This window comes from Marmota monax, unplaced genomic scaffold (assembly GCF_021218885.2).
Source record: "Marmota monax isolate L192 unplaced genomic scaffold, Marmota_monax_Labrador192_F-V1.1 WCK01_AAM20220418_F8-fsc00125, whole genome shotgun sequence".
NCBI lineage: Eukaryota > Metazoa > Chordata > Mammalia > Rodentia > Sciuridae > Marmota > Marmota monax.
Window position 1 is genome coordinate 4,540,977 of NW_026695235.1, and position 71,391 is coordinate 4,612,367.

Below are 71,391 nucleotides of genomic sequence, written 5' to 3' on the forward strand. Positions count from 1 at the left end.
ATGGGGGTAACGTCAGGAAACGATCAGAGTACCAGAAAAATAAGTTTCTAACTTGTCTGAACCATTCTAATGAGTATGGAGCTTTATTTTTCAACCAGAGTTAGGCTTAAAAGTGCCTGTTCTCTTTAGAGTGGTTGCTCATTGGCTTAAGTTCCCATGAAGGTATAGTTGTATGATCCTCAGAGCAATATTTTCCCAAATCTGGGAGGACGTGTGACATTACTACAGAACCTACAGAACAGACACCAGGAACCTGAGTGTGACCAGCTGGAGGTAAGGCAGAGGCATCGTTCATTCTGACACACTTTTCTGTCCGTTCTGATGCACTGCTGCCTTTGAGCACTCAAAGTCTGGCAGAGTGAGTGCCTTTTTCTTTGCACGTCTACAGCTTACGGATTTTGTTTGCACAGATTCTCCTTTAGTATGTGTGGGGTCTCCTGTGCAGGGGCCACCTTCTAACAGTGGATACAACTTGGGACACTGAAGACTGGAGATGTGGAGGGAAACTCATCCAAAGACACTCAGAAACCAAGAGCAACGAGATGGGGGAGAAGGAATTGTTTGGAAATATCTTAGACAGGCAATCCTATATGTTAACAAGCACTGTGGATGTCATCGCTGAGGTTTAGGGTCTCAATAGGAAATGGAGTTTTCAAAAGCTCTATTTCATTTATAAATTAAACAGTTAGGGTTATGGTTAGGAGGGCTAAGCCTGCATAGTCCTTTTTTCTTTGGTGAAAGAAGCAGCCATCTATGACTCTGTAAAATAAGAGCATTTTGTTCTGAGGGTTAAAGAAAAAGCAAGCCCACACTGAGGGGAGTAAGGGTGGCCCAGGCTGCTGGACTGTGTCCTAATGTGAGGCTGTCAGGGGCAGATTGGGCCCCATTTTTAACCCATGGAAGGCTTTCCCTAGGGCTACACATGGGGAACACCTCGGGAGAACTTGGAGTCAAGGAACAGGGTCATTTCCTCTTTGAGTTTTAGCTGTTGTTCCTTGGGATTGTGATCAGGTCTCTGAAGAGGAGAGTAGAACCCTAGGTCTTGAGATCAGCATATGGTGGAGGTGAGGAAACAGTAGTTTTTGCCTTAGAAAAATCCTGGGGCTATTGGGTAAATCATTGATGGGGAGATCCAAAAGGAAGATATGCAAATAACGCTTGGAGAGAAAAATGAGGTGGCTGGCTACACTGAAATCTTTACTTCCTAGACAGTTCACAAGTTACTTGTTCACCTCCACTTGGGCATGGACTACAGGGTTATTTTGCCAGGCAATACGTATTTAATGGCTGGCCAACTGGATGAATGAATAGGACATTTGCTCCCTAAGCAAAAATATTGGCTGTGCAAGCAATCCTACAATATCTGAGCAATTTGGACAGAAAATCAAGTCCAAATACTATCCATTTATGTAACAAATGATGACTATAAGCCTCCTGCATGTCCAGCACTGTTCCAGGTACAGATGGGACAGTGGTGCTTAAGGGACTCTCTGCCCTCCATGAGCTTCCTGCCTAGTGGGGAGACATATGATAAACAAGCAGAACAATGGGTCAGGGTGAGAGGATGGGGATGGTGGTGGGAGGGGAGATCAGCAGGAGAGTCAGTGAGGTGGCCATGTCCAGGTGACCTCTGCAGCAGCAGAAGCCAAGTTAGAGGGTAAGCTGTATAGAGAAGGAGGTAGAGTGCATCAGACAGGGGTGGGTTAGACTGACTGCAGGAACATATGTCAAGGAGGAAATAGGAGACCGTTCCAGGGTAAGTAGAGTTGCAGGTTCCTGGAAGACTTTCAGATTTGGTTCTAAGTGTAAAGTGAAGTCACTGCAAGAATTTGAGCAGGGAAGTGATATTTTAAAGAATGACTCAAGAGGGCTGAGTTATGGCTAAGGGAAGAACATGCTCTTAACATGTACAAGGCCCTGGGTTCCATCTCCAGCATACACACACACACACACACACACACATATAAATAAATAAATAAATAAATAAATAAAATTTAAAAATAAAATAAAGTGAGAGGAAAGAAAGGATGGCAAAGTTGTTTGATTGAGAATAGCCTCTGGAGACAAATGTGGTGGCAGGGGAAGAGTAAGAGTTTTTATTGTAACAGTCTAGTCTAGAGATGAAGGTGGCTTGAACCACTTTGTGATGAAGATGAATCAACTCATTCTATAGCTGGTGTGTAAAAATTAGATTTCCAGGGGGTTCTTACAATGAACTTGACCTCTATTAACCCCAAAACACTGACTGTAAGATCTTTCCAGACAATGATGGTAAGCAGCAATGACCAGAGGCCATTTACTCTGTATCAGACATCCAAGTACTGTTGATTCTTGTTATTCATTGCATGCTCCATAGTGTCATCAAGAACACTGAATTAGTGAATCCCAGACCTTTGCTCCTCAGGAAACAGGACTAGGTTCCTAAGAGCCCCTCCTCACATTTTTGTCACCTGATCAATACATAAGCTTGTTTTCTGTGTCTCTTATTTAATAGACATTATATTGAACTCATAGTCAACAGGACTACAACTTATGCTTGCACAAAGCTTATCTAGTACACACATTTTCTCTATAAGGTACGTCGAAGCTTCCTTGTGCTTAGAAACATTACCTAGTGCTTCAGCACTGTACTTGGGGTCATTTTAAACAAAAATAGCACCAACAAAAACCCAAGTATGTGAAAAACACAGCTCTAAATAGACTGGGCAAGGACACCTCCGTACTGGAAGGGAAAGCCCTTCTTGTCCACCTTGGCTGGGTTGGTGTACCCTGGGCAGCTGTGCTCTGCACATTTGTGTGCTTGTGAAAGACCATGAAAACACTTTGAGTTTTCATTTTGGGGTTACAAATATTTACTAATCTAAATTGGGGTTGTAAATATTTGTATACAAAAATAGCCAAATAAAAAAGGTATTTTCAGGTAGGTGAATCTGCAAACAAAGAAGATAGACTGCATCTTATGCACACTGACACATAGCATCCCTGTCAGACAGGCACTAAAAGGCCCATGCCATAGAAGAAGTCACCAAGGCACTGAAGGGTTAAGGAACAAGCTCCAAGTTTTATAGCTGGTAAGAAGGATGCTGGGGGCTCCATCAGAGCCACCCCTGCTGATCTTCTGATGTATCGAGTGTGCGTGGCACCACAGAGGCCTCCACATCCCTTGGTCTTTTCCAAATTTCCCTGCCAAGAACATCTTTGGCAGTGGGATCCTTCCAGAACACCTTTTATTGTTTTTTAGGGCTACAATACACTGATGCTGTATTGTCACTGTCCCTGTAGGACAATTGTTAAGCTAGGGTAAAGACAGGACCTCAAGTCCCAAGGCTACCTGAAGGCCCTACTTTCAAGAACAAATAAACAATAAGAACCCAAAGGTTTTGTTTGTTTGTTTGTTTTTGGTTTTGTTTTGTTTTTTAAGAGTTAGCAGCAGCATTGGAAGGCTGGCAGCAGGCAGGGGTGCAGAGGCTTCCTGGTGGCCAGAACAAACCCTCCTGCAGAGAGGAAGATGGCCTCCCAGTCAGCGTGCTGCTGGACCCTGAGTGCTGAATCTCATTTCATGGATATAAAGGATTTTTACTGCGAACGTTATTTTCTTCAAGGACCAAAGTGGATCGAGCTATCCTCACGGAATTATTTCAGAAAAAATCATAGCCAAGAGTCAGTATTTTAAAATTCACTTATAGTTTAATGCAATTTAATTCTGTGTGATTTCACTCTAAGTATGCCCCGGCTGCATGCCAGGACAATGAACACCTCCCAGGTTTGCCAAGAGTGTTAAATAGTGAAGGATAAACCCTTATGTGCAAAGAACACTCTTTACAGAGGTAAAACGAAAACCATGTCATTTGCAGGACGGAGGCAGAAATACTTTTCAGCTTCTTTTGATAGGTAGCTGATAGACCTGAGCTCTAGGAACCAGCAGGGCTGACTTCCTGTGCTGCCTTGACCCCCAATTTCCCTGAGGCCACTGGCCTCTACCCTGGTTTAAGTCAATAGGATGTGCTGCATTCCTCACCAAACAACTGTTATCTGCAGAGCTATTGTCAGGGCCTCACTGCCACAGGACACAAGCTACCCTGAAGGGGGACCAGTCATGACCTTCATCTAGACCAAAGATTCCAGGGCTCAGGAGGACAGGGTAATTAAACCCAAAGACCACTGGGCCATAAAATAACAGTATCCGACTGTCAGTTAAGAGTTAAGAGTGGTACCTGGGCAGGACTCTCTAGAAACTTCCCTAAGACGACCCCCACCCCAATAAAACTGGGAAACAAAGGGGACACATTGCCCCTCTCCTCCCTGAAGGGACTCATTCTTCCCTTCCCCTTTCCCTGTAATAGGCTTCACTAAGACTCCTGTCTTGCCTGGAAGAGCCAAAGAGCTGAGAACACCACGCAACTCCTGTAACACCCTGGGGTTTTAGAATTCCAAGAAAGTGCGAGGGATCATTGCTATTTGGATGGCACCAGCTGCCCTGGCAGATCAAGGTTGGCAGGTGGCAGGTGAAAGTTCTAATACTACCTTGGGGACAAGGGATCCTGGAAGAACCCAGTACCAGGAACCTCCCTGTTCCCTTCCCCTCAGTGGCTGGATCTGATTGTTGTTTCTTCTGTTTGACTCCAATAGCCACTACCCTAGAAACCCACTTTAAAGGGCTAATAAACTTGATCTTGTTTTTGGTAACCATGCCTGTAATTGAGTAACGGAAAAACAATCAAAAATGCCAATGTAGACTGTAGTAAAGTAAACATAAAGAGAAGTTACTGTGCTATGTAAATTTCTAGTTGATTCTATATTGCTTTATTTGCAAGATGGATGGATTAATTAAAATGATAATAAATAGTCATACAACTTATTTAAATCAAGTCATTCTACCTGCTATCCATGCTTTGGGGTGTTTGTCCCCCAAACTGTGCCAATTCATTAATGAAATAAAATATTTGTGCTGCCTTTTTCCTAGTCACCCATCTGGGTTTGAGATTTTTCCTTTATTGTTTTTTACCATGTGCAAGGCCCACGCAAAGCATTTTCTTTTCTTTCTCTTTCCCCTGCCTCTCTTCCTTTCTTTTTCGTTCTTTTTTTTAATCAATAATTTTTTTTTAGCTTATTTGAAATGAAGATATAAACCTCATAGAAACCGGAACTTGAGATCTTCAGCCCTGTTGATTTTCATGTAAGCATCTTGTTTCCACAGACAGATTCACCCCCTCTAGTTCACGGCTTCTAATGTATTCTGGATGAAAAATAAAGTAACAAGTTAGAATCCATTTAGAATAAAGTCTCAGACTCTGAATGACAGTGCAAGTTCTTTGTCTTTGAGGAAAACATACTTTAAGAGACAAACTCAGTTTTATTGTTTTGGGCCTGGGGGACCTTTATTGCTCACTTTTTGATTCAGAGCTTTATCATACTTTGATTGGTGACTTCCAAATACCTTAAGGTATTAGATCACAGAATGCAGAATTTGATGAAGGAACACCAACATCATCTGGTCCAAGGTCTGCATCCAAGGTGATACCTCACCAAGTGAAAGGGACTTCCTGAGGTCACAGAAGTCACATAATCAAACGCACCACATGAGTGGCCAGGAGAATGTGAAAAGGAAGCCAGGCTCTCAGCCCTGGTAGATCCTCTTCCCATCTTGCTCTCTTTCTGGTCCCCTGGCTTGAAATCAAACAAATTAAGAAAATAAGTTGGTAAGTTATTCTATAACAAAACCATGAACTAAATCATTTCATCCTTAAGTGTGCTAAATAAATAAACAAACGTCAAACATTTCACTCCACATTTTTAAAAAATGTTTCAGATTACGATTAGTAATAATACTTTTACAAAATGTGGTCTTCTAGGGTGTAGTTAAGGATCTTCAAAGTAAATGTGAAATTAAATTCACTGATCGAGCATGACATGGGACAGCATATGAACTTATCAAACTCCAGTTTATTCAGTCTTCCCACTCTGTGAAATTTCACAGCAGGGTAGGAGCTGTGATTTGTATATGTTCATTTCTCCAACATCATCTGTGTCACAGGAAAGGTCCTCAGAAAATGTGTGTGGAGTGATGGAGAGAAGTCTGCCAGACAGGTGGATGGAATGATGTCAGGTAAATAGATGGATGGGTGTGGGGATGGATGAATGGATGAGTGGATGGATGGATAGATAGGTGGATCAGTGGGTGGATAGATGAGTGGATGAGTGGATGGATGGACAATGGGCAGACAATAGATGGGTAGGTGAATGGACAGATCTTTCCAGTTTTGTGAGTAGCATGAAAATAGTCTTTCTAGATAATAATTTCATGAATATCATATAGAGATGCGGACTTTGAGATGTACTATACTTTCTTTTGTGGACGTGTAGTCACATGTGGAATGGAAAAAAAAAAGAACCGGAAAGAATCACAATAGCTAGCTTGTGTCTCTTGGACACTTAGAGTTTACCTTGCTCCTGGAGGGTAAGAAACTTTTTCTAGATGTGTGGGAGAAAGATATGTTCTAGTGCCTTCTTTCCCTTTATCTATCATTTTTTTACAGGATTTTATTTAAGAAATTAGAGTTTAGGAAATTAAATGTCTTGAAAGCTGGCTTTTTGACAAGTGTCAAGGCATTAATATTGTAGATAAATTTCCTGTATTCTAGAAAGGTGAGGTCAATTCCAATATCTGGACCATGAAAATCAATAGGACCAGTCATGGCCAGTAGGCAAATTAATGATATTACTTGGCATTTGTGCAGAAATTCCATGGCTTACAAAACACTTTCAAATATTATCTCTTTCAAAGCTCAGAATATGCACCAGGTTTATTTTCAAGAGGTGGTTTGCCCAAAACAATAGTCAGAAAGCAGCAGAGTTAGGATTGGAGCCCATATTTCTGGATGCAAATTTCATGATCTCTCCATCGATATCCCATATAGCTGCTCATCAAGACTCATTAGTAAACTATAGGAGATGTTTATTTTGTTTTTGAGAGAGGGTCTTATTATGTTGCTCAGGCTGGCCTCTAATTCCTGGGCTCATGTGGTCTCTTACCTCAGCCTCCCAAGTAGCTGGGACTACAAGTGTGTGCCGGCCTTATAGGAGATGTTTTAAGGAGTTCTGGGTTCTTGCCACACAAAACATACCCCTTCATCTACAATTCCAAAGCTCTGGTGAAATCAACACATTGGCTGGAGAGAGTTTGGCCCTCCTCAAACATAATCATTATCATTTTTTGACTGCTTGTTGGGGGGGTCTGTCTATGGATTTTAGAATGTTTAGAAGCATCCCAGCCCTCTATCTACTAGATACCAGTAGTATCCTCCAACCATGACAATGGAAAATTGTGTCCAGAACTTGTGCAATATCTTGTCCCAGTTGAGACCACTTCTCAAATATATGACCACAGATCAGTTTTGTCAGGTTACTATCCATGTTGGGTTCAGAATTTTTGAGGGGTTTAAAAGAGTTAAAGAAACTCAAGTTCTTAAAAGAGGTAGGCAATTTTTACTTAGCATTATAAAAATACTATAATGCTAAGTAAAAATTTACTGATAGATGTAAAAGGTTGAATATTGACTCTCTAGCCAGGTGCAGTAGGCAAATTAATGATATTACTTGGCATTTGTGCAGAAATTCCATGGCTTACAAAACACTTTCAAATATTATCTCTTTCAAAGCTCAGAATATGCAGCAGGTTTATTGTCAAGAGGTGGTTTACCCAAAACAATAGTCAGAAAGCAGCGGAGTTGAGAGGAGGTTGAGACAGGAGGATTGCAAGTTCAAAGCCAGCCTCAGCAACTTCGTGAGGCTCTGAGCAACTTAGTGAGACCCTGTCTCAAAATAATAATAATAAAATAATAATAATAATAATAATAATAATAATAATAATAATAATAATAAAATGGCTGGAGATGTGGCTCAGGGGTAAAGCACTTCTGGGTTCAATTAAAAAATAAGTCAATTCAAACATAAATAAATTCAAAAATAAACACATAAATAAATTGAGCTTCTGTCCAAGTTTTGGTATTGTTTCTATGTCCAGCAAAATCTGACTGTTGATCCTGGTGTCAGAAGTAAAGGTGTTGTGAGAACCAGAGGCCTAAATGCAGTCCCAGGGGTGCAGAGGCCAGCCTGGAGTGCAGTCACATGCGCTCCCACCCCTCTCCTGCTCCCCAGGGCTCACCCTGTTATATCTGAGGCCTGTGATGATCCTTTGCCTTTCCCATCCAGATTAGAGGGTATCTTTCTGGAAGGGATTTTTTTTTAATTTGTTTTAGTTGCAGATGGACCCAATACCTTTATTTTATTTGTTTTTATGTGGTTCTGAGGATCGAACCCAGTGCCTCATACGGGCTTGGCAACTGAGCCACAATCCCAGCCCCTGGGAGGACTTTTTGCTGATGGTTTGTAATAAGATAACAAAGGGTCTTCTTCTTCCTCCTCTTCCTTTATCTGTTCAATCATTGAACAACCATCCACTCAAAATTGCGTTCGTTCTGAGAACAGTGCAAGGTCACGTAGAACACCCACAAGAAAACAGAAAATCCTCTTGCCAGCTGGATGAGTTCATGAGTTCATGGCAGCAGGACCATAACATCATTGCCCACCCTGGGACACTTCCAAGAGTGACAGCAGAGGCGCTCTCATAATCACACTGCTGAGACTGCAGGCATAATTTCTAGGACCATCACTGGCTAAGTGGGACAAAGGGTCACTCTAGTCTGAGACTCTTTCAACATTTATTAAATGCTGTCAAGCTGTGACAGCTATGCTCTCTGTGACAATGCCATCAACGAGGTCGTAACAAATGAGGTGCAGAGTATAACACATACATTATTTGATTTAAAATTCATAATGACAATGGTCCTACTAAAACCTCCCTTGTTGCAAATGAAAAACTGAATCAAGCCCATACAGGTACTAGAAGGTAGGGCAGGCATTTAAATCAGGCCATCTGAGAACCCACCCATTTGCCATGATGGTCCTTTGTGTCCACTCCGTGGAATATCCCCCTGACTTGCAAGATATGCGGACGCGCTTTATTGTCTTAGCCTGCAATCTCTGCCTGCTTGCTCAGGTCTCTGAAATGCCTTAATAAGTCACTGAGCAAAGCCAGGTGGATCAAGAGTGGATTTGAAGCCACTTAGAGAGGGGAAGGAGCAGCTGTCATGCTGTGATCTGAATGTTGAAGATAAACTAGAGTTGCAAGAGTGCTTCTGGCACCTCCACCAGCTAGAAAAAGACTGGGATCCGTGTGGAAGCAAGTCTATCTATTCTAGAAAACAACAAACTCTTAAGTAGTTTAAGAGGCCTTGAAAAAGCTGGGTATGGTGGCACATGCCTGTAATCACAGCAGCTTGGGAGGCTAAGGCAGGAGGATCGCAAGTTCAAAGCCAGCCTCAGCAACTTGGTGAGGCCCTAGCAGCTCATTGAGACCCTGTCTCTAAATAAAATATGAAAAAAGGGCTGAGGATGTGGCTCAGTGGTTGAGTGTCCCTGGGATCAATCCCTGGTACCAAAACAAGACAAAACATCCTGAGTTTTTTGTGATCTCAGAGCTACTCTGCTTCATGATTCCTCATGAACATGGCAGGAGAAAGAGCTCTACAATTATTAAAGACTATTTAATGACCAACAATCATACCTTTTATTGCCCATCCACGAAGCTGTCACCTCTGTTTAACCCTTCCTGCTATTTAAATAGCTAATCTAGTGCTGGCGACAGGGTTGACCATGTGCAAATCTTTGAGTGACTTCATAGTGACCTTCGTTACTCTATTTATTTGGTATTTGTGTTCCTTTACATGAACTGAGTTAGCCCCTACTGATAACTAAAAGTGTTTGCTGAGGTATTCACCAAAGTCAATAGATAAGAATTGCTGTGAACACAAGTCTTGTGACATTAGTTTGTCCCCCAAAGTTAAAAACCAACTATGAGAAATATTTTTAAAAACTAATTCAGATTGATAGACATATAAAAGCATGCATGTATTCATTCATTTAGTAAATTTTTATCGAGCTTCTGCTATGTGACTCTGTTCTAGGCAATGACAGACAAGATCCTCTACCTTCACAGAAGGGGCATGAGTTAGGGTAGACATAATAAGTGAGTAGAATATATTATATGTAAGGTGGAGGTGACTGCTATGGGGAAGAATTAGGTGGAGAAGGATGCCAGGGAGTATGGACTATGCTTTAAACAAGGGTGCTTAGGGAAAATAGGTTAATCAACACTTCAGTGAGGTAAGGGGGCAGGACATGAGGATGCAGGGAGCATCCCAGACCGAGGAATGCCCAGAAGTTCCAACAGCAGCACAAAGACCAAGGTGTCAGGAGCTAGGGAAGTGCACAGTAATTCCCCTTAATCTGTGCTAGACAGGTTCCAAGACATCCACTGAATGCCTACAATCATGGAACTACTGAATCCTACATATACTACTTTTTTCTATATGTTCATTTTCCTATATTTTCCCTATAATAAAGTTTAACTTATAAATTAAGCACAGTAGGAAAAGAACAACAATAACTTTGGGGGCATTATTAAGTAAACTAGGGATCACTTGAACTCAAGCTGTGTGATACCTTAGCAATGAATCTAATAGATGATATGGCTAGTAAGTAACTAATGGGCAGGTAGCATATACAGTTTGGATACACTGGATAAAGGGATGACTCACATCCTGGACAGGACAGCAATTTAAAACTTATTAATTATTATTATTAAAACATTAATTATTATTAATTTCTGGAATTCTCTACCTGATATTTCTGGAGCACAGTTGACCACTGGTAACTGAAACAGTGGAAACTAAAATATCTGATAAAGGAGGACAAATGTGGTAGGAAATGAGGCCAGAAAGAGATTGAGGTTGCCACATTTTATAGAACCTCCTACTTCATGCATAGGGCTCAACTTTTCTTGGTGTGAGGCAGGAAGACTTTGAAAGATTTCAAGCATGAAAGCAGCATGGCCAGTCAGACTGGTGTGGCTCAGTAGGCTGTGGATGCAGTGCAGACTGCAGAAGGCCCAGGAAAAGCAGGGGCCAGCGAGGAGGCTTTGGTAATAATCCAGCAAGAGTGGTAGCAACGGAGGTGGAGGAAAGCAGTTGTATTCTGGTTGTGTTTTATGTTTTAGGAGGTGACTCAGTTAGCCATGCTAAGTGATTGCTGATTACACTTTTCAGTGAATTTGTCTTCAACTTTATGAGGAATCCAGTGTAAATCACTAAATATTGTCTAATAGTGACATCTGCATCATACTTGTAACAGCTCAAGTTAATTGAGCTTAAAGGAATTGTTATCAGCAGAGCCTCTGTTTAAAGACACTTTGGCCAGGTGTAATAGCACACACCTGTAGTCCCCATACTGAGGAGAGTGAGGGAAATTGCTTAACCCCAGGAGTTTGAAATCAGCTTGGGCAATATAGCGAGACCCCATCTCAAAAAAACAAAAACAAACTAACAACAACAAAAATCCACTTTGGACTTAGTTATCCCAGCTAATGTGAAATCTGCACTTGAACTTAATACTGCGTGTGAGCTCCCTTTTGAACTTATTAAGATAGCAGTTATAAAGACAAGAATTAGGATGACGTGTCTCAGAGTGTGACTCTGAGGTCAATATGAGAATTGTTAGGGAAATTCTTTATATTTTATTTTACAAAGTGGAGACAATAGGATTTGCTGGTGGGTTGGATGCAGGGTGTGAGAGAAAGGAGTTCTGTTTTTGGGGTATGTGTGGGTGTCTGTACACACTGGTGTAGATGTCTTTATAAAGCTTAACATTATCCAAAGTTATCTGGTTTCATTGTTAACTCTATTTTTGTTCAAGCCAAAAGCCCTGAAAAGGAGGAGACTTTCTCAATGTTGTTATTGCGTATCCCCAGTGTCTAAACAATCTGTCTCTTTCTTTTCCTCTCTCAAAAGAAAGAAAATATTTAGTCATGGACTATAGAAAAGTCGTGGGGAGTTCTGTTATTTGTATCTTCTATATTTTCTGTGTTGTGCTTGTATTTATTTAGAAATAAACTATAATTACTGTCAATGAATAAATTGCAAAATTATATGAAATTTAAAAGTGCTTATTAAGATTATCATTAAAAAGTCAAAGATTCTACACCATACAGAGAGGAAGATGGTATTTTGAGAGCCAATATCAATGTGGGTAAATGAATCCAAACCTGATAAATGTATAAATCTCAAACTATAAACTAAAACAGCCTGTGCATGCAGGATCAGTGTCCAGGACAGAGTAGACTTTATCAGCATCTTTTTTTCTACAAGGACATACCAGTGCCAACTCTCAGCCAGCCAGGCAGCAAACAGTCTGTGGCTAGCCAACTCCACAAACAACTGAGAAGATTTTTCCTGAGATACTCGCCCTCCTGTAGTCAGTACACCCGGACACATCTGCTTGATTCAAAATTGTGGAATGTTATCACTCACACAAGTAATGACATCCTTTAAATTTGGTCCCTGGGAGACCATTGGCTTCTTGTTAAGAACAAAGTTGGACTTTGTAACTAACCTCACAGTTTCCCAAGTGGGGCCAATAAACCTAGAGCCCTTCAGTGGTTTACAGCTTAATGCTTAATGCATTCTGAAATCCTAAAAAGCTCAGAATACGGCAAGCTTTGGGGGAACATATCTAGAAGCAAACCAGACTGATCTGAACTCACTTGGCGGGTAAATCTAAACTGGGGGGCCCCTGAAGCCATGTGTGGTTTTCGCACATCTTGCCTAACATGAGGTCCGCCTATGTCACTGCAGAAATATTAATGTGCTTGATCGCAGGGTGGTGTATCGTGTTATGTAATGTGCAATATGGACGCTCAATCATTTTTTCCACGTTGCTGTTTTCTGAAACACATCTGGCCTTGAGATGTCCTCATAAGGGACTCTAAACCTGTGGTGTGTGTGCTGTGGGGCTGAAGGTGCTGGCTTCTTGCTTAAGGGATAAAGTTGATGGTTGCTTTCTTGGTCTGGTGAGTGCACCAGGACTCCTGTCTTGGAGCAGGTATGCGCCTGACACATCTGTTTAGCTCACCTATATGGGGACATATGTTGAGTAGTTGCTGCTTTGGGGCATCTACTCAAAGATGTGTCTCTATCTTGTTTCTTTCCAGGAGGGTATGACCCTGGAGAAAGGTGACATGAAGCTGAATGTCTCTGGGCTCCTGTCCTGTTATCTTAGTCTGTTTTGGGCTCTTATGATAGAAGCCCACAGATTGGGTAATTAAACATAAATAAGAAAATTAACTAATTTCCTTCTCACTGTTCTGGAGGATGGGAGTTGCAGAATCAAGGTATTGGCATCTGAAGAAGTGCTTCTCATGCATCATCCCACGGAGGGAGGCATCATGGAGGGAGCAGGGAGCGCCAGCTCAGGTCTCCCTTTCTTTCCTTAGATGGTACCCTCTTGGGTAATTTAGTTCCTTACTATATTCCACAGAGCTAGCCTGCCTCATAATAGGCTCACTACATGCTTTTCATTGTAAACAAAAATGTGAGAGATAACATGCATGGAATATTATTCATCTATGAAGAAGGAAGTTCTGCCATTTTCAGCAAAATGATGGAACTGGAGGACATTATGTTAAGTGAAATAAACCAGACACAGAAAGGCAAGTACCACATGTTCTCTCTCATGTGTTGTTTGAGTCAGCTTTTTCACTGTGACTAAGAGACCCAACCAGAATGACTTCAGAGGAGGAAGAGTTTATTTGGGGGCTCATGGTTTCAGAGGTCTCAATCCACAGACAACAGGCTCTGTTCCTCAGGGCTCAAGGTGAGGCACGACATCATGGTCAAAGAGTGTGACAGAGGGATGTTGCTCACATGGTGATCAGGAGAGAGACTCCACTGGCCAGATATAAATATATACCCCAAAGCCACGTCCCCAACTCCCACTTCCTCTAGCCACACCCTATCACTTCAGTTACCACTCAGTTAATCCTTATCAGGGAATTAATCACTGATTGGGTTAAGACTCTCACAACCCAATCTTCTTCCTCTGAACCTTCTTGCATTGTCTCACATATGAGCTTTTGAGGGACACCTTGCATCCAAACCACAGCATGTGTGAAAGCTAAAAAAAACAAAAAACAAAACAAAACAACAACAAAAAAATAACTAAAGTAGAACAGTGATTACTAGTTGGGAAGGTTAGGGGAAATGCAAATTGGTATATGATAGTTATAGGTATGGAAATATTACACTGAACGCTATTAATATGTACAATGACTACAAGTCAATAAAATAAATAAACAAAAAGAAAGTTATGATGAAAATCCTTCTATATTCTATAACCTTCGTACCGATAAATGGTGGGAAATATTTATCCTATATATTTTCTGCTGTAGACTGTCTCTTCACTCTGTTGAAGATTTGCTTTGCTTTTTAGTTTGATGTCATCTCATTTGTGGATTTTTATCCTTGTTTTCTATGCTTTTGAGGTCCTATCCAAAAAATGACTGCCTGGACCAATATATTAAAGTGTTTCCTTTACATTTTCTTCTAGTAGTTTCAGATCTCTCATTTAGGGTTTTGATCCATTTTGAGTGGATTTTTCTGCAGGGTGAGAAGTAGGATCAAATGTGAGTCCTCTGCATGTGGCCGTCTGGCTTCCCCTGCACCATTTATCAGAAAGGCTGCCCTGTGGCCTGCATTTTTTTGGTGCCTCTGTCTACAATCAGTTGACTGTAGATATGTGGGTTTATTGTGGGGATCTCTATTCTGTTTTGATGGGGATTGCATTGAATCTGTAGGTCATTCCAACAGTATTGACATTTCAACAATACTAGTTCTTTCAATCCATAAACATGGGAACCTGGTATGGGGATATAGCTCAGTTACCAGAGTGCTTGCCTCACATGCACAAATCCCTGGGTTCAATCTCCAGCACAAATAAACAAACAAAAAAATAAAAACATGGAAATCTTTCCATTTGGGGGTCTTCTTCAATTAATTTCATCACTGTTTTGTAAATTGTACTGTAGAGTTCTTTTATTTCCTTGACTAAATTTATTCCTAGGTGGTTTTATTTTTGTAGCTATTGCAAATGGGATTGCTTTTGTGCTTTCTTTCTTAGCAAATTCATTACTGATGTATAGAAAAGCTACTGATTTTTATATGTTGATTTTGTACCCTGTTACTTTACTGAATCTGTTTATCAGTTCTAATAGTCTCTGGTGCAGGTTTTAGGGTTTCCTAACATATTGTCTGCAGACAGGGATCATTTTACTTCCTCCCTTTCTATTTGTATGCCCTTTACGTCTTTCTCTTGCCTAACTGCTGTGGTTAAAATTTCTAGTACTATATTGAATAAGAGCAGAGAGAGCCCACAGGCTTGTCTTGTTCCTGATCTTAGAGGATGTGCTTCCCGCTTTCCCCATTCAATAAGATGTCGACTTTGGGTTTGCCAAAGATGGCCTTTATCATATTGAAATAGGATCATTTGTTCAGAAATTTTAACATAAAGGAATATTGAATTTTATCAAATGCTTTTTTTCCATCTAATTAAGAGGATTCCATGATTTTCATTTTTCATTCTATTGATGCTATTGATTCTATTTCATTCTATTGATGCATTAAGTTCATCGATTTGCATATGTTGAACCATCCTTGCATCCCTGGAGTGCAACCAACTTGATCAGAGCATATGATCTTTCTGACGTGCTGTTGAATTTTATTTTCTAGTGGTTTGTTGAGAAATTTTTCATCTGTGTTCTTAGGAGATATTGGTCTAGAGCTTTGTTTTATTGTGTTCTTGACTAGTTTTAGTTTGGAACGGTTCTCTCCCTTTCGTTCTTAATTTTTCTTTTAAAACACATATTCCTTTTTATAGAGAAGGAATCTGGTCTGTGATCCTAGAATATTGCTAGAGCACTGAATTCCACAGCTCCTGCCTCTTGCTTCTTGGATTTTTCCCTTCCTATGTCCAGCTTTCCAAACCCTTGACACACAACACCGAGGGCAAAACAGTGTCATGAAGTTAAAAAAAATCTGGGAGAGTCCACGAGGTACACAGACTCGCAGTGCTTCAGAGAACAGGGCCGTTAAGTATTAAGACCTCGCAGTGCAGGGCTCCCAGTACCTGTCATGCCTGGAGAGACCCACACATCTCTCACCACAGATCTCATCTGGCTCCTTTTGCTTCTCTATTCAGGCTTCTGCAACCTCTCAGCAGGGCTCTGCTGAAATTGGAAAGCCGCCTACTGTGGTCTCCCCTGTTCCTTTTGTCAGGGACCCTTGCCCTTGGACACAAGGTACAACGTGGACATCATCTGTTGGGCATCTGAACTGCTCAATGCTTCACTTCAGGGATGAGGTGGAAATTAGGAGTTTAAGTGCCAGGGTGTGTTTCTGAGGGTGATTTAAATGTCTATAGAACTTGAAACGGTTCCAGAAAACACCAAGAGACCAGTAGAATCAGAATCTTTTCATTAAAATCCACAAGGGCCACAGGAAGGCTATCATTGGCCAGGCTCCCAGGCCACCCAAAGATGGGAGGGGGGACGCAAACCCCGCCCAAACCCCAGGGGGATGGAATTGGCTCCAAGGACTTCTGATCAACCCCAGCGCAGTGGACAGCGGGTCGGGCACTTCAAAGGTGCTTGCACTGCACCTCCAGGCTCCGCGTCTAGACTGCAGTCGGGTGAAAAGACGGGAGAATCACTAGAAGAGCCCACAGTCCTTAAGCCACAGAGAAGGGGCGCAGCGTCTTGGGGCAGAGAGGAATTCGCTCCGCACGAAACTTTGGCGGTCAGAGTCCTGAGTGGGGCGACCTCCCGGAGAGGGCACAGCAGTCCCCGCACCTCGCTCCTCGCTAGGCGCCACCAGCACCTCTGCAGCGTCAAGGAAGGGTCTCGGGTCAAGGACAAGAATCTGTGGCCATGGCTGAGGCTACCGAGCCAGAGGGTGGCGCTTCGGGTCCCCAGGGGCCGCCCGAGGACCCAGCGCTTCTGGCCGAGCGACCGGGCGAAGCCGGGGCCATAGGACAGGAGGCGGAGGGGCGGGAGGCGAGCGAGGGCGCCGCGGAGGCGCCCGGGGGAGAGGGGGCGGGCGCAGCGGCGACAGCGGCCGACCAGGAGGAAGAAGGCGGCGGGTCGGACCCAGGGTGCACGGGGGAGCTGTCGCCGGGAGCGGGCAGTGGCCCCGGGACCGAGACGCGCGGCCCAGGGGGAGCGCAGACCGAGGCGGAGGAGGGCGAACCGCGGGGCGCAGAAGCTCCCCAGGGAGGGGAGGCGGCGGGCGGCGCCGGGCAGGTGGAGGAGGCGAGCCCGGAGCGCGGCGTGCAGGGCGAGGCTGCAGGGGAGGCTCAGGGGGCATCCGGGGAGTCTGGGGAGTCCGGGGACCCCGGGATCCCAGCGGCGCAGGAGGAGACGGAGCACGGGCTGGAGGCTCCGGGGGTCACCACAGACGCCCAGGGACTTTCGGGGGACAGCATGGACGCCCAGGGGCTGGCGGGAGGGGCGCTAGAGGCAGACGGTGAGCTCCAGGACCAGGACCGGGAGCAACACAGTCCCCAGTCCCAGTCCGAGACCACTGAGGTCGCTGTCGCGGAAACCGGGGGGCCCAGCCCGGAAGAGTTTGCAGGAGCCATGGGGGAGGTGGGGTCCGAAGAAGCGGTGCCTGGGGACGCGAAGGCAGATGCTGGCGAGGATGGGGACTCGGGTGGGGGCCAGAAGGAGATGGAGGCGGAAGACGAGAGGCGAGAGCCGACCCCGAGCGAGGACGCCTCGGCAGTTGGGGGAGAGGAGGAGCCCCCGGACGGCACCCAGGATCGGGAGGTGGCGGAGGAGACGGGGCCCGAGGGGCCCGAGGCCAAGCTCAGCAACCACCTGGAGGAGGAGGGCAGCGCGCAGGGCAGCGACGAGTCGGCGCGCCTGAACGGCCGCCCCGAGAACGACGAGGCGTCGGAGGAGGGGGACCCGGGGCAGGAGCACGACATCACCCTCTTCGTCAAGGTAAATTTCGCTTCCCCCAATTTTTAGGACGTCTTCTCTCGTCTTGGTCCCTTCAGATCCAAGACAGACTCGTGGGGAGGTTCCTTCCTCCCCCATGTCCTAACTGTCACCAGGCGCTTCCACCTCCCCAACTAGGTTTTCAAGAAGAGTTGCAGGAGCATTTGGGGGAGGGCTAGGGCTAGGGCGGTGGGTAGTGCGGATGTGGGGTCAGCATTCCACTATTTTTGTCCTGAAATCCTAACTGGACCCCCTGGTCTGGGAGGTTACTAAAAGAATTAACTAGGGGGGGGGGGCGGGACGGACCAAAAGGGACACGCCCTATTGGTGTTCCAAGGATTTTTGCCAAAGCAAACTCTGATCCCTGAAGTGAAACTATGCAAACTGGTAGGTTCAGTGTGAGAAGTAGCCCCAGGACTGAAATCCCAAGGCCCAGAGCTGGTGAACAGTTTTAAGTTACAAAAAGCAATTCCGTTTTAAGAACCCGAATGCGTTTGGGAGGAAACGGGAAACTTATTTACCTATTATCGTTTTCATTGAACATCTTACCATTTACTTTGAAAGAATGCAAGAGGCTGGTGACTTGACAATCGTGTGTGTGTGTGTGTGTGTGTGTGAGTGTGAGTGATATTCTATCTCACTTCAGTTGGGAAGAGAGCAGTGATTTAATTTGTGAAGGAGTCTGTAGAGAAAAGATGGAGGAGACAAGAGGAAGGATGTTTTGGGTTTAATAGGTGTTTTTACAAGGTTCCAAAAATACATGGGCAAAGTCCAGTAGCTGCTCACACCAGAAGCTTTGTTAAAAAAAAAAAAAAAAAAAAAGCCATTCTGAAGAACTTTGGCCAGACCCCTGGGAAGCTGGAGATAATAAGATCAAGAATGTGCATTACACGTTGAATTCTAATCCTTTAGAAATACTTTCAGGCTTATAGAAGCCTGTTGTGGCCTAAACTTCCTGGGCTGAAATGTTAATAAGTAAAGGGGTGGTGGTGGTGGGGGCTCCCAAAATGATTCATATCAGAATTTCAAGAAGTGTTTAAGTGGCAAAGAACTTGGGGAGAAGCAGGCTTGTGTTAATTCTATGGAGAAGGAGCTGTTCCCGTCAGCATTTTTTTTTTAAGATACTGGAATAAAACATCTAATTATGTATTGGGGCATAACCTGAGGGCACAAGCCCTAGGAAGGTTGTGGGAAGACTGGGTGTGTGCTGCCGGTTGGTTCAGACCTACTTGGTTTAAGGAACTTTCCATTGCTCTGGTGGCATGGCTGCAGGATTCCAGCAAATGGTCTCGTGTTACAGCTTCTTACCTTTCTCCGTTTCTGTGCAAGTCTCTTCAATCTAGTCCCTTCTAAATCACCAGTGAGCCAGGAAAAACCCAATCATTTTGCTTCTTAGTGTACAATTATTTAGTTGTTTATTGCAGAATTTCAGGTGAACCCATATATATTCTGGAGCCAGGCACAAGCCCTTCATGATGTTAACCCTGCCCCCTTTCTCTCTGGCCTTTCCTGGGTATTGCTGGGGAGTCCCCATCATCATGTCACTCATGGCACTGTGGTGTCATTCTTGGTAAAGTACTTTTTATTCCTTAAGAGAACCACATTCCTTCCCACCTTGAAATGTCGCACACACTGTGCCCTCTGCCTGAAAGGCATCACTACCACTTACCCCTGTCCCTGTCTGCGTCCTAATGGTTGGCTGCATGTCCAGGAGTCAGCGTGGACTTCACCCCTTCTGGGGAGGCTTTTAGAGGGGAGGCTTTTACACCGCAGACTGGGTTGGATGTCCCTCTGTTGACGTTTCACGCACACATGGCACTGTCCTTGTCTCTTTTCTGGACTGTGTGAAATGCATCATTATGTCCAGGACAGAATGCAGGTGTGGGCAAGAGGAAAGTCTGAATGGGTGACAGTCTGTATGAGTATAGTATTGTAGTAAAAAACGTGCACTCCAGAGCCTGTGGGGCTGGAATCAAATCCTAGCTCTGCAACTTTCTTACCATGTGACCCTGGGCAAGGAAGGTATTCAGCCCTTCCGTGCCTTTGAGCAAAAACGGGGACAATGATAGGAGCTACCTCCTGTGGTTATTGTGGAGATTCAAGTATAGATTCCATGAAGCCCTTTGAGCTCTGCTTGTCTTGAAATACGCATGGTGTAGGTTTGGGTGTTTATTGCTATGTCTGCTCAGCGCCTATATGCTTCCGTTGATTCTGTAGGGAGACTGTCTCCATTTCTTTTTGAAGAGAAATTCCTCTAGGTGTCTAATTATGTCCATTCTCTGGGGGTAAGAGTGTTGTAAAAAGTGAAAAAAGTTCCTTTTCTCATTGCTGCTCAGGAGTGACTGTAGGCTAAGGCCAGGGCAGCTCAACCTCCATGCAGTACTTGGCCTGGTGTTCTAGTGTCCTTTTTATTTATTATTTTGCTTCAGGGAAGCAAACAGTGAGGCCAGCTAACTTCTGAGGTTCTCTTAAGATGTGCCTCATTTCAGTAAGCCATCTCAGTTTCTTCCCATCCATTCATCATCTCAGTAAAAATAAAGGGGGACACAGAGGGACAAATGAGACCCCAAAAGCAATGAACAAGCAAAAGATCTTTGGGCTGCCGTATCCTCTGCGTTTGTTTTAGTTGATTTAAAATACTTAACCTGGCTCAGATACAGATTTCTTTGCCAGATTTAGCCTTTTCTGGGTTCCTTCTTGGGCTCTGTTTGAGGTAGAGTCTGCATTTCACAGTGGACACGTCACCTGGGTTTCGTTAAGTACTCATGGTGGGTAGGGTTCCCCCACTTTGGACCTAAGGATATTTATTTATTTATTTCGACCTTTTAAAAAATTTTAACAATAAGGTTTTAAAAATGTGTATTATCATCATACACAGCATGGGATTTGTTGTAATAGCAGGTTTTCTGCGGTGCAGCTGGAACATAGAATTCACAGAACTGTTCTGTAGGAAGAGACCTGCAGTATTCTTCCAGACATCCCTCCAGCCTTCATATGAGGGCCTAGGAAACACATTTTAAAATTAATTAAGCCACATTCTATTTGTGAACTCTAACTTTTACTTTTCTTCCTATTCTTAAAAACAAACATATTGGTTACAAAAAGATACCAGAAAGAGACCTAGTAACGTGTAATAGTAATTATTTTTTTTTAATATTTATTTTTTTAGTTGTAGTTGGACACAATACTTTTATTTATTTTTATGTGGTGCTGAGGATCAAACCCAGGGCCTTACACGCACTAGGCGAGCGCTCTACCTCTGAGCCACAACCCCAGCCCCATATAGTAATTCTAATTGCTTCCAGTTGCCTTCTGATTTTAGCTACCTAATAGATCATATTCCCCAGCTTGATGAAAGTCATCCTGTTGTTAAGCTGCCTTCTGTTTTCTTCTGTAAGGATACAAGGCTGTATTCTTGTAAAAGAGCCAGAACCCACAGAACAGGCCCAGCAAGTCCTCTTGAATGATCCTGTGGCAAATCAATCCTGGATCATGCTAATTTTTAGTTTTTTTTTTTCTCCCCTAAAGAAGTGTTAACTGTATCATCCCATTCCAAGGTAACCAACCCCCCAGTCATATTTTGTGAGAGAAGTTTTTTCCTTCTTTACTCACAACAACAAAGGGTAACAACATAGTGGCGACACAACACACCAACAGCAAACAAAACACAAGAGCTGAAGTGGTTGGTGACGTCTGATTCAGCAGGGGGCACTTTGAGGCAGGGGCTAGGAGTGGGTGCTCAGAAATATGGGTTTCCTGGCAAATTTTACATGACTTTAAAACGCTCTATGTGACCCCGGGAGTGATCCCGGGCCGCAGCCTAGGAATTTCTTAAACTGTGCTGTGGACAGCCTGTGTTTAACTAGAACAAGTCCCTGAGCTCATGCGCTTGCGTCATTGGGATTCTTCAAAGAGGTGAAACAGACCTGATGGAACAAAATGAAACTCAGGACAGACATGGCCTTCGAGTAAGCATCGACACCCAGAAATGCCAAAAAGAGAAAAGAGGACCTGCCACATTGTCACACCATGGGTCCACAGGCACCCGAGGGACCAGCCGGCTGTGGCTTGCTGCACACATGTCCCTGGGAGAGAGCCAGTGCTGCTTTCCTAACTGTGTGGGTGCAGGGTGTTCTAGAGGAAACGAGTGAGGGTGGGCTTCTGTGCCTTTAATTCTCCCTTCAAACCACTGTTTTGTGGGTTTTTCCTGATTATCATAGAAAACCCATTTGTAAATTACATATATGAAATCAGTACAGTTACTCATGCTGAAAATAGGTAGGACAGGACGTTTTGCTGACTTCATGCATGAAGGCACGGTGTGGGCCCATGCGGGCCCGGGGGCCACACTGAGAGCCCCGTCCTGATTGCCTCTGGCCTCACCACCTGGCGAGCAGTGGGCTCTCGGTTGGTGCTTTTTGGTTGGTGCTTCCTGATGACGACAGGTAGGTGGTTGGGTTCAAGGTGAGAGCTACTGAGAAGCAAAACCTGGACATGGCACGGGTCAGTTCCCCACCAGCCCAGTCCAGTGCCCCTAGTGAGAGGCACAAGGCGGCTTCCTCCCTGAAGATGTCAGCATCAGGGCTTCAGAGCTGGGGGCTCTGGGGAGCTGTGGCTCGGTCCTGCCTGGTGCACAGGCTGCTGCTCCCATCCCTGTGTGGGCTGACGGCTGCGTGCTTCACGGTAGCAATTGTGTTCCTTGCCTTCAGCATAGCCCTCCCTTGGTGACCTTCATGTCCTTGGTCTCACATGGCCAGCCTTTCTCCCTGAGATGCACTCAGCTATCCTATCTCCTCGGGCATCCGAAGTTGGCGGGGTATCCTCAGAAATACTACACTGGGCCCTCTAAGTGTGTAAATTTACCCTTTCATTTCGCGTGCCTAGGTAAAACCAAGGATTTGAAGGAATGTGTATCAGGAATCAGCCCACCCTCTCTCCCATTCTTAGAGAAGCACAGAACCTGAAGCATTGTGCCAGTCTCATTCCACACCCATGAAGGACTGTGTGTGTTGGAAACCACACTAGAATCTTGGAGCGTATTGGCAAGTGTCTTAGTCTATTCTGTTGCTATAACAAAATACCCAGGCCTAGGTAATTGATAAAGAATAGAAGTTTATTTAGTTCATAGTTCTGGAGGCCGGAAAGTTCAAGAACATGGTGCCAGCCCCTTCTTGGCATCTATCTGGTGAAGGCCAGATGTATCATAACATGGTGGTGGGTATCACATAGAAGACTGACTCAAGGATCTCTTCTTCATCCAGTTTTTATAGAGTTACCGATAACCATCATGAGGGCCCACTCTCACTTCTAAATACCACAAACATCTGAGTTTTGGAGTATAGCTGCCAGTACATGAACTTTAGGGGACAGATTCACGCCATAGCAGCAAGACTGAGAAGGTCCTTGCCTCCCAGAGTGTAGTATCTGTTACAAAGAATGGATATTGAGCAGTGTAATACCTCATGGGATCATCACGTCTCCCCTGGGCTGGAGGCCGCGTGGCCAAGACCGAGTTGCTTTATCCATCTCTGTTCTCTAGGCTTTAGTGCAGCGCCTGGCACTTGAGAGATCCCAGTTAGTGCACATGTGAAGGGAAGGAGCATGGGGGTGAGCAGGAGGCTGAGGGGCCTGCAGCGGGAGCACCCTGGTGTTAGGAGGGTGTTTGGCTGCAGTCAGTAGATTAGCTGCTAACAAGTGGGTTTAAACTAAAGTTTGTTCTTATCCTTACCAGAAATGGGATGCAGCAATTTAGCCACCACAGAGGGCACAGACTGACTCTGTGTGTTCTCTCTCCCTTGATCATCAAAAGCTGGCTTCTTGAGCCTCCAGCATCAGATCTGATCAGCAACACCTGGGGCAGGAAGAGGGGGAAGGGCTGGGTCTTTGTCCCTCAACCAGGAGGAATCAGGGGAAGGGTCCCTTCCCACAACTGGAGGGGACTTCCCTTCTGTCCCATTGGCTAGGGATGGCTTCTGTGCCCCGCCCCCTGCAGGCCTTACTTAGGCCTCAGGGATTGGGAGTGTGGGGTGGGCTGGGGTGGGCTGGGGTGGAAGGGTGGTGACCAGTCTGGCTTAGACCAGGGTCAGCAAATGATGTCTAACAGGTCAAATCCAGGCTGCCAGCTGCTTTTGTCCACCTGCAACCTAAGAATGCTTCTTCCCTTTGTAAATGGTTGAAAAAATAGCAAAAGAAGGATATTTCACGACACATAGTGTTAGGGTCTGTAAACAAGTCAGGATGGCGCCTGGCATTTTGCCAGAGGGAGTGGTTTGTGAAGTAATGCCAGCGAGCCATTAAGTGTGGAGATTTCTTATTAGTTGACTGCTGTATCTAGTTTATGTTAATTGAGATAAGCTGTGTGGAATGTATATATACCCCTCCTGTCCTACAATAAAGGGCTCCCACTCCTGCTGTATCAATGTACACAAGTTGAATACATAAGGTAAAAAAATACATATCATTTGTTGGGAAGAGGAGAAGGCTGTTCAGGGCCGCAGTCAGGCTGCAGCAAACTAACCAGGGGGTGACGAGGAACTTGTGTACATTGATACAGCAGGAGTGGGAGCCCTTTATTGTAGGACAGGAGGGATATATATACATTCCACACAGCTTATCTTAATTAACATAAACTAGATACAGCAGTCAACCAATAAGGAATCTCCACACTGAATGGCTCGCTGGCGTTACTTCACAAACCACTCCCTCTGGCAAAATGCCAGGCGCCATCCTGACTTGTTTACAGACCCTAACAACATAGAAATACATTCCACTGTCAGTGCCCCTCAATAAAGGTTTTTCTCCCTTTTCTGGACCCAGCCTTAATTATACTTACATGTTTTATTTATGACTGCTTTCCCTCTGTCCCTGAGTCATGGGACAGAGACTCTGTGGGCCACAAAGCCTGGAATATTTACTGTTGGGCCCTGTAAGAGAAGGTTTGCTGACCCCCGAGACCTACTTTGACTCATCACCCTGGGCAAGATGCACTAACATCTTTAAAGAATTGGAGTTTTCTTTATAGAAAAAGAGAAATGGCTCTGAATAAAGAACCCACAGGTTCTATCACAGCAAGAAATATTTAAGACACTAAACATTATATATATATATATATATATATATATATATATATATATATATATATATATATATAAAAATTTAGAAATGTATTTTGCAGGCTGGGGTTGTGGCTCGGTGGTAGAGTGTGAGCCTGGCGCATGTGAGGCCCTGGGTTCGATCCTCAGCACCACATAACTAAAAAAATAAATATTGAAAAAATGTATTTTGTTTATGAAGTCCATACTTTTTATTTAAGTAAAAATAAAATACACATTAAATATTGGAACAATATGTTCATGTGGCCCATGGATTTCTTTTGTGACCTCCCATGGCCCCACCCCTTAAAGGTTCCGTGATCTCTCAACTGTGAAATGTACCTACCATTTATTTAAAAGATAATACAGTAACATATCAAAACTTACACATATGAAGATATAATACAATGAAATGTGTCTTCGTCTACCTTGGAGGTCCAACTTTCCAGTTTTTTTGTTCCTTTAGATAACCACTAAGTATCTTTCCAGGAATATTCTGTGCATATCCAAGCATGAATGTAAATATCCTCATTGTGTTAGCTATCGACTGCTGTGCAACAGATTACTCTTAAGACTTAAAACTTTAAAACAACAGACATTCTTCTGAGTTTCTCTGTGTCAGGAATTTGGGACAGGTAGTTGAGTGGTTCTGGTTCATGGGGTGGCAGTTATGATGTGAGCTAGGGCTGTCGTCTTGTCTGAAGGACCAACTAGGCTGGAGACCCACTTCCAAGATGGTAGACTCACATGTCTTTGGCAGGATTGGTTCCTCATCCGCTGGGACTCTTTCCACAGGGCTGCATTAGTGCTCTCCCAACATGGCCTCTGGCTTTCCCGAGAGCACGGATCTAAGACAAACCAAGGAAGAGGCTACCACCTCTTTGAGGTCACACACTAACACTTCTGCTCTATTTGGCCTTTTAGGAATCACTCACTAAGCCCAGACCTCAGAGAGAGTGGCATTAGACTCTACCCCTTAAAGGAAAAGTCAAGAATTTGTGTACACATTTTTAAAGACCCCACATCTGCTTATTTTCCTCCACAAAAAAATGAATGCACTGAAAATATGTTGGTCTCTGTCTTGCTTTCTCCCTTTAACATTCTATCTTGGGACTCGTTTCCTCTCAGTGCCTAGAGCTCTCACATGATCTTGTTAAAATTTCATAGTATTTGGAGATGGGTGTTCTCTATACTCTATCCCTCACCGGTGGATATATAGGCCTTTATATCCACAATCAAAAAGATAGTTAAGTAATGGTGTAGTGAATATCCCCACAGATGATGTATGATTAAATATCAGTTAAATTCTTTGAAATAGCATTGTATACTTAAAACTTGATAACCTTTTCCAAATTTCCTCTTCAAAGAGGCAGTACCAGGTAACATTCCTCTCTGACTCTTTTATCAGTGCCACGTTTACTCCACTGGACCTCCCCACCCAAACTTTGAATCTGAAAAGTGAGAAATGATGTCCACTGTTTTTTAATTCATGTTTCTTTTATTATATGTGAGATCGAAGATGCTTTTATGTATTTAAGTACTATCAGTATCTATTTTCTGTGAGCTGGTTGTTTACATCCATTGCTTAATTTTCAAGTTGGCTTTTGGCTCCATTCTTGATTTTTAGGATGAAGAATGTAGACCCTTTTCTGACACATGTGTTGCCTTGGTTTTTCTGAGAGTGCGCTGACGGCACTGCAGTGATCCACTCTCATAGTCTTAGTAACCTCTCATAACCGACGCGTGGGAACATGAAGCCCAGGCTACCCGGGTGCTCTTGCGATCTTAAGCTGCATACACTGGAGCCTTTAAATGCTCTGTTGTTCTTTATATTCCATAACTTATTAAATCCTGAGGGATTAGATATTTCCAGCTTTGCTTTTCTCTCTTTTTAATTATCAGGTACATTTTAGCAAGCTCATGCACTTTCAGAGTGGAACTCTGGTTAAATGCAGAGAGCTCCTAACGGAATTTAAACCGTGTAGATAGTAGGATCGTGCCGTGCCCACATGACCCTATCTGAACATGCCAGGTGTATCACTTTGATCTTTTGTGCTCTCTACTGAAAGAAATTTGATACCCATGAATCAAAACCCTTGGGAAAACATCATCTGTGATGCAGCAATAGCAAAATACTGTCCCTAGAGTGGTGTCTCCTAGACAGATTTCCCATTTCTGCTTCCACCTGCTGAAAGAGTGAATCAACAAACTCATAGAGAATGAAGACAAATCTTGGCTGAAGGTCTAATGAACTGTGCAGGATCATGAACCTCCTCATGGCTCATGTTTGGTGAGTGGGAGGGGGAATTGAATACTCTTAAAGATGGTTTGGAAACTTCTGAGGGGGAAACTCTATTGAGAAACAGGCAGTGTTGATAGACACTTTTATGCAGTGTGCAGGGGCTAAGTCTAATCTTACATGCGTGTGCAAGAAATCATCAGTTTTAAAAATAGTCTTTAATTCCGGAATTTTACTGGGTTTGTGAACTCTCCTTCCACTCACTGTTTCTCTCCCCTTCTGTGCTTGACTGTTCACATAGAAGTCTATTGAGTCTGTTGATGTGGAAGAAGTTTTCCAAACTGCCATGTGGTGTTTGGGGCCCAATCCTGGAGAACCCGCTTTCAAAATGGCAGACCCCCACGTGTCTTTGGCAGGAGGATTGGTTAGCACAGCATATAGTTAAAACAGATTTACTGGTTACCTTCCAAGGGTCAGACATTGTGATTGGGGATGGGGGCAGCAGGGATTAGAATACCCGTAGGCAGTGCTATTCTGGAGCCTGGAGGGTGATGCAGAGAGGAACAGTTCCCATATGGTGCGGGGAAGGAGGGCCACAAGGGGTTGTGGGAGAAGGTGGAAAGGGCAGGCAGTGGGCAGAAACCATGGTCAAGGGGTGTGTCAGTCAGCTTGGTGTCACCCATGTCACTCCAAAGGTAGGAGATAATCAGCTTAGAAAAGTTAACTTGACTTACAGCTTTGGAGGGTCTAGTTCATGGTGGCTTAGCCTTGCTGCTCTTGGGCTTGTGGCCAGGCAGCACATCATGGCGGGGAGCAGGTGATGGAGCAGAGTCACTCACTTCATGGCCAGGAAGCTACAAAGAGGAAGAAGAGGTTCTGGGATCCTACTGTCCCCTTCAAGACCTCCCATGGCCCCACCCCTTAAAGGTTCCGTGATCTCTCAACTGGGAGCAAACCTTCAGCCACGGGCCTTTGGGAAACATTTAAGATCCAGACCACAGCAGGGGAAGTTTTAGACTCTAGATCTCTGACCTTGAGGGACAGCCATCTGCTGCAGGTTGAACAGTGTTATCTGTCCGTCTGTACCAAGGATGGATACCTGAGTGACAGCCACAGAGAAGCATGGCTTCTCGGCTAGGTGGGAAGATTTAGGTGGTCGGTGTGTTTTGTAGAATGTAAAATTTTATCCTGTAGCATCTCTTCATTTGAACCCATGATGTTGCTCGAGTCAAATCGGCTGTGTCAGAGGACAGCGACTTAACTATTGAAATACTGTGGGATGCGGAAAGCACCTCTCTGCCACGCGACCAGCGCTGGCTGCGTGAAAGAAGGTTCAATTCATAAGTAATTGCTAGGGGTTTTAAATTAAAGAGACAAGACTCTAATTACCTTTAAAACCAGCTCCAAGGCAGCTTCACCTAGCTCCCACCCCCATCCACCTAATGTGGTAGCGAGGTTTACTGAAGAGACTAGAGAGAGAGAGAGAGAGAGAGAGAGAGAGAGAGAACACGCCAGGGAGTGGGCTTTTATTAGGAAATAAAAAATTCTGGGGAAAATCCCATCCAATGAAGGTTAAGAGGGGCAGCATCCCCAGGTCAGGGGCAACGATTGGTCTTCGGGACAGTGGCCAGACACGCCTCTGCACAGACAAGCCCTCAGACCTGGAGAAGGGTGGGGAAAGCTCTGACACAGCTGTGTCTAAGTGCCTCTCACCCAGGCAGGGAGGTAAGTCAGATCACATGCGAGGATGGCCTCACCACATACCTGTCCCCTGTGTCTACGGCAGGAGGCTACAGCAGGAAAAGTGGCTGAGGACCTGAGTGGGGAGAGGCAGACCAAGGGCCATCGCTGCAGGACCCACATAGAGAGGGCCTTGACCAGTGATCTGGGTCACCCCATATGCTCATTTCTGCCATCTCTGTTTTTCCAAAGAAGAAGAAATACAGTGCGTGTCAAGCAGATAGGACAGGCCTATCAGGGCCCCCTTTGTGTTTCCCAGCGTGTGAGTGCAGAACACCCTGCTAGTTCTGACTGTCTTCCACTAGTGGTCCTCTTCCTGGAGAGGGTGGCCAGCTGCTAAGAGCAGAGAAGATGGAGCCATTCTGCTTCCGGCATTATGCTGGCATTTCTCTAAACTTCTTTGGGACATGGGATGCTCCAGTACAGCAGGCCGAACCTCATTGTGCACCCCCAGCAGTGTCCCCAATAGTACCTCTGTTCCATATTGAGCCCAGTGGGATCAGGGGCAAGGAGTCAGAGCAGGGAGGTCACAGTTCTGTTTTCCAGGTTGGGGCGCACGAGGGATGCTCTGCTGGGGCTGTTAGGGCAGCGGCCACACAGTGTGTCCAAAACACTGCGCATCTCGCAGCCACCGTGTGCTTCCAAGACTGCATGGAGCAAGGTGTCATTGGCCTGGAGATGCAGGGACACAGGTTTTTCCCTAAATGAAGAATATTAACAGTTCACTGGTACCTCTGGTGTCAGGGCCTTGGAGGTGCATTTGAATAACCCTGGAAAGATACGGTCTTTCCCCCCAATTTGTTCCTTTGAACTCCAAGTCAGACGCCGTCTATCCTGCTTTCCGTAACTGGTCAGACTGGATGGAGATTTGGGTTGTACTCAGGGGCTTCTTGGTGTCATTTAACTTTCCAAACAGAGTTCAGTGCTTAAGAAAGCTCAGAGGTGTTAGCACATCAGACGTGGAGGGGACATTCTTTACTCACTGCCATTTAACCAACACATGATGATCTTGGAATTGCAAATAGCCGCAGTAGAGCAAAATTTCTCCAGGAATTGAGGTTTGCCAGTGTAAGCACTGCAGACATGCAGCTCTGACCATCACTGAACATAAAAGAATTTATGATCTGTCACTTTTAGACATTATCATGGTTTCCACAAGCCAGTTCAAGTTAGCAGAAAACTGAGTCTATTAATAAATGATTTGGGCATTTTGGAACACCTGGAATCTCAGCGGGGCAGACTGAAGATGGCCTCACATTCTTGGACAGGCCTGCCTCTGAGAAGTAGGGTCTAATCTTCCTTCCTCTGAATCTGGCTTGACCTTCATGGCTCTTGGCCGTCAGTAGAACATGGTGCAAGTGATGCTGGGTGATTTTTTTCACCAAAGGCTGCGTATCTTCTGCTTTTTAAATTGACCATCCTGGGCCACGTGCTGAGAGGCCACCTGCAGGTGCTCTGTTTGATAATCCTACAAGACACTGGGTACCCATGTAAAGCTGCCTTTCCCCCCTACTCCGACCAGCCTATCCACCAAATGGACACCCTGAGTGACCTTTGTTAGTGTCACAGGAACAGAGGGATCACCCAAGAAAGCCATGCTCACATTCCTGACTCTCAACATCATAAGGTATCTAAAACAGAGATTTTAGGTTCCTAAATTTGGGGGTAGTTTGTTACGCAGCAATTGGTGACTCAGTCACGTAGCTTACATTTTCCTCTGAACTGGTGAAGTCTGGGTGGGTAAAGAGACAGGGCCAAGGTGGGAGGTTTAAAGCAGTTTGGAGTCAGCCAGGTAGAGGAAAGGAACCTTGGTCCCTCTATTTGGTGCCTGCATTTTTTCCCCTTTGAGTCACTGTGGGATTGGAAGACTGTCATTCAAGAACATAAACCACCAGGGTATACAACAACAGGCTGCATTATCAAGCAGACTTCCCAGAACAAGATGTGCCTTTGTTGTAATAATTCCTTGTGAGAATTTTACAAGGAAATAAGCTTTTCATCTCCATGTATAAGCTTCAGTTGGTATCAGGCCATATTATTAAATCAGGATTAAAAATAGCCCTGGCATTTTTCAAGCATAACTCATATATGAGAAAAAATGGAGAGTGCTATGTTATTTGTTCATGTACTTTTTATGACTTGATTCCACCTGCTGTGACAATAGACGCTAACATCACTAAGCCTCTTGCCAGAATTGAAAGCCCAAAGCCTCGGGGTTTGGTAACTAAGCTACGTGGGTCAACCATTTAATCCATCTAATAATGAATTAATTGTTACAGCCATCGGAAGGAATACATGCAATATATAGCTGGGAATATGTGAAGGATTAGGAGGCTTTTGAAAAGTTCAGATCCATGTTACAAAATTTTAAGAGCTAAGATGTATTTCTTTGGATTTAGGTGTGATAATGAATGAAATTATTTCTAGATTCTAAGGACCTGAAGAGGGAGCAGTGTGCTTTAAGGTTGTGTGTGATCCCCGTGAGACCCGGAGTGAGCAATTGGTAGCACGTTGGACCAACAGCGTGTGGAGTGGTCAGATGTAGCTCTGCGCTGCGGGGCTGGGTGGCTGGCTGCAGCCATTGAGTAGGCCAACAGGCCAGAGCCCCTGGAGAAAGTGTGCAGCCTTGTATTTATTTAAGAAAACAGAATCCATTTTTCTTTCTCTAAAATAGGACTCCCTGCACTTAAAGTAGCATTTTTTTCTTTGTGGTCTTCGGGGAAGTGTGATGCATATCATTTGTGTCGTGGGATTAGCTAGCAGGAAAGCAGTGACCATTGCCAACAGACTTGGACATAAGGGTCACTCTGGCCTCCCTTAATTCCTCTTCAGCGTGGGTGGAAAGGACCCTTCCACTGGTGGCTTCTTTTTCTGCAGGGCCTCTTACTTCTGCCACTGGATTTTGTGGGTGTGGCTGTCCTTGCCCATTATTTTGTTGTCCACTAGAGGGCAGCCAAGGGGAGGCAAGGGACCAAGGGTGAGGGGCCCACTGGTGGTGGTGGGGGCAGCCTTCTGCATCTTGCAGTGAGGCTCAAGAAGTAGAGAAGGCTTCCAGATGGTCAGCATAGACGTCCTCAGTGGCTGCTCTACCCTTGCATCTCGTGACTGCAGGATGGCCTGCTCCGGCCTCCCTCCCCACCCCTCCATAGCACCGCCTTGCACATAACCAAGAGGGTAAGACCAGTGGGGGTTCCCTGATTGCTGGCACAACTGTGGGGGGAAGGAGACCGTGACACTGAGCTGAGAGAAGCTTGGGCAGAGGGTGCAGGAAGAAAGATGCTGGGGACCTTGGTGGCAAATCTCATAAATGTGAAACCACGTGAATGAATGGCTTCCCTTCATCTCTAAGGAGACTCACAAGCAGGAGTTCCAGAATTCCAGCTGGGACATCGAATTCTGAGGGTTGCAAGGCCAAAAGCTCACCAAAGCAAGAAGCCCTCCTGTATTCCATAACCACCGCTGCAGAGTGACCTTGGCTCCACACCTGGACAGTGGACTGGCACCCTCTGTGTCGTTCCTGTTGGTTTCACTCATGGTATCTCTGTGGCCTCTTGGGTGGTTCAGGTTTAGCACTCGGGTCCACAGGACACTCCTCCCCATTTCGTGGTCGATCGAGCACGTTAGAAAGCCATTCCTTTGGCCTTTAGCAAAGCGAGTCATCCTCTGTGGCGTCACTGTTTCCATGGGAAAACCAGTCAGTGTACAGATCCCACTCAAGCCATCTTCCCCTAGAATGCAGGCCACTTGTTATTAATGTCCTTCCTCAAGGAGCACCGGTGGGTGATAGTTCAGCATGAGAAGTTTTAAGTCTGCAAGGTGCCCACACCTGGGCTGGACAAGCTGAGGCATGCTGCCCCCTGTAGAGTCAGAAACACCTACAACTCACCAAGCCCTCCCCTTGCCCTTCAAACTCCCTGATAAAAACTCTTTCCCCTTCCTCGCCCCTCCTCTTGGTACCAGAGATTAAACCCATGGATGCTTAGCCACCGAGACACATGCCCAGGCCTTTAAAAAAAAAATTTCGAGACAGAGTCTCACTGAATTACTGAGGCTGGCTTTGAACCTACGATCCTCCTGCCTCAGCCTCTCAAGATGCTGGGATTATGGGCGTGCGATCCTGCGCCTGGTCTGAGCTCTTATTTTATATCTATGGATGCCTTTATTTCAGTGACAGGTTGTCAAGAGCTCTCACAGATGCATGGAAATAAGCCGTTCACTTTTATTCCAATAGAACCTTGCTTTCTATAAACTTTTAAGAAGTTGTGCTCAGCGTGGGGTGAGGGGGAGTGAGAGCAAAGGCCTCCTTCCTTGCCTAGCAAGACCGTCCACACGCCCATCTCGAGGCCTCTCCTGGCCTGTGTCTTCCACATGCTGTGGTTTCTGGGGCAGGAAGAGAGGAGAACCGAGAGAAGGGAAGGGATTTGTCGGCTTTCTGCCTCCTCAGTGGCTTCTCACGCCTTCGGTGGCCGTGACCAGGTCCTCTCTTAGGAAGACATGGTGAGTGCTCCCTGCACCCTGGGTGTTTCGAGGAGGTGCAGCTTGGAGAAGCCCAGGCTAACGGGCGTTGGGAGGGTCTTTGGCGTTTTCCTTTGGGGACTGGGAAAAGGGTGCAAATTGAAACCAGAGATGCTTCCGTAGTCCTTTGTTCAGAGCACACACCTTTCAGCATACGATCCACTCTATTTTTTTTTTATTATTGTTTACTGAAAATTTTTATTTCTAGTCCACTTTTTTTTTTAATGTGAAAAGTGCTCTAACAAGTGCCTCATTTGGTGCCATACAGGATTTGAAGTCCTCCTTTTTTTCTGCCAGGTGGCAGATGGGACCTTCTCTGGGGACTGCAGCCACTGAAGATCTTTCTTTTGGAAATTTTTAGGTTTGGTGAATGCTTTCAGACAGTTCCCTGTCCTCGTGGGCTCTGATGTTTCCTTGAAAGCGTTGGCATTTTGGATTCACCTCCGAGACAGGGTGAAAGGGTGCTCCTGGCCCCATCCTGACCCAGCCCTCCAGTGGGCGAGACTAGTTCTGCTGCCTTACCCCATTCCTTCCAAGTTTCTGCTTCTTCGATCCATTGTAAAAGATGGCTCCGTGACTTTCTTCATCTGTTTCCGATTCATGGATCAGGAGAGCTTATTTGGAGGTTCCAGCAGGATCAGCTAGAACCTTGTATCTTCTCAAACAAATGACAGGTCTCTGGGGATGAAGGTGAAGGTCCGGCTCATGGCTCCCGTTAATGAGGGCATGTCACCGCCTGGGTATGATCAGCCTCTGGAGGGCAGTGACATCACCTCAGATCACAGCTGGATGACCATTGCCTCCCATTTTCTTCTGAATAGGGAGTATTTTCCTATTTACTAGCACACAAGTGAAATATGTGCAAGTTAGTTTACACAGCAAGATTTGGATGCTTCCTCTTTGAATTCCGGTTTCTCAGGCCTTACTTTGCTTTGTCCCTGACATCTGGCAGTTCCTCAGTTAACTGGGCTCACCCAGCGTGGACTTAGGATAATCAATGAGCTGTATAGAACCCAGTCTTCTTCCCTGGTGTCCCGGTGTCCGTCTGCATGTGCGGGCAAAGCGACTCAGTACCCTGACCCTGGACAGCTGTGGCCATTATACAGTTTGCCACAAATCAGGGTCATTGGTTTCCGGTCCCTTAGCATGCCTGCCCCCTTTGAAAACAAGAGGCTTTGTTCCTCCTCCAGGTTGTGGACAGTTCTGTGATGCTGATCTCAGGCTGGGTTGGGGCGAGGGAAACACGCTCCCTTTTTCCCAGGGGTGAGGGTGGGGAGGGAGTCACCATACTTGCCAGAGAAAGCACGTGTTGTGAAGGTTTCTAAGGAAGCCAGGGTGTTAGCCTTGGCTGGCCAGTTGGTGTTTATCCTTGTTTGGAGAGTAGCTGATCCCCTTGGGCCTGGGGCCAGGGACCTTCCCTTTGCATGGGTCAGTGCAGGCCAGAGTGGGACATGGGGAAGGTAGAGCTTCCAGATAATTCTGTGATGTCCTAAACACTTTCCAGTTAGGTTGCTAACCTCTACGGGGTGCCACTCTTTCTGCTTATTGTCAAAGCTCAGATTTAGCAAATTAATTATCTCTTACCCAGGAGCCCTTGAACTTGTAAGGATGCAGCAATGACAAGGAAACATGAAATAAAGTCTGATGGTTAAAAATGGAGTAGTCACCCCTCTGAACACGGTTCCAGGAAACTTCTGTGATTTTCCTAAATGCCACTTTTTTTTTATTTTTTGATCCTGGCTCCAATTTTCCTGCTTTTGAAACCAAAAGCCAACTTTTCCTGTTTTATATGTAAAATGATTTTATGGACTCCTGGTTGATTGTTTGGAGAGTAGCTGATTCCCTTGGGCCTGGGGCCAGGGACCTTCCCTTTGCATGGGTCAGTGCAGGCCAGAGTGGGACATGGGGAAGGTAGAGCTTTTTTGATTCTTTTGTCTCCTCTAACCAATGCAAAAATGACAGGGTGGTTTGAGTCCAAAGCTTGTGAAACCTGAGGTTTCGGTTTGGTAGAGCAGGCTTAGCCCCAAGTCTCCATGGCTTGGAGAAAAGGCAGCATCTGGGGAACTTAGCAGGTCGCTGTGGCCAAGGTTTCTTAAGCATGAAGATACAGGCAGAGTTTACCAAATTTGCATTTGAATGTAGAAATCCCACCATAGGGCACCATGGACCGAATGCTCTCTAGGCATTTATATCTGAGCTAGGAGTTCTTTGTTTATTTGCTGTTCTTGTGGAAGTTCTTCCATTAAGCAAGACAACTGCAGGAGAAATGAATTACCTAATTGGGAGTGGCTCTTGGTCTGTTTTTCCTTTTAACATGAAGCAAAAATAATAATCCATGAGATCGATTAAGAACTTCAGTTTTGGAAACCAAATCGACTTCGTCTCTGAGGTGGCTATTTTTCAGCATTCCAAGTGCTTTAATTTTAGATTGTGAATATTCTTCATAGCTACTGTGACCAGCTGTAGTAATTAACACTGCTTCTCAAAACCACTTCAAACCCCTGCAAGCACATCCTTACAAAGTGGGAACAAGAGCGTCCTCAGCCTTTGCCACTTCATCTGACGTCTGTGGGAAGGTGTCACCCATGACAAGTTGTAGAAAGTTCTGGAAAATGGACTTGTTCATTTTGTGTGTGAGGAAATGGACAGAGAATGTCTGCTTGTGGGAAGGTTAGTGGCCAGGGGCACTGGTGCTCTCTGGTTGTCCCTGGGGAAGGCCACCACCTGACAGACTGTGGCTTTTTTCTAGACAATTCTCTGAGATTCAGGCTTTCATAGAAAGTGTTGGAGACATTTTAAGACAGGTGGACACTCCCAGACCTCATAAATCATCCCACAGGCAACCTTTGGGTCCTACCTGAAAAGTTACCCACAAAGCTTCTGATTTCTGCCCTCTTTAGTATGAAAAAGAAAGCGTTCCAAAATCCACACTTGCCTCAAATCCCATCTCTCACTTCTGTTAAGAACCATTAAGGTATTTCTGAACTGACTAGTTTCAGTGGGGACAAAAGGTACTATAGAATCCCAGTTGCCAGCTGCAGAAAATTTTCATGTATTTTAATGACCAATACATGAAAATTTTGAGTTGGTTAAACTCAGCTGAGAGTGTTTAAGTCCCCAGACTTTTCCCCTTTGCAAACAGATAGCCCCAGGCCTTTGGCTGCCTTAACACTTACAAACATTTTAGAGAAAACTGAACGGAAAGCAGGTACTGCCCTCCCACAGAAGCGACTTGTTTCTAAAGTTTTGCAAAAAAGCTCAGAGAATTTTGAACAAATTGAGAACGTTGCATTTGAACACTTTTGCGGTTGATCACGACTTCGGTTTTAGGGTCTGCTCTGCCAGCATTTGGGGTGACCCAGGTCCCTTACCTACTGTGCTTCTTCAGTGAGAGTTGAGAAATAACGTACAAATCTTAAATTCTTATTTTCATAGCACAAAGTCTGAACAGTCTGGCTTATGAACTCAGATTAAGATGTGTGCTTCCAGTTATGTTTGGGACAGGGTGTCCACAGTGCATAGGACTGAAAGATGTCACCCTCAAGTCGTTTTTCCAAGGGGTCCAAGAGGGTTGTGGGGAGAGGGAGGCCAACTCGTCCTACTTTTCTCAGACTTTGCTGGTTTTAAAACTGAAAATCCTATGTAGCAGGAAATTCCTGAGTCCTGGGTAAATCTGGATGGTGAAGCCCCTGTCGGGGGTGGGGGTGGGGGTAAAAAATAGTGTCATTTTCTGTCATTTGGGATGGCAGTGGTTGAGTGTTCAGGATAAATCTGAATGTGCACCTCAAGACCACCAGAGGGCGCCAACAGCATCTTCCAGTTTTTCCCCAGTTGGCCATTTGTGGGCAGGTCCTGGAAACCACAGTTAGGAACCAAGATTAAAGAAAGTGAACTTGTCCCAGGTAGAGCCCTTATCCTCTTGTGCATCTCTTCCCTGTTAAATTTTTGGACAGGGAGATTCTGAAATCCATCTTGCCAAATTAAAAAGTTGGGGGAAAAGTTGACCGACTCCAACTAGAAAGCTCCATGCGTGTCTTGTCCTCCAGAGGCTGTGGCCCCAGAGGTGACAGGCAGGAACCAGCAGGCCTCCTGGAAGTTCAGGTCAAACTGTTACTGGAGTTCCCAAGTCCACACACAGGAGCTGCAGTCTTGGCTTGATTGTTGGTGAGTTCAACACAGGGCTTCTTGGTGCCCGTGATCATCATGCTAATCCCCGGCAGATGAGTGGAAAGACTCCGTGCAGGAAGTTTCTAGAGGCAGGCTGAGTATTACCTGCTTCAGGGTTTATCCTTTTACATGACCATTTAGTTGACCCAATGAGTTGTCTTGGGGAAAGGCCTTATGGAAATCCAGCTGTATGAGTTTTCTTTTGCTGCTATAACAAATCATCACGGACTTGGAGGCTTTAAACCACTCAGATTCACTACCTTACAGTTCTGTTGGCGCTTAGCACTCTTGGGGCCAGTGCAGGCCCTGGTCTTACCTGCCTTAGAAAAATTCCAGACTCACACTCTTGGCCAGTGACTGGAAGCTGATACCTGGATTAGAGTGCATGAGTCAGGTCGTCTTGGAAGTCCCTGGTCCTGCCTGCCCTATTGGGAAGAAGAGGTGGAACCCTGGGCTCAAATTCCCAGCTCTGCAGGACTCTCTGGTTTCTGCAGGCAGATGCCAGCCTGGCTTCATCTGCCAGGGTGCTGGGTGGGGGATGAGGGGTCTCTTGTTGGTTGGGATTGTACTCCAGGTGTGTGTGGGGGGGGAAAGGCAAACTCGATGTCATTGCCATGCTGACTTCTTGCAAGTGTATTCTAGAGCGGGAACAGAAGCTGTAGCCCACAGCCAGGGTCCACTGGGGCTGTCAAAAAATTCTTCCTTCTGCTGTCCCAGCACACAGGACCTTCATTTTTGGTGGCTCCCCACCCCCAGCCCCATTTTCTATCGTAACCAATCTCTTTCGTGCTCTCCACTTGCTTCTGATATCTATCTGTTCTCTTATCATTTTCATAATGATTCCTGCAAGCTACCTGAGTCCTTGCTGAACAGGGATGGGCAAAACAAATCAGCAAACTTCTACTTCTCTGGGGAAGGCCCTACTGGAGGGAGACCGGGAGCCTGTCCATTTGCCCGGGGTGGGATGAAGAGGATGGGTTCTGGCTGACTGCCTGGGTTCACATTGTGCTGTGTGGCCTTGGGCAAGTTTCTCTCCCTCTCTGGTCCTGAAAATGGTGATAATGACAGTATCTACGTCTGAGAGGGTAACACAAGGAAAGTGCTTAGAAGAATGTGTGGCAAAGTTAGTGCTACCTTAGCTGCCACCACCACCATCACCATTATTATATATTTGTAACATCATATATATATATATATTTGTAACAAAGTCGTTTTCGTTGTTGTTCACAACCACATTTTTAAGAGTCAGAGAAGAGCCAGTGGTCTTCTTAAAGCCTCAGGTATCATATTTTTGAGAAGATGCATCTAATTATGTATCATCTTCTTTGAATGAGAGGTGGGCGCTGTGCCAAGGTGACAGGTAGGAATGGATACGTACCTTTCCAGCCCAACATTCCTGGCAGGAGGCACCCCCTCGGGGTACAAGGACGCCATCCCCCACCGGCTGCCAGTGGTGTGGGGGATGCCTGGAAGGTCTTCCTTCCCCACTTGGACAGAGGTTCAGATTTTTCTTTTTAATCTAAGGAGTTATGTGGAGGATCAAAGAGAAATGGTGGCCTTTGTTGAGGGCAATTCAGGAATTTAAAACGGGGGAGGTCCTGGCTTGGGCAGTGTGTGTCACCCTGACGGGCACTCACCTCTGATTTCCCTGCTTGCCTGATGCTCTGAGCTGCAGCAGACTTTCTGCACTGGGTGGGGACAGACTGTCCCTGTATTAGCTGGCTCTCAACAGACTTAGAGGGGGGCTTCCATCTCCTCCCTGTAGATCTCAGACCCTGTTTGTTTGTCCTCTTGCCCAAGGAGCTGCGCATTCCTTATCTTGGCTGTCACCTGCTTGGTGACATTCAAGGGATCCATTGTCCAACTGATCACTTTATCGATGCTGATGTTCTGGTGGAGGTGAAGCACAGGTCTGTTTCTAGGTAACCCAGCCAGACTTAATAATGTCTCCCACTCAAAACAAGGGTTTCAGCTGAGCAGACGGAGGGTGACCAGCTGTCCCAACTTACCCAGGACTTGGGGGACAAGGGACTTTCAGTTTTAAAATCAGGAGAGTCTTGGGCAGATCAGGATGGATTGGTCACCCAGCAATTGTCTTCTGGGGTAGGTGGGAGAGGAGCGCCCAACAGGCAGGCTGGAAAGGTCTTTGGGGAGGGGAGGGTTGGGGTGAGCTGGGCCTGCAGGGCTCCTAGGGAGGGGGGTTCCCGCTGGGTCTTTGTGGAGTACCCCTGCAGAACGCGAATGCGGGGTTGATGCTGCAAGGAGACACCAGTGCCTTTCCCCACAGAGGCCGACACCATGCCACCCTGTGGAGGTCACCTGGAGGGAACATTGGGGAACCCTTGGGTGCTGCACCAGAGCCGATGGCATTGTGAGAGGGATTCGGAGAAGGTGAGAGGTACTGACCAGACTTACAGAAAGAGACGTGGAGGACAAAGAGTTTACTTACCGTGGTGGCACAGGGACAAGGAGCATTTTAGGAAGGTGGCCTGAGCTCATTATGGCTATGACAGTTGCCCCAGAGAGGACAATGGGAACAGAGTAACTGGCTTAACTGGCTGCTGTGGGAAGGGCAGGAGGGAGAGGGAAGGACGAGGAGGGGGGAGGAGGGTGGGGGCAGGGAAGGGAGGTTCCAGAAGGAGGGCCCAGCAGACAGGCCTCTGTGTGCAGGCTTTGTTCTGTGGTTCACGTGAAACGTCTCATCTAATTTTTACCTAGTACTAAGGGGTAGGTGCCATTAGCCTTTCCTTCCAAATGAAGAGAGAGGCCCTGGCAGGTGGGCGACTTCTCATGGGCCCCTGAGAGCAATGGGTGGCACTCCAGCAGAATGACCCTGAGAACCTGCAACTTACGAGGATTAGCCTCGTCTGGGGACAGGAAAGACTAGGGAAGGGCTAGAAATGCCAGGTAGAGAGGGGTTCAGAGGCGGGAAGCAGGTAAAGAGAGGGGAGAGCCTGGTCTCCGTCCTGAGGACCTGAAACTGCATGGTCATCTGGTTTGGGAGAACAAGGGAGAGCCGGATCACCCCGTCTTGTTTGCCTCTCTGGGCAGCCTGCTTAGCTTCTCTGAGCCTCAGTTCATTCATCTGTAAAACGGGAGGAATTACAGGACCCATCTTCCAAGATTTTGAGAGGATTAAATCTGATGACATCCACACATGAGTCAGACCCATATTGGAATCAACCGGTAGGCAGTGAGCGACTATCAGTTTTTAAAAAATCATTTGAGAAATTGCTGATTTTTGAAGGACATTCTGTTGAGAGCCACAACCAGGTCGAGATGGCGCCTGGCATTTTGCCAGAAGGAGTGGTTGAGAAGTAACACCAGTGTATTCAGTTGTGTATATAAACCTCTGCTGTCCGGCAGTGGGGCGGCTCCTGCTACCTCGAGTGCCCGCTACTTTTGAGTTCTCGCGGAGTTCCCGTTGGCTCTAGCGGGTTTTCCGTGGAGTTCAAGAGTGTTCCGGTGGGGTTCTGGCAATAAAGTAGTTCCTGTTTGAACCTACAAGTGCCTCGTGGCGGCTCGGTTGTTTGTGCCCAGTCAGACTGCGGCAACATTCCTTCAAAAAATTCTTATTTGGCCAAGAAAGGGCGGGACTGGTTTCTTCCTCTCTGCCATTTTGTCATGCTGACCCTACTTGAGGTGGATCTACCAAGCCCTTAGGTTGAACTCCAGTCCCCACAGGGGAGTGGCCCCCTTCTCCTCCCATTTATGGAATCCTCTTTCCCAGGGGATGGTGGCCAAGAGGCAGCTGCCCCTGATCACATGGCCTTAGCTCCAACTCCAAACTGTCAGACAGGAGACCAGCCTTTTCCTTTCACGGGCAGAGGGTTTGGTGTCAAGAATGCCTTGAGCTCATCAACCTCCAAAGGTCAAGGTCAAGGTCGAGGCCAAGGTCAAGGCGTGTGCAGCTCTGCAGGTGTTTTGTCCTCTTGACCCTTCACTAGGAGATTTGTGTGGCACCAGACATGAATGCCAGGCCAGGGTCTTGCAGTTTTGCCTCCTGGCTGACGATCTGTTTGCTTTGCAATTAAGAAAAAGACTTTGGAGAGCTGGCACTGTAGCTCAGTGGGAAAGTGCTTGCCTGGCATACGTGAGGCACTGGGTTCGATCCTCAGTACCACATAAAAATAAACAAATAAAGGTATTCCATCCATCTACTGCTACAAAAAAAAAAAAAGAAAGAAAAAGACTTTGGCTCTTAATTTCCATTTGGAGTAGGTATGGGATGAGTTACTTTGTGAGAGAGAGAGAGAGAAAAAAAAATCAGTCATTCTTTTAGGATTCTACAGATTGGCATGAATATCCCGCTAATTGAGGCTTGTTAAAAAGTGCCCTGAATTCTATAATTGTCTGACCTGGGCTGTGCTCAGATTTGGAAGAGTAATGAGGGTGATGCTGATGACGATAATGACAGTAACAGCTCCCTTCATCGGGTGCCCGGGATGCTCTGGTGCATCAGGGATTAGAGCCCTGTTTTTTTAAGGCAGAGGAAGCCCTGGAGAACAAATGAATCGCCCAAGGCCACATCATTAGTCGGAGGTGAGGCCCATGTCCACTGGCTGTCCCTGGCCCCAATGCCTGCACCCATTGCCCTTGACCTTGGAAGAACCTTGCTGAAATTGGAAATGTTAACTTAGACACATGGAGAACATTGTAATTTTAAAAAATTTATAGAATGACTCAAAATTAAGAAGTCGCGGGTGTATTGAAATATTGCATATGAAGGCCCCACCATCGGCCAGCAGGGCGGGAAGGACTGGCTGCCACTGGCTCTGGCCTCTTGCTCCCTGTGGGTGATGTCTTAGCAGTGAGATTCAGTGAGTTTCAGAAAGGGAAACCATTCGTGGATAACCATCCTGAAAAGGAAGAAGAGCTGCTGGGGGCTCCCTGGGGTGGACCAGGCCCCAGGCCATTGGGGCAAGTGCTGCAGACCCTCAGTGTTTTGTTTTTTGTTTTTCTTTGGAGTGTTTCCTTTGTTCTAGGAATAGCCTGCGGGAGCAGCCCGGATGAGTGAAGATGGGCCCCTGACCCCAGACGCCCACCATGGCCAGGGTCAGAAAGAGATCCTAGTCTTCCCACCTGCTTTCACTGGGAAGCAAGAAAGACTCAACGGGACTGTCCCCGACTGTCCTGTGAGGCCCTCTTGCAGGAATGGGGCAGTCTCCCCTGGTCCTTGCCCACTGCACAGGGCCCAGATGCAGGGGTGTCTCTGGGGCACGTACGCAGGGACTCTCCATGTTGCGGACTCTCTATGTGTGGACTGCTGACCACCCTAACCCTCCAGGGCCTAGTTTGTAGCTCTCCTGTTCCACAAGGGGCTTCGGCCAATGCTGCAGTCAGTTGTACCTGCAGTAACATTGTGAGTGCCAAGGGAAGGGGCCCACCCAGGAGGATGCGGGGAACCCAGGGAGAGCTGGCTGTTTGTCTTGGGGGTTAGGCCTTGGTGCTGAGCTATGAAGTGCATGTTTGATTGCCACTTCCCAAAGCAAGTAAGGCCATGGACCCAGGGATGAATTCATGGAGTTCGTAGGTGGGACTCAGAGGAGGGCAGGGAGTCCTACCCCATCTCCACCTGATTTGCTCTAACTCCTTACCTTGGGCCGGCCTGCGTTTGGCCTTCTCTAACAGCTGCTTTATGCTTTAGTGTCCCCTCCTGAAGTCATGTTGCAATTTAATCGCGGGTGATTAGGTCACGAGGGCTCCACCTCATGAAAGGATGAATGCTGTCATCATGGGAGTGGTTTGGTGGCTCTTGGCCACTCTCTGGCCAAGTGATGTCCTCCATGATGTTATGATGCAGCAGGAAGGCCCTCACCAGAGGCCAGCACCTCAACATTGGACTCTCTGGACTCCAGAACGAGGAGAAATACATTTCTTTTCATTATAAATCATCCAGGCTGTGGTATTCTGTTATAGCAGCAGAAAACTGACTAAGACGGCAGAGGAGAGTCCTGGCTGGCTCGTTTGACCCCATGGCTTCTCTTTGAGGAGAAGACTGGCCACATTAAACCATCCCCTGACTCTTGCTTCTTCTGGTTGCTACTGTCCTTGTTCAACCTGAAGTCCCTCCAGAACATCGGAGACAGCAGCCCATCATTCCTCACTGATTTCCTCCACTCCTATGATGGCATCTAATCAAGCCACCAACCCTCAGGTCCCCAGGTCTTTCCCCCAGTTTATTCCGGGACTGAAGAATTTTTTGCACCTGTTTGCAGGTCCAACCTCCCTGGCTGAAATCTGAAAAAGAACAGTGAGAATATTGCCAACTGATTTCCTCTCTTTTGTCTCCCCTCTGCAGCCACCTTCAACTGTTTTTCATTATATTTGAGAAGAATAGAGAACTTGCTTTATAGCATGTGTTTACCATCTAGGCCCACACAGAAATTTCTAGAAAGAAGGTAGAACCAAGAAGTTGGGGGATCAAGGTGGTGGGTGTGGCCTACACTAGGGGAAATGAGGGGGTGGGATGCTGTGGGGCGGCTGAGGTTCTCTTGAGGGTCACCACCCCGTCAGCTCTGTGCTTGGATGTCTGGGTCTGTTTGGTCCTTCAAAGGCAGCAGTGGGCACGAGGTCATTTTGGTGGAAGGTGGTGGTGTGGATGGTGCCCGGTACCAAGAACTCATCAGGGAGGTCGTTGGCCTGAAGCAAAAGATGCTTATAGGAAATTAAAAATGCATCTTTTCCACAAATTGGAGTGGAGTCGGTGTGGCAGATAAGTGGGAGAGGCTGTGATCTTGAGAGGGCCTGTGACGGGCACCAGCTGCTGACCTTGGCACTGCCATTTGGACCTTTCCCATTCACGCTTAGGGGACTCCTGTCGGGGGTGGGGGGTGCAGGCTGGAACCTGGCAGAGTTCCCAACATTCTCAAAGCCACAGCAGCAATGGGTTGCAAGCAGAGTTTCTCAGAATTTGCCCGAGGCATCCAGAATTCTTCTCTGCAGAATTGCTATTGCAGATGCTCAAAAGAGTCCAAACTGAATGGCAAACATTCAGTCCTGAGTTATCCAAGTGCCTAGGTCTTTGCTGGAAACCGAGGACACTCTGATCTCTCAAACTGCCTAATTTGATTTCATCAGAAACGTATACATACAGAAACTTCCCTTGCAGGCTGAGAACCCTGCTGAGAAATGTTAGTCCAGAGTGCAATTAGCTGGGGGTGGGGGTGGGGGCGCGTGGATTCAGCATTGGAAAATAAAACTTCACAGGATAGAGCGTCCTGATGATGACAGCAGTGTCAGTTACTCTCTCCTAATATGCCTCTATTTATCCCATCATCTCCTCTGGTTAATGAACGCGACCTCGGTGCTCCGCTGCCGTTATTGCTCCATAATGGGCCGAGGAGATGGCCTATCTTTGCCTTTATCCCTGCTGGCACCTCCTAGCACTGAAGCGCATTAAAGTAATAAAATTAAGCAGCAAGGCGTCCTCGTCACTCCCACCATGTTCCCGTAACCCCTTCATTTACAACAGACGGAGACAGGGGGGAAAAACAATGTTAGAGCAATTTAAGATGAGGCAACTCTGGATATGTAAATCCTGTTTTATTGGCAGTCGCAGCAGCTAGCTAATTTTTCTAAAATGCCTGACGGCCTTTAGTTTGCTAGCCAGGCTGGGCTGGAGCAATTCAGGGCCGAGGCCACATGAGACAAAATGAACAGGCGAAGAAGCTTCCATCACACTTCTAAGCTGGGGGTCTGCATCCCCGCAGAGCACGGTCCCGCCCTCTGGCCAGGCGTGTTGTCCCAGTCACAGAGCACAGAAACACCTGCTAAGTTTTTCCAGTTGGATGGCAGAGGCAGCTTTTATTTTTTTTTTTTAAGGAATCGATTGCTCCCAGCCCCACTAGTCCTTCTAAAGAAGCAGCAGCCAGACTTCAGGAAATGGTGAGGACAGTTGCAAGGAAACCCTGACTTGAGTTGGAGAGAACTGAGACAGGGCAAGGCAGAGAACGGTGCTTCTGCTTATTCTCCAGATGCTGCTGCTTGTCGGCCGGGCAGGGGGGGCCCTTTGTAGACAAGAGCTCTTTGTCAAGGTGAGCTTAGGGAGGACGCTCGCTCCACCACGGGGCAGGATGGCACGGAGCTCAGCAGGGACTTCGCTGCACTGAGGATGAGATCTACCAGGATTCCCAAGGCTGGGGAGACAGGTTATCTTGGGAGGGAAACAACCGCCCCACTCCACAGCACTGATTTTAGACTTTCCTGGGCTTAGTGCAACTATTACAGATAGAAGAGGTTTCAAAGCTGCAGAGCAAGTCAGGACTGGCCAAACTATGTGGCTCTGTGTCCCTGTGCTTTCCTCCCCCCTCCCCTTCTGCTTGGCTTGATTGCCTCCACCCGGGGGGAGCTAAGCAGGCTGCTGAGCCAGGGGAGGCTGTAGCTGGAGAGGGCCCCCAAGCAGCAAGCCCCTGGGAGTTTTGCTGGCTCCTTCTCTGCTTCCCCTGGCTCGCTCTGCAGCAGGAGACACGGGGGAAACTTTCAAGAGGGCCACAGGATGCAGGGCCCTGAGGCAGGAGTGGCCTCAGGTGGGCAATACAGGGCGGAGGTTCAGGTCTCTAGGGAGTGGTCTTGAGAACTTGGATAGATACACATCCGTCAGGCTCCTACCACTCCACAGACTGGCGCGTTCTCAGACCCTCCCTTGTAACAGGCCAACAGGCAAATAAATGCCTGTCTCCAGAAAGTGAGAGTGGGAGGGGTGGAGAGGTGCGGAGCCCAGACTCGGAGCTGGGGGACTCTGAATTCCGCCGTCCAGGGCTGTTGGCGCCTCGTCAGGTGGATTAAGTCTGGCTGTCATCTCCGTGTGTGTGCAGCTGTCTTCGCTAATGAGAAAGCTTTGGGAGTCTTCCTCTTGGGCGTCATTGGCATTACCCTGGGTGACGGCCACACTCTTGGTAATGCTGGCCCCACCAGCATTACATCACCTTGGCTTCTTAAAAATTGAGATTGCTGGGCCCCGTACAAGAGCCCCCTGAATCCCATTCCCTTGTTTTTTTAAAAAATAATATACATTTTTAAAAATTAACATTCAGTAAGGACTCCAACCTTACACCTGGTAGCCATCACGTGGACCAGGTGGAGAGTGTTTCCACCACCCTGAGGGCTCCCTCCAGGGTACCATCCTAGGGTGCCATCTTCCTAGGGCACCTGTGGTTCTGAGGTCATCCTCACAAGACTTTCCCTGAGCTTGCACTTCAAGCCTGAGCTACATGGGACTCTTGCGTCTGCTTCTACCTGTCCACGTTATGCTGGTGCGAGGTGGCCACACACACTGCTGTGTGCTGTGACAGCTCGTTGTTTTGTGTTGTGCCGTGGTATCCTCTTGTCTGACTGGGCCACAGCTGGCCTGCTCATTTTGCTGTGATGGAATATGGGTCGTGTCCAGGTTTTGGCTGTTCTACTAAAGCTGCAAAGAACATTGATGTAAGTGTCTTTGGGTGCCCATAAGCACTCGTTTCTTTCTGGAATGGAATTACTGTGTCACAGGGTTAATGTGTGCTTAACTCTGGTAAGAGCTACAGTTCACCTCAGTAGCACTCCTGACCCCAGTTGGTGCTACCTGACACCAGGTGGTGTCATTCATGGGAATGACAGTCACTCTGCATTTTTGTAGGTGTTGTCAGGCCTTCAGATTCTAGCCACCCGGCAGGTGCACAGTGGCACCTCCTGCTGGCATTGCCCCAGTGCCTAATGATGTTCAGAATCTTTCATGTACTCGTTGGCCCCTTGGGTTCCCTGTCTTGTGAAGGCTGATCAAGTTTTTTAAAAATTGTGCTGTCTACTGCTTATCCTCTTTATCTGCAGGGACATTCATGAATGGTCTTTTGTCCATTGATCAGTCATTAATAACCTCTCCAGGTTTCTTACGAACGCCAAAGTCAGGGAATCAGCTCCGGGGTACTCTTGAAGTTGTCTAATTCTCCTGAGCCATCTTTTTTCTTTCCTTCACTTTACAAACAAGCAGTTCACGTGCTGCCTCCTGTCTTCCTGTTGTTGTCTACCTGTAAGGGTGTGGTGTTCTTAACTTTCTTTTGATTGTATATGGCAGAAATGGGCTTCGAGTATTGAATGTGGCTAGGCTTTTGAAATTAAAGGCTGGCTGGGTGTGGGCATGAAGTATTAGTCTGTTTTCTGTTGCAATAACAAAATGCCTGAGGCTGGGGACTGTATAAAGAAAAGAAGCTTATTTAGCTCACAGTTCTGTAGTCCCGTGAGCATGGCACTGGCATCTGCTTGGCTCTGATGAGGGCCTTTGACAGATGGCATCACATGCAGGTCACCTGGTGAGACAAGAGTCCAGGAAGCAGGGAGGGCCTGGTCTTGCTGTCTTTATACTGACTTGCTGTCATGAGAACTCATTCTGATAGTTAGTACCTTCTGAGCCTGTGTCCCAGTGACTTCCTCACTTTCCACGAGGCCCCACTTCTCAAAGGTTCCACACCAGCTCCAAACACTGCCACACTGGGGACCAGGCTCCCAGCACGTGAACGTCTGTAGCACAAACATGTCCAAGCCACAGCAGAAACAAGGGTGTGTTCAAGCCACCCCCCACCGCCCCTTGTCTTTTTTAGCAGCGTGTTGTGTTATTAGTGCCTTGACCAGGCCAGAGGTTTGCGAGGCAGAAGAGATGGAAAGGGAAGAAGAGTCCAGAACGTCCCTTGTTATCTTTTGTTCTCTCACTTCTTTCACTAGGAATCGCAAAGCCCTACAACCATCTTCCCCAACACCTGCCTTTGTCTTCTGCAGGAGCCCCAGGGGTTCAGCGGGTTTCAGAGTCTGTGTTGGGGTGTGGGTGGAGGTCACCTGCCCTGGGTCACTGGGAAGGGGTGGTTTTACATCCCTCCGCCTCAGGACCAACCGGGTGATGCTCTGTCTCCTTGGTCCAAGTGCTTCCTGCCTCCTCTGTCTCCCACCCCCATGAGTCAGAAGAGGGGAGAGGCCAGTTTTGTCGTGTGCACGGATGTTCCAGCTCCCACAATCCCCAGCTGGTTCCAGGGGCGAGCTCCGTGGAGACTGGCAGAGCTGGCGGCACGGTGCAGGCTCGCCTTTAAAGCAAGCTCATGGGGAAGGAGGAGCTCGTTCCTCCCTTGGAGAGGATCACGTCACGGAGGGAAAGAGGGTGTCCTTCTTTTTTGCCTTTGCTAATGGACGGAGATCCCCCTGTCGCTGCTCTTCCCTCTGTGAACTGCTGTTCTGAGGCCCAGGGAGGCAGGAAGTGGTGAGGGGGCGGGATGGAGGGAAAGTCTGTCCTTCCCTCGCCCCCCGCACCCACCTCTACTGTGCCCTAGATCCCAAGTTAAAATGGCCTCAGAAGGCTGCTTAGAGTGTCATGAGCATTGACAACATTCACGATGACCGTGTGTCCACACTTATCACGGTGAGACTGGCTCAGATCCAGACCTCTTTCCATGTGCAGGCCGGGTACGATGGTGAGAGCATTGGAAATTGCCCATTTTCTCAGCGTCTCTTTATGATTCTCTGGCTAAAGGGCGTTATATTCAATGTGACGACGGTGGACCTGAAAAGGTAAGATGAGCCTCTGCGTTGCTGACATAATGGAACCTGATCCCCCCACGGCCACCCCACAGGTATTCACGTCCCTAGGACCCGGGGGGGGGCGAGATCACAGGTGTGTCCATCCTCGGCAGGAGCCGGAAGTGGAGAGCCTGGATATGGGCCAAGCAGCGTATCTCTCAGAGCAGTTGGGCTGTCGTCAGGAAGGAGTGGGAGTTGGTGACCCTAAGGCACCTGCTGTCCCACATAGGGGTCAGCCGTGTACCTCTAGATGCCTGGCTGAGCACTGCTCCCAGCTAAGGGCACTGGCAAAGTTAACTCTTCCACCTCTGTATCCAGAAAGGGGCCACGAAGGGGCAAATCCAGCCTGTCATTTATTAACGCGTGTCTTCGCGTTCGTCACCAGGAAGCCCCTTTGCAAACCCACAGTCTTATGAAAATTCTGAAGGATGTGTCTGTTAAGTTGGGGAGGACACTGCTAAGCCTAGGGAGTGACTCAAGGCTACGTGCACGGTCTGATGCTCCCTCTCCCTAGGAAACCCGCGGACCTGCAGAACCTGGCTCCCGGAACGAACCCACCTTTTATGATTTTTGATGGTGAAGTCAAGACGGATGTGAATAAGATCGAGGAGTTCTTGGAGGAGAAGCTGGCTCCCCCGAGGTAGGCCTCCTAAAACCACTCTTCACAACCTGCAGGCACTTGACCCCGATTGACGGGTTTGGTTCTCTGTGGCCCCGGCACTTCCTTCTTTTGTCATGAGGGGCCACAGGAGGCACAGGGCCAGATCAGGAACCTTGAGTTAAGGTAGCTTGGGCGTCACTGCTCTGTGCACACAGCTTGCCCCTTCACGTGGGATGGCAGGAGGTGGGGGGAGGTGTCCATGGTGTGAAGTTCGTCAGCTTTCCATCACTGTGACAAGACGCTTGAGATGATCAACGTCACATGGGAAAAGGTTTATTTTGGCTCATGGTTTCAGAGCCATGGTTGCTGAACCCTGCTGCTTTGGATTGTGGTCAGCACAGTGCATCATGGCAAAAACGGAGCAGTGGAGGCCCGTTTACCTCATGGTGGCCAGGAGCCAAAGGGCGAGGAAGAGGAGGGGCCAGGGTCCCAATATCCCCTTCAAGGACAAGTCCCCAGTGACCCAGCTCCCCCCACTAAGCCCCATGTCCTAAAGGTTCCACCACCTCCCAGTAGTGTCACAGGCCACAGACCAAGTCTTTAACATGGGCCTTTGGAGGAATTTAGATCCAAAATAAGCAGTTAGCCATCCCTCAGATTCGCTGCTGGCAGGCAAGGGGTGAGTTAGGATGAAGCACCACGGAGCAGTGGACAGGGAAGGAACCTTCTAGTCTATCTCCTCCACTGGACTAGGTGGGAAGTTAAGGCCAGCAAGGCCTCCCCATGCCCTTGGTCCCAGGACTGGTCATTGTCAGGGCCAAAACTCTCAGTCCAGTGTGATTCCTCCAACTTATGTTTCTTCTCAATCTTGAAAATGAAAAAAAATCAGGAAAACAGCCAAGGAGGGGTTTCCATTTTTATATCCATTTCCCCTTAGTGTGTCAGCCTCACTCAAACACTGCTTACCTGTGCTCCTCCAATTTTGAACTTTTCAAGGTACCCTAAGCTGGGGCCCCAACACCCTGAATCCAACTCAGCAGGAAATGACGTGTTTGCCAAATTCTCAGCATTTATTAAAAATACCAAGAAGGATGCCAACGAGAGTGAGTACCTCCCATCTTCCCGTCCTGTTTCCGCGTGGACCTCCACGCGGCTTCCCGTGCAGCCAAGTCAGACCTGGGCACTGAGGGTAGAGATGGGAGTCTGGAAATGAGGAAGCAACACTCTACCCTCAGCTCCACACCTGGGTTTCAAGACACTGATGGCTTCTTCTAGGGGCTGGGAACCGGGAGATGATATCATTAGGGGAAAAATACACCTTCCCGGTGTTTCCTGGTGCACCACGGAAGTGGTTTTAAATGGGGCCTACTCCACATAGGGTTTCCGTGAGTATCTTATTTTATTTTATTTTTTGATAAATGGATGCATTCCAGAAGTTGCAAGTTGTGGAGGCAGCAGGGTAATTCTTCAGGGGGAGTGAGTTGTCATTCAGATACTGCCTCCTCCTCTATGGCCCTCCATCCCCATGCCCATCCCTGGCTGTCCCTGTCAGGAAGGAGCGGCGACGGCCACCTTCCTTCATTGCTAGTGAAAAGTGGCACCACGTGGCACGGCCTATCTTAGTGATTTCTTGCCTTTCTGTTTCAGTGTATGAGAAGAACCTGTTGCGGGCCCTGAAGAAGCTGGACAATTACTTGACTAGTCCCCTGCCGGATGAAATCAATGCCTACAGCACGGAGGAGGTGGCTGTTTCTGGGAGGAAGTTCCTGGACGGGGATGAGCTCACGCTGGCCGACTGCAACCTCTTACCCAAGCTCCATATCATAAAGGTCTGCTTTCCTCCCTAAACCCGTGCTCCATGCCTGAAGGAGGCTTTGCTGTGTGTTGTTTCGACTTGTGTTTGGGCCAGAGTTACGACCTTCTGAAATGTGGACTCTCAATTGAAAACGAGCTCGTTTCTCTTCAAGGTGGCCGCGCCACAAGTTTCAGATACAGGAACAGAGGTCCCAAATGTTCCCAGGAGGTACCTGTGAACTTGGCCCCTGTCCCTCTGTCCTCACTGCTCTTGACAGCCTGACCTTTGCGGCCTGAGGCAAAGTTACACTGAAGGAATCTGGGGAGGAACAGGGGGTCTCCTTGGCTTGCGGCCTGGAGGTGATGCCTGGAAGCTGGGGCTGTTTAACTGTGACCTCAGTCCACTGTGGATGATGTGAGACAGCTCCCTGACTTGGCCCCCGCCATGGTTGGTGCTGCGTTCCCACGATGGGAGGGTTATGGGTCCTAAGTTACTGGGATCTGAAGACTTCTAAGTTCTCCGGTGTTAGAAGAAACGAGAATTAAATTGGGGGCCTTTTAGACATTTACGTCCTCCAATCTGACCCACTAAACCAGAACTTCCAGGGGCAGCCCCCGGGGTTTCTGGGCAGAGAGCCCCCGGCTTGGACTCCTGGGTGGCTGCTGTCTCTCAGCCTCTCGAGCACTTAGGGAGGTTGATCTTGTCATTGTTTCTGTTGCTGGGTTCTTGGTAGCCTCAGATACCTCAGGGAGAAGCTGATGCTTTGTTCTGGGGCATCTTGGTGGTTACAATCCCACCAGGTGCAGAGAAAGGTCCTTGGCATCACCCCATCACCTTGGGGAGATGGGCGAGACACAGGAAGCGCAAGTCAAGACTGTGTTCTAACAGCGCGTTTAATTGACGCCTGGAATGACTCTTCAGGTTCGCCTGATCTGAGGCGCTGTTCCCGGGGGCCACCAGCGTCCTTCCTGGCTGCTCCACTCCCTAGCCTTGCCACTCTCTCTCTAACGGCATCTCTTCTTTCCGCCTCTTTGCCCTCTTTATCTTGCCCTGTTTACCTTCCCTCTTCTCTTGCACCCGTCAGGCTTGAGGGATAGCCATCCAAATGCAGGTCTGGAGATGACGCGGATCCCTCAAGGGAGGGTCCTTTCGATAGCTTTGCCACTGCCCTGGTCTCTGACCTCTAACTGAAGCCACTGAGTCCCCTAAAAGCTGCTGAATTTGGGAACAGCTTTCCAACAGCTATTTATGTCACTGTGTTTCAACTTAGTCCCTTTCAGCGAATGCGTTTTGGCGTTTGCTGCGTAAGGAGGGCTCGCAGAGGGACACGGAGCCTGGGCAAGGAGAATATCCCAAACCGCGTCAGTTGCCACTTGGTGAGCGCCTGTGGAAAACACTGCTTTACGTTTCCGTAGAAGAGGTGAGCTTCGGAGTGAGAGAAAGCAGCCATGGCTCAGGATAAGACCTAGCTGCAAAATCTTTAAAGCCATTTAGCACTCAAGATCCCAAACGGCTTAATGATCTTCCAGGATGGAGTACTTCTGAAAGGAAATGAGAATCAATCTAGGGGAATTATGGTAAAAGATGAGAGCGAAGGGATTTATAATTTATTCCCCTTCCTGAAACCCAGAAAAAACAATATAAAAAAATAGAATATTAGCTTCATCTTTTATAAAAGGACCAGCGAAGACAGATCGCCCACTGAAGACTAAGAAACCTCATCCAGGGTGAGCTGCCTCAGGGTCAGGGAAGAGGGGACAGGCATCTGGAGCCTTTGGAATCGTGCTCTCTGGGAGAAGGAGTGGAAGGACGGATGGAGGGGCCATCTTTCCAGCCTGTGACCCAGCCAGGTACAGCTTGGAGGGGAGATGGAGCAGGAGGAGAGAAGGAAGTGGTATTCTGCTTTGTCTCTGCCGATCAGAGAAAAGAAACAAGCCCCCAAACCAGTCGAGATTATAAGTGGCTGAAGCTTCATTTTTAGCCATGGTGACCTGCTGCCTAATCTTCGAGGAGAGGGTGCCCTTTCTCTGCCCTAACCTGATCCCAGCTCACCTCAGCGTGCCTCGGGGACAGGGCAGGGCACAGTGTTTGGAGGTTGAGGGCACACACCCAAATCAATCTGCCACTTGCCCTGTCAACCTTCCTTTTTAACCTCTGCACTTAAAAAAAAGTTCTTCCTGGTTCCGAGGATGGAACCCAGGGCCTTCCCCATGCCAGGCAGGTGCTATACCAGGAGCCTCACCGTGGTCAGATGGTAAGTCTTCCTTGATGAAAGGTGACTAAAAACCAGGAAGAATCCAAGTGGGACCTCTGTGCACCTGTGAGACGACAGGGGAGAGGAAAAAGGACAAAGAGAAGGTACGGAGGAAAGGAAGAAGAGGCAGAGGAGAAGCGTACATGTGAGGAAGACCTTTTCCAGTCAATGAAAGAACATTCCAGACTTCCTACAGGCTCAAGACATGAAAGAGAGTGGGGGCCTTTCCAGAGAAAGCTCAAAGACAAGACCCAAGATGTTGGAGACTATACCACAGCAGGGTGGAAATCAGGCTGGCAGGACTTACGGCAAAACGCGAAGACAGATAAAGTCAATGCAGAGAAGAAGGTCGTGTTGGGAGCAGCAGAAGGCGGCCAGGGATTCAGAGGCTGGGTCCGGAAGGTCATCCAAAACCAAGTGGAGAAGAACAAAAGAGGCCAAGGGGGTTCTAGGGTTCCCAGGTGCACATAGCGGAAACAGGAGAACAGAGAAAGAAAATGGAAAAAGAAAAATTTAAAGGGGGTGGGGTGCAGTTTCAAGGAGATAATTAGTTTAATAAAGAACAACCAGCGCCTCTGCTTTAAACTATGTGCCTTGTTTAGGGAAATACAGCCCAGAACGTCAGCACAGTAAGACACATATGAGGCTCTATTGAGCTATGAGAATTGGTCAAAAGAACCTTCTGGGCACTGAATTTTTTCCATTTTCCGTTGTTATAAGGAAATACCTGAAGCTGGGCCATGAAGGAACCAAAGAAGTTTATTTAGTTCCCCGTTTTGGAGATTCTAGGGCCTGGTGTGGGCCTTGGCTTGGCTCTGGTGAGGCCCCCAGGCAGCACTGGTGAGAATGTGTGAGGAGAAGAGGTCACAGGGTGTGACAGGAAGCCAGAGAGCAAGGAGGGGCCAGCCTTGTTCTTTTATAATAACCTTCTTGAGAGAACCAATGAGTCACATGAGAATTGCCTGATCTATTCTGGGGGCAGTTCCCCCAATGGTCTTCTACCAGGCCCCTCCTCTTAAAGGTCCCTCAATCCTTCCCTACCAGGGCCCACGCTTCCCACACAGGAACCTTTGGATGACACACCCGAACCATATTCAAACCGTAGCAGACAGTAATGATAATCAGAGTCATAATCACCATAATCATAATAATAGTAAAGCAAGGACCTGCAGAGGGGTGAAATCCAGATTGACCTCAAATATCTTGATGACATTAAAAATAAGAAAGATCATAAAACAGAGGTTAGCATCTGTAAAGAATTAAGGGTCAGACTGGGATGTATGATATAAGAATTTTACATCTGGGCAAATTGCAATTCCTACCTAGACTTCTAGTTTCAGTAACATAAGCAATCTTAAGCCATTTAACAGTGTTCACAAGAAAATAAGAAGCAGAAGTCGTTGGGCAGTGAAGATATTTAGCAAAGAAATTTAAGAGGGAAAAATATCAAAAAGTCAGTTTAGTGACCAATTTTTAGTAAAATTTCTGCTACTAGTGAAAAAGTGAATTCCGTAAATAATGGCATGGGGAAGAAAGCTTAGCATTTTCATGCTCTGATTTGTCTTTAGAACCCCACATGGGCCTTAAGGGGCATTGCTGTCCAGCTCCTGGCTCATTACAGTTGTGTCTGGGGCAGTGGGCAAAGGTATGTTTTCTCCATATTATAGAATAGATCCCTGAAGTTCCTTGCTAAAATAAAAACAAAAATAAAATAAAATAGCTATATGGTGAAATAAAATGATTATCAAAATAAGAATCTAGGAACAGAGAAGCTGTGTGATATAGAAGGACAGATGATGAAGAACCTATTTAATTCTAAAACTGTATTAAGACCAAACAGCAATTATAGCAACAGAATAGTCAGAAGGTAGCAAACCTGGATGTTATAGTCATTGGAAGGAGGATAAGGGAGTAGAAGTGGAAAGAAGTGTAGACACACGAATCCCCGCATTTGTCCTTGACAGGAGGCAACAGACAGCGTGTAAAGTTGACAGGGTTAATATGAACTGCAGACCTTCTGAGTTACCAGAAAGGGAGAAACACACATGAATCACACAGAACAGAAAGAAGACAAAGAATCACATTCAGAAAATAGAAAACAAGATTCCATCACTGAGAGGAACACTACTCGGCAAACTTAGAAATGTTAAAATAAAAAGGTAGAGAAAAGCAAACCAAGCAAATGTGGACAAAGGAAAACAGATTGCTTACCATCAACATCAGGCCTTCTGACGTTGTCTGGTCCTGATTTGCTGCTACACCGTACCCAAGGCTGCTGGTCTCCAGAGGCTCAGAAGTAAGTCCTGAAGATCTGATTGGTGGTTGATCCCTTGCTTGCCTCATTCAGACATCCCAGGGATGAGAGATGACAAAGCAGAACTGGCCTTTTGTAGGTCTGGTTCCCTGCCACAAGTTGAATTGTTTCTACCCCCTCCCCAAATTCCTATGTTGGGGTTCTAAGCCCCTGTATCTCAGGATCTGACCTCATTTGGCAGTTGGGTCTTTGCAGAAGAAATAAGTTAAGATGAAGTCGTACTGAAGTGGTGGAGTCTACTCCCATCTGACTGATGTCCTTGCTAAAAGGTGGGGGGGATTTGAGACAGACTTGCATGCAGGGAGAACGCTGTGTGAGACCCGAGTCACGCTGCCACCGGAACTGCAGGAGCTAAGAGAGCAACCGCACAGACCCTTCCCTGAGCCTGCAGAGGAGTAGGGCCCTCTGATGTCTTGGTTTTGATTTCCAGGGCTGTGAGAGAATACATTTCTGTTGTTCTTAGCTACCGAGTTTGTAGTACTTGTTATGGCAGCTTGAGCAAACTGATAGGGTCCTCAGTGTGACACGCCCTTCCTCTGTTGGTCACACTCATTTGCCCTTTCTTACACCCATTAACTCCATCGGGAGGGATTCGTGTCTTGTTTTGCTCATGAATCTATCCCATCTGTCTGGTGGGTCCACAAATGATCTGCTCAGTGGCAGAATGATGGAGACCTGTGGGATTCACACACAGGTGTTCAGGATTGCAGTAGCAAGGCTTAGTAAGTAGGAAAAAGAGAGCACTTTACAGCGCTCCTGGCGCCATCTATCACTGAGGGTTCACCATGAATCTTTATGAACCAAAAGACACAGTAGCCGAATGCGTGAAAAGAACACAGTCACATACACAGGGACAAACCAACTGGCCAACGGAGTGCAGGGCAGTTTGATGGGCAGGACTGCAGGAGCTACCATTTGGTATTCAGTACTTCCACTGCCTTTCCTGTACTCAAGATGTCCCCTATTCAAAGTCACAGTGCCGCTGTGGGTAGCCCCAATGACTGTGGGATGACATCAGGAATTGAGTTAACATGCGTCCAGAGAATGGATGGCCTGATTTGATGGCCTACGTTGGTGGATTTCCCCTTGCTGATCATTTCCTTCTTTGTTTTCAGATTGTGGCCAAGAAATACAGAGATTTTGAATTTCCTTCTGAAATGACCGGCATCTGGAGATACTTGGACAATGCTTACGCTAGGGATGAGTTCACCAATACGTGTCCCGCCGACCAGGAGATCGAACATGCGTATTCAGATGTTGCAAAAAGAATGAAGTGAAACGGGGGTGCTTCCTGTCTTGTTTCTCAGAGGAATGAGCTAGGTTTCCAAAAGAGCGTGTTTTCATGCATTTCCCTCAATAACCATCTTTTGCAAAGTAACGTCTAGAGCCAGACCCGCTAAATGGCAAATGATACGTGGCCTCATGATTTGTCAACTCATTGGCAAACTTTAATATGCCAGTACCTTTTGTTAAACACACCAGTTGCCTAGTCTATATTAATTTATATCTTTGGCATTCACTGACCTCATAATCTGTGACATTTAGGGAATGCACTTTGCAGTTGAAAGTTTCAAAGCAAATTAGATTTGGATTCAGTTCTTTCAAATTTTAAAGACTTGGTTTGTCTTTGATACTTTTCATAATCATATGTAGTCGGTTTTTCTTAACTATTAATTTAATAATTAAGTATTTTCAAGATGAAGATACTGTTTTTATAATGCAAAAATGATACCCTCTCGTTTTAATGCTTCAAGATAATATCAGAGAATATAAGGAAGGAAGTAAAAACGATCTCCTATAATTTTACTCCACTTCATTACTGATACATTATTGGTGAACATCTTTCAAATTTTGTCTTCTGTGCACGTAGACATGTGCGTCACACACACTTTCATTCATTTTATATGGTATTGTGTTCATTTTAAAGTCTTTCCTTGATGGTCAGTCATAGAGGACTTAAGACACACAAAAAGATTCAACACTGCAGAGCTAGAGAGGACACTTTTGGTCCGATTTTAAAGAGATGGGGACCCATAGAGGCTGTGGAGTCACCAGCTACCAAGAATGAACCTCACTGTCTTGACCTCCGGGTGCTGCTGCCTCTGATTCTAGTAGGGCCATAGTAGGAGAATGCTCATGTGAGCCCTTGGTTCCCTTCCAGTACCTCCTTCTGCTCCGGCCCCTCTTGCAGAGACTGTGCCTTCACGGGGACTCTTCATTCCAGCTGCAACTTGGAGACTCCCTGCCCTGCGCTGCACACCTTGGTTCTTTCTCATGACTGTGCTCTCTAAGCTCCAACGCGGCCCTTCTTTGGTGATGATGCTGTGGTGGGGGCTAGCCCGGTCACTGTCCTTTCTCTGCTTTCTAAATTTCATTTAGAGGTCAGGCAGGGGAAACCCAGGGGATTCAATTCATGGTAACTACTCTTGGGCAGTTCTGGTAAATAGTCCAGTCAGGGAGGAAGTGGAAATGATTGACTCAGAGAGTTCCTGGGCGGTCTGTGGCTTTCTTTCCACCACCCTGTAACCAACACGCATCACAGCTGTGGGTGTGGGGGGGGGGCTGCTGCGCCCCAGCCTCAGGCACAGAGGACAGAATGGAGGGCCGCTTACATACTCACAGTCCTTTCAGGTCTGTTGCCGGACATTCACATGCATCTTGCAAAAACCCTTCTGGTACGGCTGGTTGTGTGTGGTGGATGCTAAAATGCTCGTCTTTCATGCATGCACCTGCTCTGTGGGTGATTTGTTTGAAAGAGAATAAAATGCACTGAGGGTCACAACTTTAGAATTTGGCGAAAAATGTCTCATTAAAAAAACAAAGCCTTCAATATGGTGGCCACTCTTTCCCCACTTACGGGATGCTGGGATCTCATCCCAGAAGTCGGCTTTCTTTGTCAACCTTGAGTTTATGGCGGTTGTGTCTAGATGTATCACCTTTGTCCATGTTGTCCCACAGCTGTTAGAAATCAGATTTTTAAATCTAGTTTTGTAATGTGACATGTCAACTTGGCAAATGAGTAGACTACCGGTGTTACTAGTGCCTTTTAATACTTCTAGATGTTAAAGTGATCATAAACTCTGTGTGCCTTAAAAATTAAACAGATTATAAAAACGTTTAAATGGAGCCAATCTCTTCGTATTTATTTATTTTTGTAGTTTGAATTCTCCATTTAGGTATAAAGAAGTAAAATGAATATTATGAGCTTCTTTTAAAATTATGACATTTGAACCAGAGATGATCAGTATTTGGAGATAATCCATATTGGAACTAGGAAACACAAAGACATTGAACGGAAACTTAAGGAGGCCTCAGACAATGTTAAGCGACCAGTCTTTGTCCAGATGACTGAAATTGAGGTCCTGCAGGCTGCTTCACTCCTAGAGCAGCTAGGAGTGAAGGATCCGGGTTTTTTTTCCCATCCCCTCCAAGCCCCGCCCCTGGCCCAAGCCCCGCCCCATCAGCAGCTCCTCCCCTAAGTTCCCTTTCTGTTCTCCAGAAGGCTGTGTTCCTGTGCAGAGGTGAGAAGTGTTCTGAAGTGAATCTTCTGGTTTAAAATCTTTACTACACTGGTTTTTAAAACAAAATGTGTGTTCTTCAAAGCATACAGAATGCAAATATGGACAGATGCTGAATACTTCTTTGGACCAATTGTGTGAAAAGTTCTCAGGCCAGAGAGGATTCCATTCTACCTTTTAGTCAAAGTTAGAACAGCAGTTACAACGACAACCCCCTCTCATCACAGACCCTCCGGCAGAGGCTGAGAAGGTACACAAGAGCATCACAAGGTTATGATTTCTGGATATCTCTTCCTCAGAAAATGGTGATGAGTGATAGGAGGTAAGCTGGAAAAGGAGTTTTGAGAGAATGAGGTCTTCATAGATAATTTTCAGTCTGTATCTCTTTATCTGGGAATTGAAAGCCTTCACTCCTCGGACAGACTGCCCTGAAACACGCATAATCACGCACACATGTGTTTACACAGACATGCATACTCATGCTCACAACACTGTCACAATACCTGCTCTTTCTCACACACAAGCATGTTTACAAAGGTATATTCGCACATGTCATGGACACGTGTGTGCTGGCACATGCCCACCCCACCTCACCCCCTGCTGCAGACTGAGCTCAGGGATCCCTTGTATGATCTCCCAGCAGTCTTAGCAAGTTTACGCCTGCGCCTCAGTCTTCACTTTCACTGTTTCATAATTACATTTTGGAAAAATTTTAGGAGAGTGTCTTTTTTTAAGACCCCAAACCCATCTTCTGTTCCATGGTTAAGAGAACTGTGTTGATCAGCTTTTCATTGCTGTGACCAAAATTTAAGAAACAAATTAAAGGAGGAAAGATTTATTTGGGTTCATGATTTTAGGGGATTCGGTCCATGGTTGGCTGGCTCCATTGCTTTGGGCCTGATCAGAGGCAGAATATCATGGAAGAAGGGTGTGGTGGGAGCAATCTGCTCAGCTCATAGTAACTAGCAAGCAGAGAGGGAATGAGGAAGGGACCAGGGACAAGATATAGTCCTAAGGACACACCCCCATTGACTACTTCCCCCAACCATGCCCTAATGTACCTAGATCTCACCACCTCACACTTAGGATCCAGTCACTTCCCCAAAGCCCCACCCCTGAACTCTACTGCAGTGGAGTCTTCAACAAAAGAGTTTTGGGGGGACATTCCAGATCCAGGCTATAGCAAGAACCAAACTGTCGTATCATTGGAAGAACATGAAAGTTACAGCGCGACTTCTCTTTCCACACCGTGCATTAGGTTTGAACTCTTCCATTCACCAATTTCTCTTTGGACCTTCGGGTCTTGGTTTAGTGTGTTATTTCATTGCAAGGTACAGCCACTTAAAGACCAGATGGATACCTGTGGCCCCCGTCACAAAGGAACTGGCTACACTATTCACAGGGACATGTGAGTTCAGGTTATGAGAGAGCCTCCTTCTGTTGTCTGTGTGCTCAGGGACCCAGCAGGGGTAGCACCTTCTATTGTGGTCCTGGCTTGACAAGGTCACTTGTTCCCTTTGCAGAGGGTTCCATCTGCGTCTCTGACAACCCTTGCCTCATAGAAGACCATTTACTCACAGAGAACCCATGTGACCATTTTTTTGCCCCTAAATGATGGAGATAGGTGGGTTAAGTCAAGGTCCATGGGAAATTCTGTTCAGAAGCATGGAACTGCATGGAGGAGGAGGAAGCCATCATTTGAGGAGTAAGGGCTGGAGCTGGGCCACCAATGGGATCTTATCCCCATGTGCTATTCATTTCACTCTTTGGGGGGATTACCATCCACTATGCATCCTGCTTCTGGGATCCTTGGCCATTGCTGCCTGACCTAGCAGCTCTTTAGAAGAGAAGTCATTTTTCTCGATGGCACCACCACTAACTCCCATCTCTTCTGTGATCTCTTCTGCTATGCTCTGCAATGTACTCTTGGCAAGAAGAACAATGGCCCCCAGTGGCTAGCCTAGGATTGTTCCTAGTCTAGCTGGTCTGCTGAGCTCTGTCTCCCTGTGAGGCCATCTCTCTACGTGGCTGACACTCATGAATTGAGTTAGATCAATTCTTAAACTCTTACCTTCTATGTTCACAACTAACACCTGCCAGAGCTCTTCCAATATTTTGGATCCTCTTTAGGGTCCAGAATAATCCAGAATAAGTCCAGGTTCCAGAAGGAGAAGAACAGCTTTTTCTGAGAATGCTCCTTGGTTTTATAAAAAGGGGTGTAATTCAAATAGCACTACAGTTTGTGTTTACTTATTTGCTTTTCACTTTCTGGATTAAGGACTAACAAATTAAACATATTACTGGCCTTCCTTAGAATGATTTTTGAGGCAGAACTAGTGCTTAAGAAAAGAAACAAAACAATGAAGTTCCCCAGCAGACATCGGGTCCTCCATCTGGCCCCAGATGTCTCTGATATATCTGAATGATCATTTAATCTCTCAGCCTCACTCTTCTCATCTGTGAACCTGGAACAATGTCTCACGGGTGTGTAGGAGGTGATCTACTTAGAAGTTCTCTGTAAACTCTGCAATGTAGCTGGCTGCATACCAATTACCTTTTCTCTTACTTGTTTTTCTCATTCAGTGACAGTCCTGAAAAACAAGTTGTCAAAATGCACAAGATGTGAGTTCACAAGCATATATGGACTCAAGCTTTCCACAGAGATGGAACACAGGTGAATTCTGGGTTCCTGGCTCCCTACAAAGCACCCCTGAGGGACAATGGTCAGTCTCCGCTGACTACCTAGGTGTGTAGAGCTGGTCTGGATTTCTGTCAGGCTTAACAATGGAGGGTAGCTGTATCGTGGAGCCTGCTCACTGAAGACACTGTTTTCAGTGCATAATATTTACTCACAGTCCTAAGAAACAGGTAAATCAAAGTGGGTGGTCTGTTGGTCTAAGGCCCTATGCCCACCCAAGTCAGTCCCTCCTTCCACCACTAGGTGGCGCTTGCTCCCGTCCCCTGAAGCCAGGCACCTCATTTCACCCTCTCATGAACTGGCCTGGAGACAAGAGAACCTGAAGTACGAGTTGGGTTGACCCCTCTGGTCTGATACAGACACAGTCTTTGGACTTCATCCAAACCCAACTCGGCCCTCTGGGTGTTGGCCCAGGGTGGCCTATGTGACGAAAGGTGACCTTTCAGGGGGAGAGAAGTGAGGTGTGAAATGACCACTCTGGTCTCAGCCCTGGCTCCTGAGGGTCAGGTTGTGTTTTTCTGATGTGTTGTGGAGTGTCTATAGAAGGGGGTTTTGCTCTGTCCTGTGACCTCCAGGCCTGCCTTGGAAGCCCTGTCCAGGACAGGGAGCTTCTTGTCACACCTAAGGCTGACAACTTGCTCTAGAGATCCCGAGCCCAATCTCTGTCTGTGCAAACAGATGGGGCGGGGGAAGGGAATTGAAAAGAGCTCCTGGGGCTCTCCTGGACCTTTCTCCTCTCCTAGCCCAGTGAGCCCAATGCTCCCCTGACCTTGGAGTCAAATGCCCCGGTGGCTCACACTGTGTGAAGATGGTCTTACTAAGGGGTGAACACCCGAGATCCGGTGATCCCCATTCCCTTTCCTCCTTAGCTGAGCCTCCTAGGGCCAGCAGTCCTCCCTGAGCTTGTCTGTCTTCTGGCCTCCTCCTCTGGAATAGGCCTGAGGGCATCCAGTGGCGCTGACAGGTGGGAGGAGGCACCCCATGGCTGCACCCCAAAACTTCCTCTGGGGCCCTTGGCCTGTCCCTGAGAGGTAGCAGGGCTGCATGTTGTGGAGCCAGAGGGCAGGGAGTGGCAGGGGATGAGGTTCCTGCTGCTGGGGAACCCTGGGACCTCGGACAGATGCCTGTAGGTCGGAGCCCAGTCCCCATTACTGAATCCTTCCTGAGTCTATTGCCAAGCAACCAGTAAATCCATCCACTTGGTTTCATCTTTTAACAGTGTCAAAAGCAGTCAGGCAGACTGGACACTGGGTCCTTCTGGGAAGCCGGGCCACAGACCCTGGATTGCTGCAGTCCAGGGCTCAGCCATGTTTGCCAGCTGCGCAGGAGACAAAGGCAGTGACGGGGCTGGGCCTGTGTCACTATGACTCCAGGCTCAGCTTTGCCTGTCACCAAACCCCACCTCTTTTGGGGTTCCTTTTCTGGATTCTGGAATTGAATGTGTTCCTTAGCAAGGGACTCTTGACCGCCTCTCCACAAACCAAAAGGCAGCTTCAGCAGAAACCCACAAAAAGGTGCACCGGGAAGCCTTTGTCCAGGTTTCCCTGCTCAGAAAACAAACTAACTGAAAAGACTCTGGCCTTGGGGATTCCAGGAATAAGGCTTGAAATGCATGCGTGCGTGTGTGTGTGTGTGTGTGTGTGTGCGCGCGCGTGCGGTGAGGGAGAGCGAGAGACTCCATGGTAAGAATGAAAGGGGTTGTGACATTTGTGAAAACAGACTGGGGTGGGGTTGGTGGACAGTTCCTTCAGGAACTGAAAAGAGTTCTTGGGCCCCTCCTCCCCCTTTCTCCTCTCCAAGCCCAATGAGCCCACTGACCCCCCCCACCTCAGAGCCAAAAGCACCAATGGCTCAGAGCTTTTGGGAAACTTCAGCTTGCCTTGTGCTGAGTTGTGAACAGGGAGGTCAGAGGCCTAATGGGCACTCTAGGAAGGACCACCCAACCTGGCTCGCTCTTGTCACTCCATGTGCCCAAATATTTAAGATGCATGTGGTGGTTTCCCAAAGGTGTGTCTGGACTAAAAGATAAACGAGTAATTTTAACAAGGTTCCTTGGCTCTTGATTTTTAACTGTCATAGCCTGAGGGATAGAGAAGTCTGCATAGGTCACTTGAACATGCCCCATGGTCTTGGGTTCTCCCACATTTGGAGCAGATTTGGAGTAATAAGAAGATGGATTGGGGACATGCCTAAGGGGATGCCGAGCAGTGCGCCTTGCCATGTCTCCATTAGAATATTCCCATGGTTTGTTTTATTTTTATTCTTTTTTTTTTTTTTTTTGCAGCTCATAAATAACTTAATGGTCCCCAAAGTGAGTATTGTTTGAAAGAAAATTTAAGGTCAGTGCATACTTGGGCTTTTTTTTTTTCTTAGTTCAGGCAAGGGAAAGTAGAATTGGCTATACTGAGTATGTCACTGAAATGCATCAAAATTAAAAAGAAGTAACAAAATTATTCTTACTTTTAAAATATAAGGAAATAAGATAGCAGCCAGAGAGACACAGAAGAACACATTATAATGGAAACCAAATGGGCGAGTAGGCAAGGTGTACACATATGGAGCTTTTCAAAGTCTTCCGGAGGATCACAAAAGAAGGAATAAAAGCACATTTTCACAGCACTTCACAGTTTACGAAGCCTTCACAAGTGCAATGTCATTCCAAAGGTCATGGGTAGGCATCACAGATTGATGAGGGCATAGTGACAACCACTAGATGGCCGCCATCTTGCCTGTGGTTGCTGAGGTCTTCCTTGCTTCTCTCTTACGAGGCGATGGTGTGGACATCACAGGGATTTTGTTCTGACAACTTCAGGGGCCTTGTCCCACCCAGGCATTTTAGTCAGATATTTTACTGCTGGGATCAAAGGACCTACATTGGGTTTTAACTGTACAGTTGGAGGAAAAGTTTATCTGGGAGCTCACAGTTTCAGAGGTCCTGGTGCTAGAAGGTCAGCGCCATTCCTCTGGGCCTGAAGCAAGGCTGAAGGTCACAGTGGAAGAGTATGGCAGAGAGAAGTGGCTCAAGGATCACACCAGGAATCAGAGAGCTCTGCTCAACAAAGACAAAGGCACACCCTGCCAGGGACCCTCCTCCTCCAGCCACATTCCACCCATCTTCAGTTACTACTTGGTCAACTCACTCACTGGGTTAAATCTCTCATAGCGCCATCATTTCACCTGTAAGTCTTCTTGCATTGTCTCACAATGAGATTTGGGGGGACAACTAATATTGAATCATAACAGGTGAACAGAGCTTTCCACTTGGGCAGAGAATTAACGCTTAAAGGCTTGGAGTGATAGTATATGGCGGGGAGGGTGTTGGCTGAAGCCTTGTCTGCCTCACGTCTTTCATCTGAAAACTGTGGGTAGGGCTAAATTGGTGGCTTTTCAATACTGGTTGCTTATTAGAATCATCTGGCAGCTTTAAAAACTACCAATGTCCAGGTCACCTGTTGGACCCACTTCGTCCCAATCTCTGGTATTGGGTGGGCTTGGACACTGGTATTTTCCAACTGACCCTGGTTCTTTTCATATGTATCCAGGATTATTAACAGCCATTGGCTGGGTGCTTTCTAAAGTTATCTCTAGCTCAACTCTCTAATTTCTGGGTCCTGGTTTATTATAGCACTTGGCAGTGTGGGGCGTGGTGGGGGAAGGGCAATGCTGCACACAGTGTCTCTACTCTTGAGGAAGTTGGTTGGGCTTTGTGTCAACTGTACAGTTAAAACCCAATGTAGTGGGCTGTACAGTGTCCCCTCAAAATTCATGACTTCTCTGAATCTCAGAATATGACCTGATTTGAAAACAGGGTCTTTGTAGATGTAATCAGTTAAATTCAGATGCAGTTGTCCTGGACGAAGGCAGGCCCTGAGCCCAATGTGACGGGTGTTATCTCCAGAAGAGACGCAGAGGCCACAGACACACACACAGGGAAGAGGGCCATGGGAGGCTGTGAACTGCTGGAGGAAGGGGTTCTCCTCAGAGCGTCAGAGGGAGCATGACCCTGCTGACACCCTGATTTGAGATTTCTGGCCTCCAGAACAGTGAGAAACAATAGATTTCTGTTGTTTGAAGCCACCCAGTTTGTGGTATTTTGTTACCGCAGCTTCAGGAAACTGAGACACCCAGGGAGGTTTGGACCTGGATCACTGAGTCATTTCATGGTTGCTCAGCCTTAAGAGATGGGAGTTGCTGATAGCGCAGCAGAGGAGAGGAGAGTGCGGCTGTCAGGAGAGTCCGTGTCATGCTTCTGGGCAGAGCAGGACAGCTAGTTTCAGGCTGAGGCAAGATCTGAACCTAATGTCCTACTTACTAGAATTGGCAGTTTGACCAGTAGGCATTTGGCTCATTTTGTACTGAAGCCGGCCAGATGGGAAACAGTTGAAAGACTTGTTTGGGTCTTTCTTCTGTCGCACCTGGCTGGGTGGCTTTGGGAAAGGTAGCTATGCTCCCTGGACCTCAGTTTCCTCATCTGTCAAATGCAGGTGTGTCCTGATATAATTTGGTAAGAAGTTTCCAGCAGGTTAGTTATCAACCCTGAGCCAGAGAGACAGTTCTGGATCAAGAATAATCTTTGGGAATAGTCCTCCAAGCACAGAAAGGCACCGTGGTGCCCCTTGTGGCTCTTGTGCCAGGTTGGATTTTGAGTTCAGATGTCTTATGTCACCTGCTTTAGGGAACTCTGGTGGACATTTTATCTTCAGGTGGAGCCACTCCCCAAATTTCAGATATCTACGTAGTCTGTGAGTAAATGTGCATCTGATCATGTGACCATCTAATATGAAGCAAAATGGTTTGGGTGGGTTTCCTTCTTGCAGAGCACATTCTTAAGATCAACCAGTCTTTTAATGACCCAAACAGCCAGGATTGGGGATTTGGGGAGTGTGTTCGTCAGTGTCCCCACCAACTTTCCTTCATCCACTCCACAGTCTGCTTCACCTCTGGGTGAAGAAACCCGACTTCAGGAGTCCACCTGGAGACAGACAATGTGTCCAGAAGATGCAGATTCATTTTATTTCTGTAGCTCCTAGGATGGCATATTTGTTTTCTACACACGCAGTAAACAACCTCAGTGGCTGAACACAATACCCCTTTATCATCCCGGGGGTTCCCAGTATCAGGAGTCTAGACTTTCCATAGCTAGGTTCTTTGTGCAGAGTCTGACAGGCCAAAATGAAGGTGTTGGCTGGGGCTGTGATTCCCATGTAAGGTTTGAGGTCAGCCTCCAAGTTCACTGGTTATTGGCAGAATTCATTCCCTTGCAACTGTAGGACTAAGAAAGGCCCTCAGCCTCCATTCCCAGCCATGTGGCTCTCTTCATACATGATGGTTTTTCTTTTTCAAGGCCAAAAGAATGTCTGTACTGCTTCAAATCTCTCTGCTTTCTGCCATCTGTGACTTGTAGATCCCTTTTAAAGGGCTCATCTGATTAGGCCAGGCCCGCCCAGGTACTCTCCTGTATGAGCAACTGAAAATCAGCTGGTGAAGTTGGGCCCAAATGAGATAAAATCCCTAAAGTAAAGTTAACTGAGCAAGGACTTTAATCATATATTAACCCTCCTTCACCTTCATTATATAAAGTAATGTAATCACAGAGTGGTATTTTACCTATTCCCGGGTCCTGCTCACCCTTCCAAGAGAGGAAATTATATAGTGTGTACACCAGGGCCTGGGAAGTCTAGGGTCAACTTAGCATTCTCCTGTCATAGAAGAGCTGGAGCACTGTGATGGTCACTCCGAAGGAAGCAGTCCCCATCCATACACAGCCCATGGGTGGAGGTCAGCTGAGATGGTATTGCCAAACCTTCAGGTGGCCCCAAGCCATCTGCTGTGTATCTTCTTGGCAAACTTCCCTAAAACACTTTTACTCCTAATCCCTGGGCTCAGACACCCCTGGAGCAGGAAGGTAGGGCATTTCCGTGAAGTCCAGTTGACTTGATTCCCAGGTTGCTCTGACAAAGCAGGAGTTTGTTGACCTTCAAGTCCTGGCACCGAATGTACCTATTTACCCAGGCTTTTGCCAAAGGGTGGGGAGAGAGGGTGGAGCAGAAGGAAGGGTTCTTTTGCTTGGTCAATGAAGTGCTTTGTTATGATTTTGCCCCACGTTGAACAGGTGGCCGAGTGTCTCGGGTACAAGACAGGCGGATTTCTCTCCTCCTGGCCTTCCCGGCTGTCAGCCCAAAAGCTACTTACACAGATTCACAATAATAACAATCAAGGCTAAGGTTTCTCTTGTGGTAGAAAAGGTTATCTTCAGAAATAAATAAATAGATGGAGAGAAGTTAGACGGAGTTTAAAAAAGCAAAGCAGAAACCACCAATTCTTCCCTGTCCTGAGTTTCAGTCCTCGGTATGCATCAGCCCGTCTGACAGTTCTGCATCTTGATGTGGCTTTTGCTGTCTATCTTTTGGCTAGAAATACTTCTGGATTATCCACGAGCCATGCATGGTTTTTCAAAGTGACAAGTGGTGCCAGGGTAATGGATTTGATTTCTCTCACTTGTATTGGAGGACCCGAGGACTCAGAGGCCTGTGAATTTTAGACCGCAGGAAAGGGAGACCTCCGTGTGGATGGAAGGCTGAGTGGGAGGGTGGGGGCAAAGGCTGTGGGCTTGTGTGGATACGAGAACCAGCTGAGGCCTCCCTGTCCACGTAAGGTCACCAGGCAGATGTCACCCGGCCAGAATCCTAGACCTCAGGCCACAGGCTTTTGGGTGCCAGCTGAGGAACTCAGCTTATGTCATCTCAGGGTTCTGTCACGGGGTCAACTGCTCTGCTCCTCCGTAGGGCCTGGGTAGCTGTGTCATGGCTGCCCAACCGTCAAGACGCCACTTCCTAGTAAATCATGCTGGAAGGCGACCAGCTTTCAAGTTTGGGTTGTTCTGTTAGGTTTCCCCAGGAAATCGTGTTCTTGTGAGACATGGCTGATCACATAATATTATGAAAAAAACCAGAAAACCCCAAAACTTAAAATAGCCAGGTGCGGTGGTGCAGGCCGGTAATCCCAGTACCTCCGGAAGCTGAGGCAGGAGGATCGCAAGTTCAAAGCCAGCCTCAGCAACTTAGTGAGGGCCTGAGCAACTGAGCAAGACCCTGTGTCTAAATAAAAAAAATAAAAAGGGCTGAGGATGTGGGTCAGTGGGTAAGCGCCCTGGGTTCCATCCCTGGAACTGAAGAAACAAACTTCAATTAGAAATTTAAATATATTATTTAGTATTCTGATTGTCGGGTTTTGATGTCCCGGGAACAAAACGGCCTTTGTGTTTTGTCTGGAGGCAGGAGCATGCTGCTTTTGTTCTCAGGAGCTATTTCACTTAGTGACATTGAATAAGATGGCGGTTTCCTCGGTGAGAAATGAACATGGAGTTTCAGCCATAATGTGTCTTCACAGATGAAATGGTTTCTGTCTTTACCAATAAGAACGTTTTCTGTGGGCTCTGCGATGCCCGTCAATGTGAGCTTCAGAGAGGCACACGTTCCCGTCTTGCCCTGGGTGTCAGAGCTGAGACAAGCCACCCGTGTATAGAGGAGGGATTTGACTGGGCTTTAGAAGATCTTTCTGGAGAGTAACATTCAGGGGACTCTGAAATGACCCAAGTGAGGAGATCTTGATAAAGGATGCATCTTATTTCTCAGCCACATCTCAGGGTGGCCCTGGTCTGACAGCCAGGGAACCCATTAGATCACCCATAAAAATGAGGTCAGTGATCACTTTTCTGTGAAAGAGGTTCTGCTTGTTATTTTGGAGAAGTCCGAAGATCCATTTCCATTTCTAAAGAGGAGAAATTTTGGAATTGTAGTAACACATGTGGTGTTTGAAATGTTACCTTCCAGGGGTCACCACCTTATCACTGATGCAGAGACCCTCAGAACCTGAAAACCTGCGTTTCCTATTATGGTGAAGCCCTGGTGGTCTGGGCTGGCTAATGCAGTAGCGATTTTCCCCCCTCGTAGGAAATTTGGTCCTTACCCTCTGGGATCCCAAGAAACCTTCCCAGTCTGCTTGGTGGAGACTGGCCAGTCTTGGCACTCTCCCACACTGTCAACAGCTAGTACTGGAAGTTTGATTCTAAAACTCAGAGTGTGGTTAGTGGTTAATGCCTGAAGCTAATTTTTGTGGAACCAAGTAATATCAGGAGAATGACAATTCCCAGTAACCCAGCACTCCCCTCTCCCCTCCCTAGCCTGAGGCCGTCTGGGGGACATTGGTGCCTGTGTGTGCGTGTATGGCAATGGCAGCCACGTCAAACAGGCCTGGGTGTTACATCCACTCTCCGTAAGCGGGATGGAAAGGGAAGCTGAGTAGGGGAGGATCCAGGAACAAGGGGAAGGTTTAGCATCTGTAGGAGCAGCAAGATTACTCAGTGCTTGGATTTTTAATCAAGGGATCCTAGCAAGGACAATATATTCTTTGTGAGGCAGAAAATAAAAATGCAAAACAGAAGCCAGTAGACATTTAATAAACAGAGCAGTCTATAGGGCATCGAAGGAGACTGTTGCACAATGTGTAACTGTAGAGATGAGCTTTGGTGAATGGTTGATGTTGTTCTCCTTTGACATTGTCTTGAGCTGACCAGGATTCAATGCAGGACATTTTAGATTAACATGGACAATTTGTAATTGTGAACAGTCGGCCTGTAATGTGTTCAACGCACTATTAAGATCACAGAAAGGATTATTCAGGAGTAAAACATTTCCCCTTTTTCAAATGCTTCCAGAGCTTGGTCAGTTTACTTGGATAAGGTGCATAAATGTGGTTGGTATGAGTATCTTTTTTTTTTTTTTAGAAGTTAGCCAATCCCAAAAAAACAAATGCAGAATGTTTTCTCTGATATAAGGAGGCTGACTCATAGTGGGATAGGGAGGGGGAGCATGGTATGAGTATTGACACTACCAAACAGTTTTAGATATTTCTACGTGACTATGACACCTAGACTTCATTCCCCATCAGCACATTTTAGGTCTGTGATTTCTATCAA

At 46.8% G+C, this 71,391-nt stretch overlaps 1 protein-coding gene across 1 annotated transcript; it reads left to right on the forward strand.

The window, feature by feature from the left end:
- The first annotated feature begins 16,553 nt into the window (after positions 1-16,553).
- Clic6 (chloride intracellular channel 6) lies at positions 16,554-59,320 on the forward strand. The gene is made up of 6 exons (XM_046439251.2): positions 16,554-17,947; positions 49,116-49,225; positions 49,749-49,874; positions 50,832-50,938; positions 51,483-51,664; positions 57,314-59,320. The coding sequence occupies exons 1-6, from the start codon at positions 16,874-16,876 to the stop codon at positions 57,473-57,475; spliced, it is 1,761 nt and encodes a 586-aa protein (XP_046295207.1). The 5' UTR covers positions 16,554-16,873; the 3' UTR covers positions 57,476-59,320.
- The last annotated feature ends 12,071 nt before the right edge of the window (positions 59,321-71,391 follow it).

Excerpts from the sequence above, each read along its gene's own strand:
- Clic6 (XM_046439251.2), top strand. The coding sequence starts at position 16,874 with ATGGCTGAGGCTACCGAGCCAGAGGGTGGCGCTTCGGGTCCCCAGGGG. Across the intron at positions 49,226-49,748 it reads ACGACGGTGGACCTGAAAAG|GAAACCCGCGGACCTGCAGA; the intron begins GTAAGATGAGCC and ends CCCTCTCCCTAG. Across the intron at positions 51,665-57,313 it reads CCAAGCTCCATATCATAAAG|ATTGTGGCCAAGAAATACAG; the intron begins GTCTGCTTTCCT and ends CTTTGTTTTCAG.